General features: G+C 39.2%; 6 protein-coding genes across 6 annotated transcripts; 1 reads left to right on the forward strand and 5 right to left on the reverse strand.

Annotated features, from left to right (window-relative positions):
- Nucleotides 1-1,142: 1,142 nt before the first annotated feature.
- On the reverse strand, nt 1,143-2,761 carry LOC118491565 (polyubiquitin-like). The gene is made up of 3 exons (XM_035989435.1): nt 2,701-2,761; nt 2,435-2,449; nt 1,143-1,802 (listed from the first exon to the last, which is right to left on the reverse strand). The coding sequence occupies exons 1-3, from the start codon at nt 2,759-2,761 to the stop codon at nt 1,225-1,227; spliced, it is 654 nt and encodes a 217-aa protein (XP_035845328.1). The 3' UTR covers nt 1,143-1,224.
- Nucleotides 2,762-6,940: 4,179 nt separating this feature from the next.
- On the reverse strand, nt 6,941-8,302 carry LOC118491567 (polyubiquitin-B-like). The gene is made up of 2 exons (XM_035989436.1): nt 8,203-8,302; nt 6,941-7,887 (listed from the first exon to the last, which is right to left on the reverse strand). The coding sequence occupies exons 1-2, from the start codon at nt 8,300-8,302 to the stop codon at nt 6,941-6,943; spliced, it is 1,047 nt and encodes a 348-aa protein (XP_035845329.1).
- An 18,118-nt stretch (nt 8,303-26,420) lies between these two features.
- On the forward strand, nt 26,421-26,980 carry LOC118480407. Its single transcript, XM_035975224.1, has 2 exons — nt 26,421-26,594; nt 26,684-26,980. The coding sequence occupies exons 1-2, from the start codon at nt 26,435-26,437 to the stop codon at nt 26,842-26,844; spliced, it is 321 nt and encodes a 106-aa protein (XP_035831117.1). The 5' UTR covers nt 26,421-26,434; the 3' UTR covers nt 26,845-26,980.
- A 562-nt stretch (nt 26,981-27,542) lies between these two features.
- On the reverse strand, nt 27,543-30,732 carry LOC110932827 (polyubiquitin-B). The gene is made up of 4 exons (XM_022176084.1): nt 30,579-30,732; nt 30,401-30,453; nt 28,377-28,531; nt 27,543-28,272 (listed from the first exon to the last, which is right to left on the reverse strand). Exons 1-4 carry the CDS (start codon nt 30,730-30,732, stop codon nt 27,543-27,545), a joined length of 1,092 nt encoding a protein of 363 aa, XP_022031776.1.
- Nucleotides 30,733-38,493: 7,761 nt separating this feature from the next.
- LOC110932818 (polyubiquitin-B-like) lies at nt 38,494-41,657 on the reverse strand. The gene is made up of 2 exons (XM_035989438.1): nt 41,462-41,657; nt 38,494-39,842 (listed from the first exon to the last, which is right to left on the reverse strand). The coding sequence occupies exons 1-2, from the start codon at nt 41,655-41,657 to the stop codon at nt 38,494-38,496; spliced, it is 1,545 nt and encodes a 514-aa protein (XP_035845331.1).
- A 19,131-nt stretch (nt 41,658-60,788) lies between these two features.
- Nucleotides 60,789-62,011, reverse strand: LOC110932810 (polyubiquitin). Its single transcript, XM_022176068.1, has 2 exons — nt 61,876-62,011; nt 60,789-61,702 (listed from the first exon to the last, which is right to left on the reverse strand). Exons 1-2 carry the CDS (start codon nt 62,009-62,011, stop codon nt 60,789-60,791), a joined length of 1,050 nt encoding a protein of 349 aa, XP_022031760.1.
- Nucleotides 62,012-71,845: the final 9,834 nt, after the last annotated feature.

Below are 71,845 nucleotides of genomic sequence, written 5' to 3' on the forward strand. Positions count from 1 at the left end.
ACCTTGTAGTCTTATAAAGTCAAAAGTAATGATCTTTTTACCATAACTAGCATTGCGACCCGCCGCATTGCGGCGGGATTCTTTAGTTATAACTAAGTCGATCTAGGACCAGCACGTTATGTTAAACTTGTCAAATGGGGGAAAAATAGACGATGTAAAAACATTCACCCACACACGCACGTTGCGTCGTGTTAACTCGCAAAATTAGAACGAAGCATAAAAACGTTAAACCAAAGACGCACGTTGCGATGTGTTAAGTCGCAAAATTTAGAACCAAGCATAAAGCGAAAAATTTGCCGAAAATGAAACTATAAAGGACCAAGTTGAAAGTAAAAAAAAACAGTTATGAGGATAGATTGCAAAAGATAAAAAGTTTTGGGTTAGAAGTAATAAAACAAATAGTTTTGGGTTAAAAGTAATTTATGAAAGACTTTTGGGTGAAAGGTAAAAAAATCATTTTTTTTTGGAAACCCCCCAAAGCCAACGTTACGACAAACATATGCATAACTATTTTTTTCTTTGAAAAACCTCAAAGCACACCCCGTGTTGCGGCGGCGTGTAAAACGTTGTCAAATAGTACTAATATCACACAACCGTCATCAACCACCAACACTGACTCGATCTAGGGTATGCGTGTTGCGACGAACCTATCAAACATGGGAAAATAGAGGTAAAAACGTTAAACCACATATGCACGTTGCGTCGTATTAACTCGAAAAAAATTAGAACTATACGTAAAACGAAAATTTGTGAAAGATAAAAAGTATAAGTGACAAAAGTTGCGAAATTAAATTGCAAATAATGAAAATTTTTGAGTTAAAGTTAAAAAACAAATTATGTAGGGTTAAAATTGAAAAAAATAAAAACCTTTGCGCTAAAGTAAAAAAATCAAGTTTTTTTTTGAAAAACTCCTAAAGCTCAATGTACAACTAATAATGCACAAAAAACTTGCAAACTTATATATGGAATAATAATGTGTCGACTTCAAAGTTCAAACTAACTCAAATACTCAAATACTACACAAGTGACAAGAGACCTACATAACAACATCAAAAGACACAAATTAAGCATCATCTTTTTACCATAATAATGTATAGTATCATAAGATATACTAATTCAAACAAGATGTTGGTTTTCAGGCCAAAAGATCGAACAATTAAACACTCACGAACACAAAAGGTTTCTGCAACCAACTTGACCCGTACTCAACCCGAACTATCAAGATTATCCCAACACAAGACCGACTTCTTGTCCATCACGGATGCGATAATCAGCAACGGTAGCACTATCCTCCAGGAAAATTTTGTTAAAGATCAGTGTCTGCTTGAATGGGGGAACACCTTCCTTATCCTGGTTCTTTAACTTCAGGTTGTAGATGGTGTCTGAGGGTTTGACATGCAGAGTAACGGTCTTTTCTGTTGCGGTCTTGATGAATATCTTCATGATGTATACTCTTGCTGACCACAAAAGTGTGAGTGTAGACTCCTTGTGGATGTCGCAACCAGCAAGGGTATCATCGTTGTGAAGAACGGTTCGGTTAAAGATCAAATCCTGCTCGTCAATAGGTTTTTGCGTTTCATCCCGAATCATGGCTTTAATGCTGTAAATGGTATCCGAAGGTTTGACTTTGAGAGTAATGGTCTCTCCGCTATAAAAGATGAGGATATCTATCTCCATAATTCCCGTTGATTGACGCATAAGTTTTAGCGTCTCATTCTTGTTGATCCTGTAATCAAAAAGGGTACCGTTGTCCCCGAGAACGGTTTCGTTGAAGATCAAAGCTTGCTCTTCACATGGAATATCTTACATAAATTCAATCATGGTTTTCAGTTCAGTGATGGTGCATGTGGGCTTGAGTAACAAAGTGATCGTCTTTCCTGAGAAAGTGATGAGAAATATTTTCAACTGATCCACTGCTTTAACACGGAGTGTGAGGGTAGATCCTTTCTTGATGCTTAAGCTTGTGAAGGTATTGATGTTTTCAAGAACCATTTCGTTGAAGATAAGTTCCTGATTGTCAAATGGAATGTGCTCCTCAGCCTGGATCTTAACTTTGACACTGCCTACAGTACGTTAAGAGATATGATCTTAGACTACCCACTACCCACTATGGTGACCAAATTGCACAACCGGTTGCCACTTGGCAAATAAGACAAAATTGTAAGAAATTATTTTAATTAAATAATTGAAATTTATAGACAACCAGGTTGGTATGGCAACCAATGGTTGCAACCAACAACCAACATAATATTAATTCTTTATTCTTTTTTATGTTATTTAACTTCTATTTCTTTATAATATTTAATTCTTTTTCCTTTTTTTATTATCTAACTTCTATTTCTTTATATAATAAAATACTAGTTTAGGTTGGGTTGTGATAGTAGATGAAAAATTGGATTGGGTTGGGTTGGATTGTGATAGTGAATAGTCTTACCAGTTGGGGTCTCAACTAGAATACAAAGAAACACACAAAAAAAACAAGAAACTAAGCATTAAAACAACATGCAAACTGTCCAGAAACTCTAATAAGTGATAGCCCTAAAAGTCTAAAACAACAAAGTGTAGCAACAGATGTTTAAATAAATATGATGATCAGAAGAGTTCTTACTCTTTATCCCGCCATATTTAAAATCGTCATCGTCGATAGACCCATTCACGACTTCAACGTCATCGACGATAAACTCAAAGTCACTGACGTACTTTCTCTTCCGGTACCAGACCTATCGTCTTCGTCAGCCATTCCTTTGCCCTCGTCCGCCATTTTCCTCTTTTCTTTCCGATAATGTTTCAATTTTTCAAAGTGTGTTGAGATAGAGAAGAGAGAGAAGTGAGTGGAGAGGGTTAACGTAGAGGTGTATTAAAGAAGCTATAATAATTGAGGCTATTGCAAAATTTGCATCGAGTCTTGCACTCAAGCTGCATTTGGCAGGTGGAAATGATTTGATTTGAAGTTCATTGATGCATTTAAAGTTTTTGCTTGATATGAGGGTGAGAGGGGCACACCCCTCTTAAGGGGCACTCCCCTAAGAGGGAGTCCCCTCTCTTACGCATAACCAATCCTCGTGTGCCACGTCAACTTCCCTCTTAAACTCTCCTAACATCCTAAATTGATGGCGGCACTCCCCTCTTAGGTGACTTGGTTTTTATTAAAAAAAAAAAAATTTTCATTGGTTCTCTCCTCCCTCTCTCCTCGGTGAATCCCCACCGATTTCCTCCCTCTCTCTACCTCACCGCCTTGATGGCGGCACCTCCCCTAATTGGCAACAGGGGTCCCCGAAGGAAGTCCCCGCAGGTGCCCCCCACACCCTTAGAGGAGTCCCCTCTCTTACGCACATCCAATTAGGTTATGCCATGTCAACTCTCCTCTTAAACTCCCCCTCACATCCTACTTTTATGGCGGCACTCCTCTTTTAGGGGACTTGATTTTTTATTTTTATTTTTTTTTTTTTATTTGTTGTAATTACGCATGTTTATAAAAAATATTAATAAAAATAAAATAAAATTTAACAAAAGACATTTCAAAGTAGAAAATAAAAATTAAATTCAAACTAGAAAATTAAAATTACATTCAAACTAGAAAATAAAAATTTTAGAAATTGCACGGCCACCCGTACTTGTTAGCGATGTCGCGCTTTCGGGCGAGGATGAACGGCAACATTTCCGGCGGAGCATCGTCGTGCGGCTTGAGGAATGTTTTCATATCTCGATCGTACGCGTAGTTTCTCATCGTCTCGCGTTGTTCCGTTATGAGCTCGCGAGCCTCCGACTCTCTTTTCTTCCTCAATTCAATCGCCTCCAATTCCATCGCGTGCTTCGCTTCTTTCATGGCGGTGTACTCTTTGAATTGTGCCGCCAACTCGGCCGAGCCCTCGGACGATGTTGCTTGACGCTTGTCTCGTCGTTGTGTTCTTTGTGGCGAGGGGTCTTCGTTCATATCGGGTATGGAAGGGTCCACGTCAACGGGCTTTCTTTTTTGTGCCGAACCTTCCCCTTCCTCACCCAACAATGGGACTTGGGCCCATTTTTCGTGTTTTCGGACGACCTTCCACGCCTCGACATGTTGAAAATCGTTCGGATATTTATCTTTAAATTCCTTTAAAGCGACTTTCATCACGTTGAGATCGTTACACCCGCTTCCTCGTGTGCGATCCTACATATTGTAAAATAGTAAGTGTTAAAAAAATATGAACTTAGTAAACAAAATTAAAAAATATACAACGTTAAAAAAATATAATTTTTACCGCTTGTTGGTATAGGCCGTTGAAAAGGTTAATTTTAGTCATCATCGGGCCCCATTTAGACCGTACTTGATGCACGGTCCGGTTACTTCCGCCAACGGTGGCGTTATAATGATCTAAAATCTTACGCCAAAAACTATCGCGGTTTTGTTGATTGCCCTTCTTTTTGTTGGTAGAGCAATGTACCCACGCATTCGCCAACGCCTCTTCTTGGACCTTTGTCCATTTTTGGCTCTCCATTTTTCCCTTTTTATCCCGAGCGTCATCTTCTTCGTTGCCGGCGTCTTCATCCACATTATATTCATCGTCGCCGGTGTCTTCTTCATAATCGCCCAAATTTTGAGTTTCGGCACTACTTCCTCGTCCTCGTCGTCGTAAATAGGTAGACGACATTCAACATTTTCTCGTGGAGATGGAACTTGTGGGGAACGAAAACCATACGGGTCGAAGGCGGGGGTTTGAGGATCCATTGATAACAAATTTTGAAAATAGCTGAAAGGGGGTTGTGGTTGGGTGTTGTAAAAGGAGGGGTGTGAAGGTTGTTGCTAAAAAAAAGGAGGTTGTGAAGTATATCCGAAAGGGGGTTGTGGTTGCGCACTTGCACCGCTCGAACCACCACGAGACGGTTGCGAGCCGCGTCCATTAGATTTTTTCTTGGCTTCGCGGGGTTGGTTCTCCATTACTCGGTTTGGCTTTGTGTTGTATTTGATAGATTTTTAGAGTATAAGTTTGAGAATGGGCGTGGTAAAAAATTTGACTGAAGTTGGTTATTTATATTGGTTAAAATTGAAATTTATTTTTTTTAATTATTACCGTTTGCCAACGTTTAAAAAATTGACTGTTCCTCAATCTTTGTGCCATTTCAAGCGGTGTCTCCTCCCCGATTCCCTTCCCTGATTTGGGTCCCCGCGGTGATGGCGGCGGTGTTCCCGATCGGGGACTGGGGTCACCGATCCCACTCCCCGCTAGTGCCCCGTACACCCTAAGACTGTGGGGTATGGGGCTTGGGTTGGAGCGTGGCCCTTGGGGTTTGAGTTTGAAGTCGGGCGTGGGGCGGGCTAGCGATCTGATGTGGCGGCCTCCTATTCGCTTTGTTGGCCATGTCATAGCTGGCGGGTTGTTTGAATTTTAAATTGTAACCGTTTGGCCAAGCCAAGCGGTCACCCCAACCCCCAACAGTGAACATCCCCTATAAATACAACCCCAACCCCACCGGCTACCCCAACCCAAACCATCGCTGTCCACCGCTACCCACTTGATCCCACGAACCCGCTAACCCAACCCGAAGAAGATGGCCTCTTGGACCAACGAAGAAGAGTTAGCTCTCGTCACAAGCGTCGGGCGACAACCCGGCCAAACACGCTATTGGCCGGAAGCCTTCGCAAGCTACCGACATAACGTCGGACACGACCGGCACAACTTAAACGCGTGCCAACATAAATGGCGCGAGCTACTGCCGAAGCTTGATCGTTTCAAGGCCTACTACGAAGCCGTTCCGAGCGGTGAGTTAAGCCACGAGGACCGGGTGGCGGTGGCGAACATTGAGTTTCGGGGCAAGGAGCGAAGGCCGTTCGACAAGCTCGCGTTTTTTGAAATTTACCTAACGCTCTAGGTTTTTTTTTTTATTTTGTAATCGTATTTAGGATTTTTTATTTTGTAATCGTTTTTAGTTTTTTGTTTTATTTTGTAATCGTTTTTAGGTGTTTTTTTTTTATTTTGTAATTGTTTTTAGGTTTTTTTTTATTTTGTAATTAATAAAATTTTAAACTGCTTTTTCATACAACTTTGAACCGTTGACAAAAATATAGCATTCGATAAATAATGCAATTAACAAAATACAAAATATAGTATTCGAATGAATGACATACCGTAAGAGTTGCCGCCCAGAAATTTTTTTTATTAGTTTTTAGAAAATATTTGGGTATTGGGCTCACTAACCTAATGGGCTAAATAGTTTAAACAATATGATTTTTTAAAGTGGGCCTATGTTAATATTTTTTTGGTTATACCCTATTAAATTTTTTTTACATATATAATATCGGATTTTTTTTTAAAATTACATGCCCTACAAAATCACGGGCCCTGTTCGGTTGTCCTCCCCGCCCTCCTTCAGGGCCGGCTCTGCTAGCTTCTTTCATTCATGAATCTGTCTATTTGAAGATAATCTATGTCCTACAATGTTCTTTGTTTTAAATGTACAAAGAGTTAAAAGCTTTGCCTTTCAAAACCTTTTCAAACTGTCTCAGTCAGTCGCATGTTAACATCAAACTTGGTTGTTATGAATGTTACATCACTACATATAAAGTATTAATTACACAAATTTGATGTTATAAATGTTACATCATACCTTTTTGTAGAATGTAAATGTAAATAGGCTCTAAAAATTACATTAAAAGTTATACTGATTAGTTATATGAATCTAACTTTTCATTTTAGTGTGTGTGTGTGTGTGTGTTTAAACCATTCAATAATTTCAACAATGTTATAGGTAAAAGTTCCATTTAATTTAAATACTTAAGAGACAGGTAACATAAGAGAGCTACATGAGAAGACACAAAAACATCAGGGTTTACTTCTAACAATAGATCACAGGATATGCTGGTCTAATCTAACACCATTATCATCATCCTCTTATCTTAAATTAAACAAGCCGGATGGTTGAGTCATTCCGGATGTTGTAGTCGGCTAGGGTAGGGCTATCCTTAAGTAGCTCTCCGTTGAAGATCAGTTTCTGCTCTAATGGAGGAATACCTTCCTTCTCTTGGATCTTTTGATAAACGCACAAGTGTGAGGTTTGATTCCTTGTCGATGTGCAAGTCAGCAAGGGTATCATCGTTGTGGAGAACCAATTCCTTGAAGATCAACTCCTGCTCATCACATGGAATATTTACCTGACTTTGTATCTTGGCTTTTATGTTGGCAATGGTGTATGAAGGTTTAACCTGTAGTTTAACAGTGTGTCCAGTGAAGATCTTGATGAATATCTGCATATGCATAGGTCCTCTTGATCTACGCATAAGTATAAGTGTGGAGTTCATGTTGATTTGGAAGTCGAAAAGAGTACTGCTGTCGTCAAGAACCATTTTGTTGAAGATCAAAGCTTGCTCATCAACACGTATACCCTCCATACACAAAATCTCAAATTTCACCTTGGCAATAGTGTATGTTGGGTTAACTAACAAAGAGATAGTTTTTCCAGTAAAGGTATTCACAAAAATTTCCATCGTTCGCTCCAACTTACGAATGAGTGTGAGAGTGGATCCGTTGAAGATATTGAAGTCAACAACAGTACCGCTATCCTCAAGGACAACCCCGTTGTAGATCAACACATCCTCAATACCACACATCTTGGCTTTCAATTTGCCGATGGTGTCTGAAGGTTTGACTTCAAGAGAATACATCATCTCTTCAGGGATCTTGATGAATATATTCAAGATTCCCTTTAACTTACGCATAAGGATGAGGGTGGATCCCTTCTTGATACGCAAATTGGCAAGGGTATTCAAGTCTTGAAGAACCTTTTCGTTGAAGATCAGCATCTGCAGATCAATGTGAATATTTTCCATATCCTGGATGAAGGCTTTTATTTTTCCAATAGTGTCCGAGCCTTTGACATTAAGCGAGATGATCTTGCCGGCATCTGTCTTGACTAAAATACAATAAAACTAAAAGATTGAAAAAACTAAACACAAATCAAACAGAAACAAAATACTGGAACCAAGACATAGAACTGATATATACTGATGCAATGAGACACAACAGAATTTACTCTTATTTCTTACGGTTTAGTTACTATTAAAAATCAGGATAAACAAACTTATATTTATAATAGAAATTATGAAACTCCATATATCAAGTTTTCTGCTAAAGAATATTTAAAATCGATTAATTTATTAGACTCAACATCCAGTGTTCAAAAAATAGCAAATATTCAAAAAATGGCGCTGATAGAAAGAATCCTTACCTTTTATCTCACCACTGTCACTAAGCCCACTCTTCTCGACTTCAAAATAATCGCCACCACATTCGAGTTTCCTCCACCAAAGGCAAAAACCGTCAGCCATTCCTTTGCCCTTATGATTTTCCTGTTTTACCGATAAATTTTTAGAAAGAGATAAATATATATCAGGGCCAGCTTCGGGCCTGTGGGGAAGGTGCCAGGGCCCATCATATTGGCAGTGTGTGGTTTTTTCTTTTCTACTTTTCTTGGGTTCGAACTTGTTTACGGAACCAGCCGTTCCGGGTTCGATTCACACACTGTTTTTTAATTTCTACTTTTCTTGGGTTCTTCCATATTTTGTTTGGGGTTGATTCAGTTTATATATCAACATAGGGGAAAGCCCCCGTATGGCTTACACAAATTGCAAGCATATTTTTTAGTCTTTCGTTTTGATTTTTGACATTTAAATTTGGGCCTCCATATTTGTAAGTTCTTTTTTTTGGGTTTCCACATTTGTGGTTCTTCTCATTTAACCATTTGCATTAATGGGGCTTCCACATTTGGAAGTTCTTCTTTTCTTCTCATTTAATCATTTACATAAAAAAAACTTTATGTAGTGAGGCTATCAACTAGGGTTACAATAAAAATATGGGTGAACAAGATATCTAGAATGTGCCAAAAATAAAAACAAGGGTGTCCTGCCGGTCTTCTTTTTACGCCATCACCCAACCCAAGATGGGTCAACGCTTCACACCATCGAACCCAACAGTTTATAACCATTATCTCGTTACAACTTGATTACAAACCCACTTACAAATTCACATGTTGACTCATTTCATAGGTCTTTAGTTACAACTTGATTACAAACCCACTTACAAACTCACATGTTGACTCATTTCTTAGGTCTTTGGTTGCAGGGCTTTAAGTATGTCTGAGTTAGAATGGATTTGTTCTAACACGAAAAAATATACAAGTCATGTTAAGTTATTTACGAAATCAAACCCCACCAATCCAACACGGATTAACAAAATTGCAGTCATTAGCCTTTCTTGTTTTTTCAGATCCGGATCAACTCAACGATGGTGCAACTATGGTTCGATGAAAGCAAGTAAAAAACAACAAAAGAGTTTCTGGATTTTTTTTTCTTAGTTTTATTAATTCATAAATAAATGTGATAAAAAAGAATCTTGCCAACACGCCTCTTTTTTATGCTCCTGGATTCTCCATTCATTCCTCCCCTTTACAAGGGCATACACAACCATTTGAAACTTTATTAACACAACCATCATTGCCAAGAAACTTTATTAACACAACCATTTGAAAAGGGTTGTGTTAAATATACCTAATGTTGGTGCACTTGTGTCTGTACTTTGTCTGTATTCGGTCTGTATGTAAACGATGTCCTTGGTAGTCTGTAAGTTGACCAAGTCAACTATCCTCCTAGTTTGACTTGGCCAATAAGTTGAAAGATGTCTGTCTGTATCGAAGGATAGCCTCGAAGGATACTGTTTGATCCTTCGAGGTGCTCGAAAGATATGCTTCGAATATTAGACCTCGAAGGATCATCCTTCGAGGTCCATGCTCATCTTTCGAACATGTTGTGATCGATAGATGATCCTTCGGACCATCTATCGGATCCTTCGAGCAGACCTGCTGTGTTTGGGTATATATATACTCATGCAATGTGTTGAGTTTAGCCGACAGACAGAGAGTTATAGAGAATACACACACACAGGCTGAGAGCATTCTGTCCGAAACACTCACACACTTTGAGAGTTTATAGAACATTTCTGTAAACATTGAGCTTGTAACCGAACCCTCATTGCATTAATACAAGTTGTGTTAATCGGTGAACTTGTGTGTTTTGTTTCTCTACTTGCTACTAACTCGGTTTGCTTGCTAGCTTGGATTCCGCACTCGCTAGTGAGTTAGTATAACAAGGTTTGAGGTTCGTCATCCACCGGATAGGGACCTACAAGTGGTATCAGAGCTTGGCTCTTTACCTTGTTTAAAACCGGGTTTTTACAAGTTTTGGTGTGTTGAAACACTTGGTTTTGCACCTGTTTTTACTTAGTTTCTTGCATTTTCTTTGAGTAAAAACGTGTCTAAACTAACCGGGAGTGTTTAAAGGGGGGTTGGGTAACTTAAAAACTTGTTTTTGAGTAACTTTGTGTTTTCTGGCGAAAGCTCCGGTTAAAAATTCCGGTGACTGTGGTTAAGATAAGGTTTTTCATTTTTGGCAAAATTTTCAAAGTTGGTGGTGATAGGACAGCCTGCACATACCATCTTGCCGAAAGTTGACTTACCAACCTGTCACCTTTTCACCAACCCATCACTTTGTGTCTGTGTGTCAGAACCTCTCGAAAGATATCCTTCGACCTCGAAAGACTATCTTTCGATCAAGGAAGGCTCGAAAGATTATTATCCTTCGACCCATCCTTCGAAGTCCGAAGCATATCTTTCGATAAAGGAATCTTTTCGAAAGACAGGTGTCCGAAAGATAAGGATTTAACTCGAAAGATAAGGATCTTTCAAAGGGGAATCCTTCGAGTTCTTGAATCTTTCGAAATCATTGTTCGAGATTCAACAGTGATCTTTCGAGCATTGTTGATCCTTCGAACAAGATTTGATCTTTCGAAGTGTGTTCTGTTTATTGCTAACAAGTTTCTGTTTTCTTTTAATATCTTTCGAACTAGGGTCCTTCGACTGTGTGTGATCTTTCGGGTACTCATCATCTTTCGTGACTTGGACATAGAATTTATTTTTCTTGTCAAAGATGAATCCGAGTTGGTGGGGAAATCCGGCTCCAGACAGTGGAAAATACATGAATACCAGTCAATCTCCATCATGGGCCGAATCTCCAGTATCTACATCCTCACAAACAAATGCCACTCCAGCTGGTCAATGGGCGTTTGTTTCAAATCAAACTCCGAGTATTCAAAGTCTTCTACTAAGCGAAAGTGAAACCGGAAGTTTGAACAGGCCTCCAAAGTTGATGCATCTTAATGAATATCCGGGATGGGTTGATCGTTTCCATACATACATTCTTGGTCAAAATACAGAGTTGTGGTTGCGGTTCACTACGGAATTCGATCAAACTATCGAGGTTGCTGCTTCTTCGACAGCTACATTTGCCGATCTTCCTGATGATCAAAAGAAGACGTATGACTTAGAAAAGAAAGCATACGCTATTCTCACTCAAGCACTGAGCAAGGATATTTATCATCAGTTCGTCAGTTTCAAGACTACGAAGAAGCTGTGGGATGCATTGAAGACAAGAGGAGTAGGTAATGAAGCCACACGTCAACTACGACGAGATCTACTGAAGAAAGAATTCGATGGCTTCACATGTATGGATAAGGAGTCCTTGGGAGATATGACAAGCCGTTTCTATCACCTGCTTACTGAGCTGACCAACTTTGAAGTCACTACGACTCCAACAGAGGTGGTAAAGAAGTTTGCCGATGCATTGCCTCCTCAATGGAATAACTTCCTGGAAATCTTGAAGTACAACGGAACGTTGAAAACTACAAATATTAACGATTTCGTGCAGCTTCTGGAGAACAAGGATCAGGAAGAAACGTTGAAGGCAAAGAGAGTTGCAGTGCCACAGAATCCAGAGATGTATTATGGCACCTCCACTTCTTCATCTGCAAAAGCCGGTTCACATGCTCCACTTCAAACGGCGTTTGTCACAAGCACGGATATGTATGGCAATCCAGTGCAAGTTCTTGTAAAGCCGCCTCCAACCACAGATCTGTATGGAAATCCAATACAACCACCTCCTCCTCCTCCTGCTCAACAACCACAATATGCGTGTTATGGAGGAACATCATCTGCAGGTCAACAATCAAAGTCTAGTACCGTTCAGCTCGACACGTCAAGCTTCTCTAAAATCAGTGTAGAAGTAGCTAAGGAACACATGGAGCTGCTTAACACTGTAGTGAGCGCGTACTGTGGGTTAATAGAAGGTCAGATTGGCAACATTAATCTGACACAAGAAGACTACAGGCAGATTGATAAAGAGGAGATGGATTTGATGGACATCAAGTGGGCCTTTGCGAGTGCAGTAAGAAGAGCAAAGGATTGGATGGAAAGTACTGGCAGAACCAGCTTGGAAAGCAAGCGAGACACCAAGTATGGGTTCGATAAGCAAGCTGTAAAGTGCTTCAACTGTGGTGAACGGGGTCACTTCAAAAGGGAGTGCACAAAGCCAGCCCAGCACGGGAATCAAAACCCCTTCAGAAACCAAGGCAACCAGCAGAACAGAAACAATGATCGTACATTGGTGCCTGTCAACAACCAAACCAACCGAGCACTTGCAGTTCAGGTGGATGAAGGTTGTGACTGGTCAATCCAGTTGGGTGGTGATGCTCCTGATGGAACAGCATGTTTTGCTCAGATTGTGAAGGAGCTAGTTCACACCAGTGGTGGAGAATCTTCTGCCAGTGGTGATGAATCGTCTGAGGATGAAGACTCCTCTGGTGATGATCATGTGGGTGAGACATCTAATGTTTCGGATGATATTGACATTGATGAACTCTTGGGGGAAGCTGTAGCAGAAACTCAAAGAAGATCTATTCTGGTGGATCAGACTGCTTACTCTTCGTCTTCTCTCCATTCAGCCTTTATGGCTAATGTCGACGGTTCATCAAGTCAGGTATGTGTCGATGAACCCACTGCTATTAACTGTGATGAATGTGATAGATTGCATGCTAGGTGTGCTGATTTGGAAGGAAACATGTCTGAGTTGCAAGCCAAACATGATGCTTTACAAGCTAGTTTGTTTGACTTGCAAGACAAACATAGTTCCTTAAGTGCTGATTGGTGTGACTTGCAAAGCAAGCATGAGGCTTTGCAAGAGAAATATGATGTGACATTCATCCACAATCAGAAGTTGACTGTGGATCTCTCTAAATGCACAGAAGCCAACATGTTTTATGAAAACCATGAAAAGGAATTTAAGTCAGTAATTGAAACATTAAAGAAAGATAAAACTGAACTGACTAAAATGGTTTCAAGAAAACAAACTGATATTAATTTGTATATATCTCGCCTTGAGATTATGCAAAAAGAAATGGCTTGTGTGAAAACCGAAAGTGATGCGATACAACTCAAGTTAGACAGTTATTTGAGCTCTAGCTATGTGTTAGATCACATCATTGATGTTCAGAAGGAAAAGCGAGATGTCACATGCATAGGCTACAAGAAGTGTCCACCACCAGTGAGACATAATTATGATGCCATGCCTGATGAAGAGGACAGGGTTTTCTTTGAACCTTCTGTGTCTCTAGATGTTAAGGAGTTTGCTGCAGGACTCGGATACCAAAAGGAAGTATCCTCAGATTCAGATGTGTCAGCAGATACATTTGTAAGTGCTGAACAGAATCAAGATCCTCCAGTTGTGATTGAGGATGCTGATTCGTCTGATGATGAATCTGATGATACTGTCCCAGCAAAGTCTGATGCGGTAGCCAAAAATGAGGACATACCTCTTGAGAATCACATTCTATGTGATCCCCCTGTTCAACCCGCTAAGACTGTTGCAACTGAGTCCTCATCTGCGGAAAAGCCGGAGAGTGTGAATTTGCTGTACACTCTAGTTGGTGATGATAAAATTTACTCAGACAAAGATTTTCCCATTAAGAATGTCAATCAATCCTTAATCTGTAAAGTCTTTGAGAATTCGACGAGTAAGTTCTTGGGAAAGGCAGGACCTAAAGTTACAGTTACACAGTGTCCTCCTATTCCAAAGGCTGAAATTCGAAAACAATTTGGTAACAAGAAATTACCAACAGTGCCAACACAGCAAAATCACACCAAACCCAAAGGTAAAGCACCGGCTCAAGCTAACAAGAAGCCGAACCAAAAGAAGAAGAAAAAGGTTAACTTTGTGAAATCGACGGGAACGGACAAAATTGAAAAGTTTGAAAATCAATCTAACTTAGATTTTGTCAAGAAAGCTATTGTCGAGAAAAGAAATGAACCAAGCAGTTCAAAACCTAGTACCTCGGGTTCACAAAGTTCAACATCATCGGCTAGACGATCACATGATTCTTCGGGGTTTGTAGAACGAAGATCATGTTTTGAATGTGGAACCATTGGACATATTATTCGTAATTGTCCATATCTTCATAAACAAAAAGGAAAGGTCGATGATCCCCGTGGCAAAACTGACCATAAGCCAACTGTTTCCACAAAACAAGATCCCCGACTTGTAAAAGAAAGGGAAAAGAAACAGAAAAGGCAACATGTCAAGAAAATTGAAAAAGGAATTAAAACTGATGTGGTTCAAAAACAATCTGTTGCTGTAAAACCAGAAACTTCTACAATTTCAAACAATCAAGGAGTTAAAATTTTAAAGAAAGATACTGGTAAAACAAAACAGACATGGAAACCTAAATCGGTTACTGAATCAGGGGGACCATCACAATTCACCAACCATCAAAGACAAGAAGTTATTGTCATTGATGAAAATGGAAGACCCAAGACCACAATGGCTTGGGTCCCCATCTCCAACTAATTCATTTGAGTTCATGTGCAGGGTGCTTCAGGAGGAACTATCAGTAGTCATTGGATTGTTGATAGTGGGGCATCCAGGCACATGACAGGCGACATAAAGCTTCTCTACGACGTTAAATCTATTAGAGGAGGTTATGTTGCTTTTGCTGGAGATAAAGGTGGATACATTACAGGTGAAGGAATGATATCTAACGGGATTGTCAGCTTTGACAAGATCAATTTTGTGCAACAACTTGATCACAATCTTCTTAGTGTTTCTCAAATCTGTGACAAGCAGTTCTCAGTACACTTTGATGCTAATGGATGTTATGTGCTGAAACCCGGCTTCAAAATTCCAAAAGAATGGATTCTCTTGTCGGCTCCAAGGATAAATGATTTGTACGTCCTTGACATGAGCCAGGCTATTACTACGTCTGCACAAGCAACTTGTTTCGTTTCAAAAGCCACAGAAAAAGACACTATCTCTTGGCACAGACGAATGGGTCACATTCACTTACGCAAAATGAATCATTTGGTTTCAAATGAATTGGTGAATGGTGTTCCCCTCAAAAATTTCCATCTTCAAGACGTCTGTGTTTCGTGCCAGAAAGGAAAACAAACAAAGAAGAAGCACCCTACAAAGAAGATCAACAAAGTGGCAGTTCCTCTTGAACGTTTGCACATGGATTTGTTCGGTCCTGTCAAGCACAAGAGTATTCGGGGTGACCAATACTGCCTCGTGGTTACTGATGATTATTCAAGATTTTCTTGGGTTGCGTTCATGGCACACAAGAGTGAAACCTTTGGCATTATCAAAAACTTGATCATTCAGATTGAGAATTTGTATAAGTTGAAGGTTAGGCGGATACGTAGCGACAATGGTACTGAATTTAAAAATCATTTCATGGCGGAGTTCTGCACTTCAAAGGGTATTCTTCATGAGTTTAGTGCAGCTTATACTCCTCAACAGAATGGTGTCGCTGAACGTAAGAACCGCACATTGATCGAGACTGCTAGGACAATGTTGGTAGAGTCACAGTTACCCATTCCATTCTGGACTGAAGCTGTGGCCTCTGCATGTTACACATTGAACAGAGTCCTTACAGTCAAAAGACACAACAAGACCTGCTTTGAGCTTCTTCAAAAACGGAAACCAGATTTGTCTTATCTAGAACCGTTTGGAGCTCCATGCACAATCATCGATCCTAATGGAAAGTTTGGGGCAAGAGAAATTGATGGATACTTTCTTGGGTATGCCACCCCTAACTTACGAGTCTGGAATCTAGAGACTAAAAGGGTCGAGGAATGGTCTGAGGTCAGAGTACAAAGGCACACCTTGCCAGTCAAAAATCCGGGTCAACCTTGGATGTTTGAGTATGATGACTTCTTCAATTCGATCAATGTTGAAGCCGTTGAAGAAAATGCTGCGGCTAGGATGTTTTTCGAGAGTGACAATGCAACAGTTTCACCGGTGGTTCGTCCAATTCTTGTTAATCAAGAACCATCTTCTTCGGTGAACAATAATACTCTCAACAATGAGGATTTTCATGATGCAAACGAATTGAACGAATCTTCAGAGGATGATGAATTTCTAGATGCAGATCAAGAAGCTCCTACAACAGCAGTTCATGGTACTTCAGAGGGTACTCCTCCAGTGGATACACATAGAACAGCTGAGACTACTGCATCATCCTCTTCGTCAATTCCGGGTCTTGAATTGGTTGTTGATCTTAATCTTAACAACCTGGGTATAAATGTTCCAGTTCCAGATAATCCAGAAACAAGGATTCATAATACCCATCCTCAACAAAACATCATTGGAAATGTGCAAAGTGGCGTACAAACAAGAAACATGTTGCGAAACAACAACAATGCAGGCTTGTATGCAGCTATTCGAGAATCCGGGCAACAAAACGACTGGTCCTTCGCGTGTTATGTCTCACAGGAAGAACCAAGAACGTGGAAAGAAGCCTTGAAAGATAACGCTTGGGTTGAAGCAATGCAGGAAGAACTGCAACAATTCCAGAAGCTGGGTGTCTGGAAGCTCGTAGAGAAACCTGCTGGATACAAGAAGATTGGTACCCGTTGGGTTTTCAAATGCAAAAAGGATGACCGCGGAGTTGTTATCCGAAACAAAGCTCGTTTAGTCGTTCAAGGTTTTCGTCAGATTGAAGGGATCGACTACAACGAAGTCTATGCACCAGTGGCACGTCTCGAAGCAATTCGAATCTTTCTAGCCTATGCGTCCTTCAAAGGATTCAAGGTCTATCAGATGGACGTGAAAAGTGCATTTTTACACGGTGTAGTTGAAGAAGAGGTGTACGTCGAGCAGCCTCCAGGTTTTGAAGATCCTATCCATCCCGATCGGGTTTGGTTGCTCAACAAAGCTCTCTATGGTCTACATCAAGCACCGCGAGCTTGGTATGCAACCTTATCTCACTATCTGCTGGAGAACGGTTTTCGCAGAGGTCTTATCGACTGTACTCTTTTCATCAAAGAACAAGATGGAGATCTTCTTCTGGTACAGGTATACGTTGATGATATTATTTTTGGTTCTACTAATGATGTCTTGTGTAGGGAATTCGAGCGCATCATGCAGGATAAATTCGAGATGAGTGCTATGGGGGAAATGACTTTCTTCTTGGGCCTACAAGTACAACAAACGGAGTCTGGGATATTCATCCATCAGACTAAATATGTTGGTGACATCTTGAGCCGGTTCCAGATGTCTGATGCAACGCCCATTGGTACCCCATTGCCAACTAATCACGGAATTACTCCTGACTTGAAGGGAGAAGCTGTTAGCCCCTCAAACTATCGCGCTATGATCGGATCTCTTATGTACCTCACAGCATCAAGGCCAGACATAATGTACCCAACATGCCTGCTTGCCAGATATCAAGTTAACCCGAAGGCCTCACATCTTGCTGCTGTTAAAAGGATCTTTCGTTATTTGAAGGCGTACCCTGACACCGGTCTGTGGTACCCTAGGGATAATAACTTTGAATTGGTAGCTTTCAGTGATTCTGATTTTGGCGGATGCAAAATCGACGGTAAATCCACAACGGCTGGATGTCAGTTCTTAGGAAATCGCCTAGTTACATGGCAGTGCAAGAAGCAGACGTGTGTCGCTACATCAACATGCGAAGCTGAATACATTGCTGCCTCAAGTTGTTGCTCCCAAGTTCTTTGGATCCAACAACAAATGCGGGACTACGGTTTTGAATTCCTAACTACTCCTATTTACGTTGATAATTCTGCTGCTTTAGATATCACTAGAAATCCTGTGCAGCATTCAAAGACCAAACACATCGAAATCAAATATCACTTCATACGTGATTGCTTTGAGAAAAGGCTAATCGATGTTGTTAAGGTCCACACCGATGACCAACGTGCCGACTTATTTACCAAAGCTTTTGACAAATCAAGATTTGACTTTTTATTATTGGTAAACGGCATTAAGGTCAAGCAAGAGTAAAACCAACATCGGAAAATCATTTTTGTAAATACCTTTGTGTTTTTCAATTTATCTTAGTTTATTGATTTTAGGGGGAGTAAATCCAAAAATCTGAAAATCCAAAAACATCGAAAAATTTCAAAAACACAAAAACAATAGAAAATCAAAAATGAGTTTCCTGGCGAGTAAAAGAGAAAGTGATAGTACATCAGTGGTCTATCCTAGCCTCTTTAAACCTTAAATGAATAACGATAAGCAGCTCTATATAAGATGTATCGGTAGGCTCACAATCATTTTAAAGTGTGCAGGGTGATATAAATCTTAATCGACTGAAGACCAGGTGGGAACCATTTATTGGCATATGGTCTTAGTACCGAAATTTCGTTTGATAGATTGCCGAGGTTCTGAGATATTCGGTCTTTATGCTGCTTATCATCTGGGTATCATGGTTGTATCTTTTACCGAAAAATAACGGGGACGCAAGTCTAGATCTTCCATGATACTATACATACGTGTACATATTACATACTGCATTCGACCTCAATAAGTGATAAACAATCACATGTCCATACAAATAAGTGATAAAATATCACATCTATCCGGGTGTCAAGTTCGTCTCTCTGCTGTACGGAAGTACTGACCTGTTCACGGACTTGCACCTGTGCCCTCATGCATACGAAAATCAAGTTCCTCATCAATAAGTGATTATATCACATAGGACTTGTTTTCAAATCAAAATAAGTGAGTATCTCACAATTTATACGGTCAAACAGATGATAATCGGTATACTCACCGGTAAGATGAACTCTCGTGCATACCTTGATACGGGAATGTGTCGTGATGTGGATGAACACCGGTCGGTAAGTATAAATCATACCTTAACGTATCCCCTCACCATGATTACATCTGATAAGTTGAGCTTAAGTGGACAACAATACCGATAATTGTTATAGGATGCTTATTTTAATATTAACTAACTGAACAACAAGAGTGTTTTGGCATGACCGTACACTGATATGATTCTCTTACCCTCGAAACTCGCAAAAAGAATGTTTGTATATATTTATTTATTTACTGCTTAACTTTTATTGTTTTCTTTTAAACAGTTTCGTCGTTTGGTGCATATCAGCACGACATTAGCGGTGATGTCGTTTGATAACACTCAAAGGATTTTAAATTGTTGTCTTTTAATTTCAAAAACACACCTAAAATCTGTGTTTTAATATAAACTTTATAAAAGCCAAAAAGATTTTATTTCTGCTTTATTTTCGATCGTACGATGTTGGAGCTCAAGTCTTCGTTACCTGAAACCTGACTGAAAACCGAATTGACTAAATCTTCATAAACGGTCAAAAATTTGCATGTTTGAAAGTTAAAAACTAAAATTGACAAATTTAAACTTTCAAACTGTCGGACGGTGTTTGATTATGACATGGTCATTCGTGTGTCATTTGTTTATACTATATTCCAAGCAGTTGTTCTCATTACGCGTTTAGATTTCTTGCATGTGCAGATTCTAAAGGCTAGGAGAACATAGTCGATGACAAGCTCTGGAATGAAGACACGACGAGAAGGCGCTCAAGTGATGAAAATGATCGAGTTGCCGTTGGCCATCATCAACACCACAAGGATCTCACTTCATAAAGATAAAGTCTTTTCACGAGCATAACTCAAGGGGGAGCTTATGTTAAGGGGGAGTTTGTCAACACACTTCCTACATGATACGGGTAGTTTGTTGATACACTCTCTGCTTTCAAGACGTGAAGACTTTGAAGATCCTCCGACATTGAAGACTTGAAAGGACATCAGAGTTTTGATAACTCGAAGACCAAAGACCGTCGAAGTTCAAGACGAGTCTACAACCATAGAAGATAAAGACAAAGCTACAGCCAAGGGGGAGTTTGTTGGTGCACTTGTGTCTGTACTTTGTCTGTATTCGGTCTGTATGTAAACGATGTCCTTGGTAGTCTGTAAGTTGACCAAGTCAACTATCCTCCTAGTTTGACTTGGCCAATAAGTTGAAAGATGTCTGTCTGTATCGAAGGATAGCCTCGAAGGATACTGTTTGATCCTTCGAGGTGCTCGAAAGATATGCTTCGAATATTAGACCTCGAAGGATCATCCTTCGAGGTCCATGCTCATCTTTCGAACATGTTGTGATCGATAGATGATCCTTCGGACCATCTATCGGATCCTTCGAGCAGACCTGCTGTGTTTGGGTATATATATACTCATGCAATGTGTTGAGTTTAGCCGACAGACAGAGAGTTATAGAGAATACACACACACAGGCTGAGAGCATTCTGTCCGAAACACTCACACACTTTGAGAGTTTATAGAACATTTCTGTAAACATTGAGCTTGTAACCGAACCCTCATTGCATTAATACAAGTTGTGTTAATCGGTGAACTTGTGTGTTTTGTTTCTCTACTTGCTACTAACTCGGTTTGCTTGCTAGCTTGGATTCCGCACTCGCTAGTGAGTTAGTATAACAAGGTTTGAGGTTCGTCATCCACCGGATAGGGACCTACAAGTGGTATCAGAGCTTGGCTCTTTACCTTGTTTAAAACCGGGTTTTTACAAGTTTTGGTGTGTTGAAACACTTGGTTTTGCACCTGTTTTTACTTAGTTTCTTGCATTTTCTTTGAGTAAAAACGTGTCTAAACTAACCGGGAGTGTTTAAAGGGGGGTTGGGTAACTTAAAAACTTGTTTTTGAGTAACTTTGTGTTTTCTGGCGAAAGCTCCGGTTAAAAATTCCGGTGACTGTGGTTAAGATAAGGTTTTTCATTTTTGGCAAAATTTTCAAAGTTGGTGGTGATAGGACAGCCTGCACATACCATCTTGCCGAAAGTTGACTTACCAACCTGTCACCTTTTCACCAACCCATCACTTTGTGTCTGTGTGTCAGAACCTCTCGAAAGATATCCTTCGACCTCGAAAGACTATCTTTCGATCAAGGAAGGCTCGAAAGATTATTATCCTTCGACCCATCCTTCGAAGTCCGAAGCATATCTTTCGATAAAGGAATCTTTTCGAAAGACAGGTGTCCGAAAGATAAGGATTTAACTCGAAAGATAAGGATCTTTCAAAGGGGAATCCTTCGAGTTCTTGAATCTTTCGAAATCATTGTTCGAGATTCAACAGTGATCTTTCGAGCATTGTTGATCCTTCGAACAAGATTTGATCTTTCGAAGTGTGTTCTGTTTATTGCTAACAAGTTTCTGTTTTCTTTTAATATCTTTCGAACTAGGGTCCTTCGACTGTGTGTGATCTTTCGGGTACTCATCATCTTTCGTGACTTGGACATAGAATTTATTTTTCTTGTCAAAGATGAATCCGAGTTGGTGGGGAAATCCGGCTCCAGACAGTGGAAAATACATGAATACCAGTCAATCTCCATCATGGGCCGAATCTCCAGTATCTACATCCTCACAAACAAATGCCACTCCAGCTGGTCAATGGGCGTTTGTTTCAAATCAAACTCCGAGTATTCAAAGTCTTCTACTAAGCGAAAGTGAAACCGGAAGTTTGAACAGGCCTCCAAAGTTGATGCATCTTAATGAATATCCGGGATGGGTTGATCGTTTCCATACATACATTCTTGGTCAAAATACAGAGTTGTGGTTGCGGTTCACTACGGAATTCGATCAAACTATCGAGGTTGCTGCTTCTTCGACAGCTACATTTGCCGATCTTCCTGATGATCAAAAGAAGACGTATGACTTAGAAAAGAAAGCATACGCTATTCTCACTCAAGCACTGAGCAAGGATATTTATCATCAGTTCGTCAGTTTCAAGACTACGAAGAAGCTGTGGGATGCATTGAAGACAAGAGGAGTAGGTAATGAAGCCACACGTCAACTACGACGAGATCTACTGAAGAAAGAATTCGATGGCTTCACATGTATGGATAAGGAGTCCTTGGGAGATATGACAAGCCGTTTCTATCACCTGCTTACTGAGCTGACCAACTTTGAAGTCACTACGACTCCAACAGAGGTGGTAAAGAAGTTTGCCGATGCATTGCCTCCTCAATGGAATAACTTCCTGGAAATCTTGAAGTACAACGGAACGTTGAAAACTACAAATATTAACGATTTCGTGCAGCTTCTGGAGAACAAGGATCAGGAAGAAACGTTGAAGGCAAAGAGAGTTGCAGTGCCACAGAATCCAGAGATGTATTATGGCACCTCCACTTCTTCATCTGCAAAAGCCGGTTCACATGCTCCACTTCAAACGGCGTTTGTCACAAGCACGGATATGTATGGCAATCCAGTGCAAGTTCTTGTAAAGCCGCCTCCAACCACAGATCTGTATGGAAATCCAATACAACCACCTCCTCCTCCTCCTGCTCAACAACCACAATATGCGTGTTATGGAGGAACATCATCTGCAGGTCAACAATCAAAGTCTAGTACCGTTCAGCTCGACACGTCAAGCTTCTCTAAAATCAGTGTAGAAGTAGCTAAGGAACACATGGAGCTGCTTAACACTGTAGTGAGCGCGTACTGTGGGTTAATAGAAGGTCAGATTGGCAACATTAATCTGACACAAGAAGACTACAGGCAGATTGATAAAGAGGAGATGGATTTGATGGACATCAAGTGGGCCTTTGCGAGTGCAGTAAGAAGAGCAAAGGATTGGATGGAAAGTACTGGCAGAACCAGCTTGGAAAGCAAGCGAGACACCAAGTATGGGTTCGATAAGCAAGCTGTAAAGTGCTTCAACTGTGGTGAACGGGGTCACTTCAAAAGGGAGTGCACAAAGCCAGCCCAGCACGGGAATCAAAACCCCTTCAGAAACCAAGGCAACCAGCAGAACAGAAACAATGATCGTACATTGGTGCCTGTCAACAACCAAACCAACCGAGCACTTGCAGTTCAGGTGGATGAAGGTTGTGACTGGTCAATCCAGTTGGGTGGTGATGCTCCTGATGGAACAGCATGTTTTGCTCAGATTGTGAAGGAGCTAGTTCACACCAGTGGTGGAGAATCTTCTGCCAGTGGTGATGAATCGTCTGAGGATGAAGACTCCTCTGGTGATGATCATGTGGGTGAGACATCTAATGTTTCGGATGATATTGACATTGATGAACTCTTGGGGGAAGCTGTAGCAGAAACTCAAAGAAGATCTATTCTGGTGGATCAGACTGCTTACTCTTCGTCTTCTCTCCATTCAGCCTTTATGGCTAATGTCGACGGTTCATCAAGTCAGGTATGTGTCGATGAACCCACTGCTATTAACTGTGATGAATGTGATAGATTGCATGCTAGGTGTGCTGATTTGGAAGGAAACATGTCTGAGTTGCAAGCCAAACATGATGCTTTACAAGCTAGTTTGTTTGACTTGCAAGACAAACATAGTTCCTTAAGTGCTGATTGGTGTGACTTGCAAAGCAAGCATGAGGCTTTGCAAGAGAAATATGATGTGACATTCATCCACAATCAGAAGTTGACTGTGGATCTCTCTAAATGCACAGAAGCCAACATGTTTTATGAAAACCATGAAAAGGAATTTAAGTCAGTAATTGAAACATTAAAGAAAGATAAAACTGAACTGACTAAAATGGTTTCAAGAAAACAAACTGATATTAATTTGTATATATCTCGCCTTGAGATTATGCAAAAAGAAATGGCTTGTGTGAAAACCGAAAGTGATGCGATACAACTCAAGTTAGACAGTTATTTGAGCTCTAGCTATGTGTTAGATCACATCATTGATGTTCAGAAGGAAAAGCGAGATGTCACATGCATAGGCTACAAGAAGTGTCCACCACCAGTGAGACATAATTATGATGCCATGCCTGATGAAGAGGACAGGGTTTTCTTTGAACCTTCTGTGTCTCTAGATGTTAAGGAGTTTGCTGCAGGACTCGGATACCAAAAGGAAGTATCCTCAGATTCAGATGTGTCAGCAGATACATTTGTAAGTGCTGAACAGAATCAAGATCCTCCAGTTGTGATTGAGGATGCTGATTCGTCTGATGATGAATCTGATGATACTGTCCCAGCAAAGTCTGATGCGGTAGCCAAAAATGAGGACATACCTCTTGAGAATCACATTCTATGTGATCCCCCTGTTCAACCCGCTAAGACTGTTGCAACTGAGTCCTCATCTGCGGAAAAGCCGGAGAGTGTGAATTTGCTGTACACTCTAGTTGGTGATGATAAAATTTACTCAGACAAAGATTTTCCCATTAAGAATGTCAATCAATCCTTAATCTGTAAAGTCTTTGAGAATTCGACGAGTAAGTTCTTGGGAAAGGCAGGACCTAAAGTTACAGTTACACAGTGTCCTCCTATTCCAAAGGCTGAAATTCGAAAACAATTTGGTAACAAGAAATTACCAACAGTGCCAACACAGCAAAATCACACCAAACCCAAAGGTAAAGCACCGGCTCAAGCTAACAAGAAGCCGAACCAAAAGAAGAAGAAAAAGGTTAACTTTGTGAAATCGACGGGAACGGACAAAATTGAAAAGTTTGAAAATCAATCTAACTTAGATTTTGTCAAGAAAGCTATTGTCGAGAAAAGAAATGAACCAAGCAGTTCAAAACCTAGTACCTCGGGTTCACAAAGTTCAACATCATCGGCTAGACGATCACATGATTCTTCGGGGTTTGTAGAACGAAGATCATGTTTTGAATGTGGAACCATTGGACATATTATTCGTAATTGTCCATATCTTCATAAACAAAAAGGAAAGGTCGATGATCCCCGTGGCAAAACTGACCATAAGCCAACTGTTTCCACAAAACAAGATCCCCGACTTGTAAAAGAAAGGGAAAAGAAACAGAAAAGGCAACATGTCAAGAAAATTGAAAAAGGAATTAAAACTGATGTGGTTCAAAAACAATCTGTTGCTGTAAAACCAGAAACTTCTACAATTTCAAACAATCAAGGAGTTAAAATTTTAAAGAAAGATACTGGTAAAACAAAACAGACATGGAAACCTAAATCGGTTACTGAATCAGGGGGACCATCACAATTCACCAACCATCAAAGACAAGAAGTTATTGTCATTGATGAAAATGGAAGACCCAAGACCACAATGGCTTGGGTCCCCATCTCCAACTAATTCATTTGAGTTCATGTGCAGGGTGCTTCAGGAGGAACTATCAGTAGTCATTGGATTGTTGATAGTGGGGCATCCAGGCACATGACAGGCGACATAAAGCTTCTCTACGACGTTAAATCTATTAGAGGAGGTTATGTTGCTTTTGCTGGAGATAAAGGTGGATACATTACAGGTGAAGGAATGATATCTAACGGGATTGTCAGCTTTGACAAGATCAATTTTGTGCAACAACTTGATCACAATCTTCTTAGTGTTTCTCAAATCTGTGACAAGCAGTTCTCAGTACACTTTGATGCTAATGGATGTTATGTGCTGAAACCCGGCTTCAAAATTCCAAAAGAATGGATTCTCTTGTCGGCTCCAAGGATAAATGATTTGTACGTCCTTGACATGAGCCAGGCTATTACTACGTCTGCACAAGCAACTTGTTTCGTTTCAAAAGCCACAGAAAAAGACACTATCTCTTGGCACAGACGAATGGGTCACATTCACTTACGCAAAATGAATCATTTGGTTTCAAATGAATTGGTGAATGGTGTTCCCCTCAAAAATTTCCATCTTCAAGACGTCTGTGTTTCGTGCCAGAAAGGAAAACAAACAAAGAAGAAGCACCCTACAAAGAAGATCAACAAAGTGGCAGTTCCTCTTGAACGTTTGCACATGGATTTGTTCGGTCCTGTCATAAGTAACCATGGTGATGTGAATTTTCGTTTCTTTTTTCTCTTTTATTTGATGCTAACTTTGAGTGATGACGTGAATTGTATTTTTTTTTTAATGTAATTAAAGTGCTTTTATTTTTAATAAATATAATTTCATATATTAAAATAATCCGACCCCAACATCTTATTCTTCATTTTTTTCTTGACACATAGAAAAAAGGACAAGACTCGATTTGAATGTTAAGTTATCTAATTGGGACAAAAACGATATGAGTGACCTAATTAGAATACTTTTGAAACTTGGTTACTATTCTGTGACATATTCCCTTTTAAAAACCACCCCATTTCACTTCCATTTTTATAAATACTCACATCTTTAACCCCTTTTTTCACAACTTTTCACCCACTGCCACCCCATCTCTCTCACATTTTATAAACCACTCTTCCCTTTTTATAAAAAATCATCATATTTTGAACCATTTTTTACCCGCTACCACCCCATCTCTCGCTAAAAAATTATCATGGCTTCATCCGTTTCTTCCATTTCTTCAATTTCTTCTATGTCTTCATCGTCTTCGTCCGAGTGGTATTCATCATCTTCGGAAGAGGATGCTATTATGCACAACATGATTATGAACGCGGCTCAGGTGTTCATGGCGGCCGATGAAGGGTCGTCCCAACGGCTAACTAGACGAGCAAAATATAACCGAGACCAAGAAGGTATTTTATTTTTTTTTCCTTATGTTTTATATAGATTTTAAAATGTATTTTATAATTAATTTCATTTATGTTTTGTTCTAAATTTATAGCCGGCCACGATAAACTAGTAGCCGATTATTTTGCCGACGAACCCGTGTACCCAGCCGAGATTTTTCGACGTCGTTTCCGCATGAGTCGTCCACTGTTCTTACGTATTGCAGGCAACATGGCTCTGTCTGATCCGTTTTTTTACATTGCGAAACGATGCTAGGGGGCAAAGGGGTTTCAGTAATTTACAAAAATGTACGTCGGCCATTCGCCAACTTGCATACGGTTTCGCACCCGATGCATTAGACGAGTACATTCGGATGTCTGAAAGAACCGCACGTCGATGTTTGCACAAGTTTTGCCAATGGGTTGTCAAATTGTAATTTTTTTTTAAGTTTTTGTAATGTTTTTTAATATTAATGAAAATATTTTGTTACTTTATTTGTTAAATGTTTAAAAAAAGTTGAAGATTAAAAAAAATAAAAAAAAATATAAAAGTGGTGGAGGATGATGACTAGGAACATCCTCCCATGCCCCCTAGTTTTGGAGGATGATCCATCCTTGGGAGGACTATGACATGTCGCCTACGTGGCGGATCATCCTCCCTTAGAGGACCATCACCATACCTTTGTAGTCTTATAAAGTCAAAAGTAATGATCTTTTTACCATAATAATGTGTCGACTTCAAAGTTCAAACTAACTCAAATACTCAAATACTACACAAGTGACAAGAGACCTACATAACAACATCAAAAGACACAAATTAAGCATCATCTTTTTACCATAATAATGTATATCATAAGATATACTAATTCAAACAAGATGTTGGTTTTCAGGCCAAAAGATCGAACAATTAAACACTCACGAACACAAAAGGTTTCTGCAACCAACTTGACCCGTACTCAACCCGAACTATCAAGATTATCCCAACACAAGACCGACTTCTTGTCCATCACGGATGCGATAATCAGCAATGGTAGCACTATCCTCCAGGAAATTTTTGTTAAAGATCAGTGTCTGCTTGCATGGGGGAACACCTTCCTTATCCTGGATCTTTAACTTCAGGTTGTAGATGGTGTCTGAGGGTTTGACATGCAGAGTAACGGTCTTTTCTGTTGCGGTCTTGATGAATATCTTCATGATGTATACTCTTGCTGACCACAAAAGTGTGAGTGTAGACTCCTTGTGGATGTCGCAACCAGCAAGGGTATCATCGTTGTGAAGAACGGTTCGGTTAAAGATCAAATCCTGCTCGTCAATAGGTTTTTGCGTTTCATCCTGAATCATGGCTTTAATGCTGTAAATGGTATCCGAAGGTTTGACTTTGAGAGTAATGGTCTCTCCGTTATAAAAGATGAGGATATCTATCTCCATAATTCCCGTTGATTGACGCATAAGTTTTAGCGTCTCATTCTTGTTGATCCTGTAATCAAAAAGGGTACCGTTGTCCCCGAGAACGGTTTCCTTGAAGATCAAAGCTTGCTCTTCACATGGAATATCTTCCATAAATTCAATCATGGTTTTCAGTTCAGTGATGGTGCATGTGGGCTTGAGTAACAAAGTGATCGTCTTTCCTGAGAAAGTGATGAGAAATATTTTCAACCGATCCACTGCTTTAACACGGAGTGTGAGGGTAGATCCTTTCTTGATGCTTAAGTTTGTGAAGGTATTGATGTTTTCAAGAACCATTTCGTTGAAGATAAGTTCCTGATTGTCAAATGGAATGCGCTCCTCAGCCTGGATCTTAGGGTGTACGGGGCGTCTTCGGTGAGGGTGTTCGGTGAAGGCATTCCCCGATCGGGAATACCGCCGCCATCCCCGCGGGGTCCCGAATCGGGGTTGATTTTGGGTGGTGGTTCACCGATGTAAATTTTGCGTGGATCGAGGAGATGACCGTTGACAACGGTCGACTTTTTAATAAAAAAAAAAAATTCACTTTTTTTAAATTAATATAAATACCCATCTCATTCTCACCATTTTTTTATACTCAACCCATCTCATTCTCTATATTTTTTAAACTCTCCAACCACACTCATTTCACTTTTTATTTTTTATACTCTCCAACCAAACCCCCTCCACTTTTTATTTTTTATACACCGAGCAATGGAGAACCGACCCCGCGAGGCCAAGAAAAAAACTAAGGGACGGGTCTCGAAACCGTCTCGAGATGGTTCGAGCGGTGCAAATGCTCAACCACAACCCCCTTTCGGATACACTTCACAACCCCCGTTTTTTTTCCAACAACCTCCACACCCCTCGTTTTACAACACCCAACAACCCAATTTCGGCTACTTTCAAAATTTGTTATCAATGGACGCTCCTCCTCAATCCCCCGCCTTCGACCCATATGCTTATCGTTCTCCACAAGTTCCTTCTACACGAGGAAATGTCGATCGTCCTCTACCTATTGACGACGACGACGAGGACGATGAGGTAGTGCCCGAAACTCAAAATTTGGGCGACGACGACGAGGAAGATGAATATAATGTGGACGAAGACGCGGGCAACGAAGAAGACGAGGCTCGAGAAAAAAAAGGGAAAACGGTGAGCGAAAAATGGACAAAAGAACAAGAAGAGGCGTTGGCGAAGGCGTGGGTACATTGTTCTACCAACAAAAAAAAGGGCAATCAACAAAGTCGCGAAAGTTTTTGGGGTAAAATTTTAGAGCACTTCAACAAAACTATCGGTGGAAGTAACCGGACCGTTCATCAAGTACGGTCTAAATGGAACCCGATGCATTCGAAAATAAACTTTTTCAACGGCCTATACCAACAAGCGGTAAAAATTATATTTTTTTTTACATTGCATATTTTTTATTTTTTTTCTAAGTTCATACTTTTTTAACACTTTCTAATTTTTTTATTTTATAACATGTAGGATCGCACACGAGCAAGCGGATGTCAAGATCTCGACGTGATGAAAATCGCGTTAAAAGAATTTAAAGAGAGATTTCCAAGCGGTTTTCAACACATCGAGGCGTGGGAGGTCGTTCGAAAACACGAGAAATGGGCCCAAGTCCCATTGATGGGCGAGGAAGGTGAAGGTTCGGCACATAAAAGAAAGCCCGTTGACGTGGACTTTTCGATACCGGATATGAACGAAGATCCCTCGCCACAAAGAGCACAACGGCGAGACAAGCGTCAAGCTACATCGTCCGAGGGAAGCTCGGCCGAGTTGGCGGCACAATTCAAAGTGTACACCGCCATGAAAGAAGCGAAGCAAGCGGTAGAATTGGAGGCGATCGAATTGAGGAAAAAAAGAGAGTCGGAGGCTCGCGAGCTCATATCGGCACAACTCGAGACGATGAAAAACTACAATTACGATCGAGATATGAAAACCTTCCTTAAGCCGCACGACGATGTTCCGCCAAGTATGTTGCCGATCATCCTCGCCCGAAAGCGAGAAATCGCTAACAAATACGGGTGGCCATGCGATTTCTAAAATTTTAATTTTCTAGTTTTAATGTAATTTTTATTTTCTACTTTGAATGTGTTTTTTATTTTCTACTTTGAATGTGTTTTTTTTTCTAGTTTGAATGTATTTTTTTTTAAATTTAATGAAATGTCTTTTATATAATTTTTAAACATCCATAGTTTTACCAAAAAAAAAAAAAAATTAATTTTGAACTCACCTAATAGGGGAGTGCCGCCATCAAAAATCGGTATTAGGGGAGTGTATTAGGGGAGTTGACATGGCACCATGTGATTAGTTGTGTGTAAGAGGGGGGACTCACCTATTAGGTGAGCACCCCTTACACCCTTAACTTTGACACTGCCTACAGTGTCTGAGCCTCTGACATTAAGAGATATGATCTTACCAGTTGGGGTCTCAACTAGAATACAAAGAAACACACAAAAAAAAAACAAGAAACTAAGCATTAAAACAACATGCAAACTGTCCAGAAACTCTAATAAGTGATAGCCCTAAAATAAATATAATGATCAGAAGAATTCTTACTCTTTATATCGCCATATTTAAAATCGTCATCGTCGATAGACCCATTCACGACTTCAACGACATCGACGATAAACTCAAAGTCACTGACGTACTTTCTCTTCCGGTTACCAGACCTATCGTCTTCGTCAGCCATTCCTTTGCCCTCGTCCGCCATTTTCCTCTTTTCTTTCCGATAATGTTTCAATTTTTCAAAGTGTGTTGAGAGAGAGAAGAGAGAGAAATGAGTGGAGAGGGTTAACGTAGAGGTGTATTAATTATTAAAAAAGCTATAATAATTGAGGCTATTGCAAAATTTGCATCGAGTCTTGCACTCAAGCTGCATTTGGCAGGTGGAAATGATTTGATTTGAATTTCATTGATGCATTTAAAGTCGGGGAAATCTCGAAACTAGCCAAGAATTGGTAACATTTTGAAACTAGCCAAAGGAAACGTCTTGTAGAGACGTTACCACGTTGTTGAAACATCTTGACAATGGATCAATTACTGGCTGCCACGTGTCCGACAACGCTGAAACGTCTCAGAAGTCTTAGCTGAGACGTCTTAACATGGCTTGAGACGTTTACACACGGCTTCATATGACTTGAGACTTTTCCACATGGTTTAAGACTCTTCCACATGGCTTGAGACGTTTCCACATGGCTTAAGACTTTTCCACATGGCTTGAGACCTTTTCACATGGATTGAGCCATTTCCACATTCAACTCTTTATAAAATTAACCTTAAATTACGTTAAATATATATAAAATTAAATAAAATAGTTGGTTGTTAGGATTTTTCATATTTTTTAAAGTTTTTTACTTTTCTTAATTATTGAAGTGTTTTAAAGTTCTTATACACACATACATACACACCATGTTGTAATACATATGAGAATTTTTAAAAGAATAATTTTTCATATTCTTAAAAGTTTTAGTAATTAAAAGTTTTGTAACATAATACGATTACTTAAAACATATTTTCAATTTTTAAACTAATCTTCCTCACGATTTTTAAACTCTTATATCTTTTTTCTACGTTTACGTTTCTTTTTTTTTTTAAATTACACCATAAAATATGTTTAAAAATCGTGAGGAAGATTAGTTTAAAAATTGAAAATATGTTTTAAATAATCGTATTATGTTACAAAATTTTTAATTACTAAAACTTTTAAGATTGTGAAAAATTATTCTTTTGAAATTCTCATATGTAATACAACATGGTGTGTATATATGTGTGTATAAGAACTCTAAAAGTCTTTAAAACTTAAAAAAAACTAAAAAACTTTAAAAAAATATGAAAAATCCTAACAAACAACTATTTTATTTAATTTTATATATATTTAACGCAATTTATGGTTAATTTTATAAAGAGTTAAATGTCATTTTAAGGCTCAAGCCATGTGGAAATGGCTCAAGCTATGTGGAAAGGTCTCAATCCATGTGGAAAGGTCTCAAGCCATGTGGAAAAATCATAAGCCATCTGGAAACGTCTCAAGCCATATGAAGCCGTGTGGAAACGTCTCAAGCCATGTTAAGACGTCTCAGCTAAGACTTCTGTAACGTTTCAGCGTTGTCGGACACGTGGCAGCCAATGATTGGTCCATTGTCAAGACGTTTCAGCAGCGTGGTAGCGTCTCTACAAGACGTTTCCTTTGGCTAGTTTCGAAATGTTGACCAATTCTTGGCTAGTTTCGAGATTTCCCCTTTAAAGTTTGTGCTTGATATAATATAAGACCGTGGGGTATGGTGGGGCGGGGTTTCGGGCATGGGTTGACACGTGGCTTGGGGGGCTTCGCTAGGCTGACCTACATTGTAGACAGTATGGTGGGGCGGGGGTTTGGGGCGTGGGTTTGGTGGACTTTGCTGGGCTGACCCAAACCGTGGGCTATTTCAATATTTTTTAAAACAACAAATTTAATTTTTTAATATTTTTAAATAAAGAAAATTACATAAAAAAATTGCTAACGCTTATATTTTTTCTTTATCTAATCTCTCATCTCCAAGACTAGTTGCAACTCGTCTCCCTCTAGGTGATCAATGGGCTGGGATAGAAATTTCAAATCATCCCGTTCTTGTTTCAGGGCATCTCTAGCATCTTTGCTCTTTCGAAGTTCGGCTCTTTGTTATTGGAATACGTTGAATATATCTAACTTGCATGTAATGTCATCCAACTGATCGCTGTATATTCCCCTTCGCGAGCCCGAACTCCCAGCTGAAGGCGATGCCGTACTTGATCTTGATTTTTGAGCGCGCCTTTTTGCGGCATCTCTTCCATATTCAGGCCGGTTTGGCGAATCATCAAAAAGGTCCTCAAACTCTTGATCTCGTGCATCAGATTGGGCTTGGGACGAGGCCCTTGACCTTTTGGAAGACGTGTTCGATTCGCTACCACTGGGGATATTCGCCCACTTTGGATGGAACTTACAAATCTCCCAACAATGCTTGAAACGTAAGTCGCTCCCCACATTTGTTTTGAATGTAACCAAAGCATTTGTCACAATGTCGGTTCGGTTTCACCACTTTTTGGGTTTTGCTTTGCTTTATTTAAAAAACCACTAAATTTTGTAAGTTGGCCTTTTATCTCGCTCCACTTTGAGGATAAGCTATGGTTTTCACGACAAGTCTCCCTTCCCATTTCTTCATGGAATGCTCTACTAACCGCTTCCCACAAATGGGTTCGATGTTGAGAATTTCCTATTTTAATAAAAACAAAATTTAATATATTACAAAGTTATATAAAAAATAACCATAAATATTAAATAAAATAAGGGATACAAAATATTTAAGAATACCTAAAGTTGGATGTTCAGATTGTTAACACCAAGCCCTCGCCAATGCAAGTTCTTCATTAACGACCCATTTTTGTTGTTTTCGTTTGACAGTTTCAAGTGCTTTCTCCGCCTCAGTTTTTTTCTTATGACTTCTCTTTTTGGGAACTATTGAGGCAGAAGGACCATCGTTGGGCGTTTGAGTTTCGGGGATGGTTTCGGTTTGTGAAAGGTCGATGGAGGTTGGTGAAAGGTTGATGGGTGTTTGTGTAAACGGGGTAGGCATCGAATCGTCAGTGTGTGGGAAGTTAGTAAACAAACGATTCCCGAGATACGATGCATAACTCGCTTCAAGGGGTATAGGGGAGTGTATGAAAAATGGACTAGGCATTGGACGATTGGGTGATGGGCTAGGATTATTTTCTTGGAACCCAAACGGGTTGTTCGGGTCGTAAACACGATTATGAGGATGCATTTTCGGATTTGTAGAATGAGAATTGAAGATGATTATAGAAGATGTGGAGTGTATTGTGGTTTTATGTGGTAAAAATAGGAATTGAAGTGTGATATTTATAGTGAATTTTTTTTTTCTTTTTAACATAGCCGTTGGCCAACAGCTAGCCCAATGGCTAGTTGGCTTTGGCCATTGACAGCCCGCCATGTCACATTGCTTCCCCCGCCCCACGCTTGGCTTCAAACCCAAGCCCCAAGGGCCACGCCCCAACCCAAGCCCCATACCCCATAGTCTAATATAAGGGTGTGCGGGGTGGGTTAGGCAACCCCTTGCTGCACGGCAAGTCCACCGCCAACATCAATTTGCCGATCGGGTGGAGAATTTTTGGGGAAACTACGCCGCATCCGATATAAATAGGAGAGGGAATAAAGGTGGGGCACACTACTTCTCAACCAATCACGTGTTTTCTTTTGTTTGTTTTTTACCCTTTATGTTTTTTGGGCAAGAGTGAAGGATAAGAGTGGAAATGACATGGCACAATACGATTGGGTTGTGGGAAATTTTGCTTAATCTCATTAGGCATGCACCACTTACACCCTAAGGGTAATGGCATCTACACATCCCCATAGCCTTATTTTAATAATAAGGTTTTCTTGTGCTTTTAAGATTACGGGGTGTGTGGAAGAACTTGGGTTGGGGGCATTACTCGACACATGACAGGTGTGAGATCCACAAGGTGTGGTGTGGCGTGTCGTGGCTTCGGCTGGCGTGGCCAGCCATGTGAATTTTGTTATTTTTTTGTTTAAAGTATTTAAAATTTTCATTTAATTAAAATAACATACTAAAAGAAGATTACATATGATATTTTTTAAAAGAGTTAAATGTCCGGATAGTCTATTTGTTTTGCCCATTTTTCACCTTTAGTCCCTAACTTTTTTAAAATTACACCTATAGTTCCCAACTTTTTCAATTTCGTTCTCGTATAGTCCCTGGCGTGGATGGTGGTTAGTTTTGGTGTTAGGTGCATGTGAAATGAAAAAATTGCCCTTAAATTAAACAAAATAAATTAATTAAATACATATATATTATATATACTTGTGGAACCCACCAACTATAAAAATAACAAAAAAAAAAACCTCACCCCCACCCCACCCACCCCCCTTCTCTCTTTCTTACTCTCTGCTTCTTCCTTCTCATCTCTCTCTACACCTCCCTCTCTCCCCTTCTCTCCACCACCACCACCACCATCAGTCTTCCACACACACCATTGCAAGAACACCTCCACTCGCAAACATCAACAACAACACCACCACCACCACCACCATCAACCTTCCCCACACACCACTGCAAGACCACCTCCATTCTCAAAAATCACACCACCTCCACCGTCAACCTTCCAATGAGTGTCCAGATTCTCCAAGTCAACTGGGTTTGATTACCACGTTTAATTCTTTGTTAAGGAAAAAAATATATATGTATACATAAGAAGATTGAAAATTGATGCAAAAGTGATGATAATAGTGATAAGATAACTTGAAATTGAGTGAAATTAACAGCAGATTGTTATGTGAATTGGTAATTTGAAAAGGATATGAGTCATTGTTGTTGAAGAAGATGAAGATGTTGGGGAATTTGTGTTGCGTGAATTTGCAGTTGAGCCAACGGAATAGGGTTGAATCAAGAGAACTATATGTATATATGTATCCACCTCCATTCTCAAACATCAACACTACCTTCACAGTTGAGCAGAAGCGGCATCTGGTCCTCCATAGTTGCAGGTTATTTTTCTTTTGGGGTGTTAGGGTTTCAATGGCGGTTAAGAAGTTGATGATGAACAGGGCTGATTTAGTGAGAACAGGGAGTAGATGAAAGTATACAAAAGTAGATGAACATGGGGTGATTTGATGCAGGGGATTAATGGAAGAGGAATTTCGATGAGTGTGGTTGAGGCAGCAGTGACGATGGCGGCGGCGGCGGTGGTTGTTGTAGGGGTGTTTGTGGTAGTGGTGGTTACGATGAAGTGGGGGGGGGGTAAATGATGGTGGTTGAAGGTAGAGATGGTGGTGGTGGTGGTGGTGGTGTGGAGTGAGGAAGATGAAGTGCGTGGTGGGTCCCACATAAACTGTAAAATATTAATTATATTTTTTAACTTTTTAGCTATTAATTTGACACTAAGGGTATTTTTGTTATTTCACACGCACCCAACATCAAAAACTAGCCCAGTTACGCGCCAGGGACTATCCGAGAACGAAATTGGAAAAGTTTGGGACTATAAGTGCAAGTTTAGAAAGTTAGGGACTAAAGATGAAAATGGGCAAACCACATGGACTATCCGGGCATTTTACTCTTTTAAAAAACTACAAAAAAATTTTAAAAAATGGTAAAAAAAATGTAAAAAAAAAATAAAGAGATATGATAGAAGAAGTGTTAGGATCTGAGTTTGGATTGATTTTGATTTATGTTTGAATTAAGATGAACAATAAAAGAGTAGTGCAGCGGAATTTAAATGGAAACAAACTTTTCACAATCAAACAGGAGAATTGCTTTCAACATACATTTTAACAAAGAACCGAATGCTTAAATTTATTTCAAACACTGATTACAATTGCATGTATGCTACAAACTCCCCCTCAGCCTAAGCTTAGTGATTTGTTCGTACAGGAAGAAGATGGTGAAGAGCTAATAGAACAGTACAGAGCACTGTTCTATTTATAGGCACGGACAAACCACTGAAGCATCAAAGCTGACGTCACCATGAAAGTGACATCTAAAATAATTGGAAGAACCCGCAGATGAACCAACACCAAGTTCTTGCACCACATATAATTTAAACAACTCATGAGGGTTTCTTTCCACAATATTAAAAAAAAAAGTAAGATCGGAATCATCAATTATATCAATGGGATCGCTAAAACTTGACATTTTGTAAGATAAACGTGTGATGTTTTGAAGACATGTTGACTCACTAAGATTTTTTAAAAACGTGTTATAAGAAATTGTAGTAGAAGTTTCAAAACCACGTCTAACAGAATCTGGTTGGAGCACGTACTCAAGCCTCCCATCAACAACTTCCCACTTGCCACCACAGTAAACCACAAATCTGACTGCCATATAAATAGAGAGAGAAAAATTACGAAGATAGATATTTTTTGTAAAATATTTGTAAAATCTTTTCAGTAATGGTCCCTACAGGTCCCTAGAATATAAAAAACGAGTAATACATAAATAAATAAAAAGGAAAACTCCTTTTTTCTCTAAAGCGTCTCCAGACTCATTACATGCGCCTGATTGTACTAAAAAGTCAAATTGTACTTTTCTGATTACCGACTCATTACATGCGTCTGAACAGGTCTTCGGTTGACGCATGCGTCCCACAAGGCAGCTTCTGAAAGTGACACGTGTAGCGTCTGATGACGCATACGTAGAGGCGTCTCTAGACGCATAAGAAAACGTGTCAGGACGCATCCAAAATCTGACAAGGGAAGCGTCTTTGGACGCATTAGAAGACTCCTAAGAGGCATTAAAATCTGACACGGGAGACGCATAAGAAGCAGCCATAGATGCATCCAAAAGCTGACAAGGGAAGCGTCTTTAGACGCATTAGAAGAGTCTGAAGAGGCATCCAAAAGCTGACACGTGATACCTTGGCGGACGCTTCCAAAGACACTAAAAGACGCATCGAACATTGGACCCAGCCAGGCGTATCACACTAAGCCAGACGCAAGCCAAAGTGGATGCGTCTCGTAGACGCATTCGAAGTGTCTTTACTTTTGGAAACCAATCATTGGGACACGCGTCGCTTGATTATTGGCTGACGCATATTTCAACCCTGCAGACGCATAAGCTCCCTCGTAATCTGTGATGCCCTGTTCCAAGGACACGTGAACTGGCTATTTTCGTAAGTCAACGTTTTTCTTGGCCATTTTCGTAATTTTCTCTAATACAAAAATATAAAGAATGTCATCTTCTTCTTTGAATCGACTTCATCTTCTTCTTTTAAAACACAGTAACCATCCAAAACTTCATCTTTTTATTTTAAAACACAATGACCAGCTCCAAGTTCAAATTTTCAAGTTTTCAACGAGTGAAATATACTACGCGTTTAAAAGTTCACGCGTTAAACTTAGGGGCGACGACGGTGTGCCTGATGCTTTCAAGTGTCGGCCGGATGGATGCTAGGGTTATTTGTTTTGAAAGAATAGAGAGGAAGGAAGAGGATAGAAGACCTTTGAAGACACTAGTTCACCTTGAGGAAGAGGTCTTGAAGACCTTTTTTAATGAAAGCATTTGAAGAAAACAAACACACTGCAGGTTCAAACGTCTGCGCGTGACCTGCGTGAGGCAGACATAAGAGGTTCTGAAGTACTTTTGACAAAAAACAAATAGCCCCGTGTTCAACACCAGTGGTTTCTCTTTTAACATGTGATAAAACTTTTATGATAAACTTAATATACAACCATATATATTACAATTTTTTACTTAATTCTTATTCTTATTTGTTAAATAAATTTAACTTTTCTTAACGTGTTTAGATCATTTAGCTTTTAATCACCATAGGTTTCCAACTAATTAAAACACCTGTAGAAGAAAAGTTCACAAAAAAAGAGCTATATCAAAAGACACAAAGCATCGTGTTTTACTAATAATGGATCATAAGATATGCTGCTCTAATCTAACACCTTAATCATTCCCTATAGAGCCGAAGAAAGCTAACATCATGTTGTGTTATAATAATAGACGGTTGATTCATTTTGGATGTAGTAGTCGGCAAGGGTAGGGCTATCCTCCAGTAGCGGCTTTCCTTCAAAGTGAAGTCTCTGCTTGCATGGGGGAGTACCTTCCTTATCATGAATCTTGGATTTCAGATTCTGGATGGTGTCCGAGGGTTTGACATTCAGAGTAAACGTCTTTCCGCAAAGGGGATTGATGAATATATGCATAATTCCGCTTGACACACGCATAAGCGTAAGTGTGGATTCCTTGTAAATGTGAAAGTCAACAAGGGCACCGATGTTGTCAAGAACCATATCGCTGAAGATCAATGCCTGCTCGTCACGAGGAATATTTACCTTATCCTGGATCATGGCTTTTATGTTGCCGATTGTGTATGAGGGTGTGACTTCTAGAGGAATGGTCTCTCTGGTTAGGGTTTTAATGAATATCTTCATGAAATCCATTGTTGTACGCATGAGTGTGAGTGTGGATTCCTTCTTGATGTGGAAGTCAGCAAGGGTTTTGATGTTGTCAAGAACCATGTCGTTGAAGATCAACGCTTGCTCATCATAGGGAACATGTACCTGATCCTGGATCTTAACTTTCACGTTGTAGATGGTGTCTGATGGTTTGATTTCCAGATGAATGGTCTCTTCCGTGAGGGTCTTGATAAATATCTTCATGAATGCACTCGATTTGCGCCTAAGTGTGAGGGTTGATTTCATGTTGATGTGCAGGTCAAAAAGGGTACAATTGTCCTCAATAACCATATTGTTGAAGATCAACGCCTGCTCGTCAAATGGAAATTGTTCCTTACGCTCAATCTCCATTTTCACTTGGGCGACGGTGTATGTGGGTTTGACCAACAAAGAGATGGTCTTTCCAGTGAAGGTATTGACGAATATTGTGATGAATCCCGGTGATTTTTCTATGAGTGTGAGGGTGGATCCGTTGATGATGTGGTAGTCAGTAAGGGTACAACTATCGTCAAGGACAATATCATTGAACATCACCACGTGCCCAAAACAACACATGATCTTGGCTTTCACGTTACCAATCGTGTCTGAGGGTTTGACTTCATGAGAATGGACGAAGCCTCCCAAGAGGGTCGTGATCTTTATATTAATGTATCCAGTTGATTTACGCATCAGTATGAAGGTGGATCCCTTTTTTATGCACAGGTTGGCAAGGGTTTCAATGTCTTCAAGAACCATTTGGTTGAACATCAGTTCTTGCTGGTCAAAGGGAATATGTTCCTTAGCCTGGATCTTGACTTTCACATTGCCAATGGTGTCCGAGCCTTTGACTTCAAGAGACATGATCTTACCGGTGGGGGTCTTCACTGATATACCTATAGAATGAAAAACAGATAAAAGATCAACAACATTTTACAAGCATTTGAATTCAACATATCTAACATGGGCATCTAGGGCTGTAAACGAACCGAACGTTCAGCGAACAGTTCGTGAACCGTTCGGCGGGAAGTTCATTTAGGTTCGTTCGTTTAATAAACGAACGAACATGAACAAGAAATTCCGTTCGATTAGATAAATGAATGAACATAAACAGAGGTTTCATTCGTTCGATTGTGTTCGTGAACGCTCGGTAAGGTGTTCGTGAACGTGTTTGTGAACATTCGTTGATTTGCGTTCGATTATGTTCGTATGTTTGTGTTTTAATTGAAGATCTTTGTATTTTCTTATATTTTATTTGTACTTTTTATTTTATTAAACTTTTATTTATTTTATTTCCCTAACAATTAAACTAGAAAACCCACTTTCACCTTGTTTATGCATAATTTCCCTTTAATTTCTCATTATTTACATCCACGAATACAATCGACCTCCGTTCCACAATAAGGGATTCAAGTTCGAGTGCTACTATCCTTGGTTTTGAAATGCGCGCATAATGCGCGCATAATGCGTGATGCGCCCGATGCGCTAATGAGAGCGCATCACAACAACTGATGCGATGCGTTTACGTGATGCGAGAATATTGCGCGCATTTCGCATAATGCGCTCATTGCATAATGCGCTCTGATGCGCGCAACATTGTTTTTTATGCTTTTTTCCAGATTTTATGAATTGTGTTCGGTTTTTTCCATAATTAACATCTTAGTATGCTTGATTTGAACCAAAAAACACAACTCTTACCTTCTAATTACGTCAGTTGTTTTACTTTAAGTATGTTTTTATAAGTTTTTATGTATAAATAATTTTTAACTATTTTTTTTATAAAGAACGCATCACATACGTGATGCGCTCGCATCACGCATCGCGCATCAGATTTTTGGACTAAACGCATCGGAGCGCATCACGCAATTTAAAACCAAGCTACTATCTGGGCCATCTATCTTTATCATTTGTTGCGTTTGCCAAATTTATTTGTGTTCGTTTGTGTTCGTGAACCGTTCGCGAACACGCTCATTTCCTTAATGAACGAACACGAACATAAAATCTCGTTCGGTAAGTGTTCATGAACGGTTTGTGAACACATTTATTTCCTTAACGAACGAACACGAACAAGGCCCTAGGCATCACATATTCAAATGCAAATACACAAATAGCTTATGAGGCTTCAATAATATGTGTCAAGAAATAAACTATGAAACATAAAGAATTTAGCGTATGTAACATCACATATTCAAAGAAATAGACAATGAAACAAGAGGACTAAAGTAAACTGAAAAAACTAAACCCCAACTCAAACCAGCAGGAATAACAAGAACCAGCATGTATTTTTGCCGTTCAAAAAAAAAACAAGAACCAGCAAAGAGCTCAAGAAATGAGCTAATAATGAAGACAAATGGCAAGGTTTACTCTTAAACAAGACTACGAGATTCATTTATCTGCAAAATCCTATATGTTTACCGTTAAATAAACCCAAAAATCCAATAGTTTACAGATTAGCCCTAAGACAACAAGATGCAGCAAATATTTAAAGAATGAGGATGATCGGAAGAATCTTAACTCTTTTCATCCATGTCGTTGTTAAAAACGTCATCGTCGCTAGACCCACTCTCCTCGTCTTCGTCTCCAGCATCATCGTCACTACACTCCCACTCGACTTTAACATGGTCGAGGTCACTAGTGTTTATTTTCTTCCAGTTACCAGAACCATCGTCTTCATTGGCTTTTCGTTTCCCCGAAGAAGAACCGTCGGCCATTCCTTTGCTAGAGAGAGAGAGAGAGAGTCGTGGTGGGATGCTGGTATATGCACCGCTTTGAGTAATAACATACAGTGTGTAAAATTAGTTTCTGGTTCATTTGTTACTACACTTGGTTATTTATTTATGAGTTAAGTGGTACTCTTGGTTTCTTCACTTTTTGTTAATTTAGATCAAATTTCAAAACTGAGTTATTTTCCTAATGAGTTAATTACACAAATGGGTCCTGTGGTTTATGCCTAATTTCGCCTTTGGGTACTAACTTTATTTTTTAACAGATTTAGGTTCTATGGTTTCAATTTTGTAACACCTTTGGGTCCTAACACCAAAATTAGTTAATTAATGACTAAAATACCCTTGCATTTTTTTAAGTTTATCAATGTAACACATTTGGGTACTAACACCTAATTTTATTTAAGTTTAAATTAATTTTACAAAATCTATTTATTTTTTTATTTTCATCTTTTTATTATATCTTTTAATTAACATAAAGTCTTTTTATTTTTTTTATTTTCATATTTTTATTAAATTTCTTATTTAACATAAAATCTACTTGTTACACCAGTATTTTTTTAAATATATTTTTTAAATAAAATCTACTAGCTATATAGTTTTATGTAAATTAAATTTCTTACTAGTTTTAAATAATGTAAACCTTACTCATTTTCAATTTTGGATATATATGATTGATAATAATAATAAATATCTTTCATGTAAAAAAAAGCCATTTTTAACTTGTTTTTTTGTTCATTTACATTTTACTATTATATAAAGATATTTAATTTACATAAAATCTACTAGTTGCACCAGTAAAATCTACTAGCTATATAGTTTTATGTAAATTAAATATATTTTTTACAAAAAAATGAGTTAAAAAAAGGCGTAAATTTTTGTAGTTTTATCTAAAATACCTAGCTATATAGTTTTATGTAAATTAAATATCTTTCTAAAATAGTAAAATGTAAGTGAAAAAAAAACGAGTTAAAAAAAGGCTTAATTTTTTTTACATGAAAGACATTTATTATTATCAATCATTTCAATCCAAAATTGAAAATGAGTAAGGTATACGTTATTTAAAACGAGTAAGAAATTTAATTTACATAAAACTATATAGCTAGTAGATTTTATTTAAAAAAATCTATTTAAAAAAAACTGGTGTAGCAAATAGATTTTATGTTAAATAAGAAATTTAATAAAAATATGAAAATAAAAAAAATACATAGAGTTTATGTTAATTAAGAGATATAATAAAAAGATGAAAATAAAAAAATAAATAGATTTTGTAAAATTGATTTAAACTTAAATAAAATTAGGTGTTAGTACCCAAATGTGTTACATTGATAAACTTAAAAAAATACAAGGGTATTTTAGTCATTAATTAACTAATTTTAGTGTTAGTACCAAAAGGTGTTACAAAATTGAAACCATAGAACCTAAATCTGTTAAAAAAATAAAGTTAGTACCCAAAGGCGAAATTATGTATAAACCACAGGACCCATTTGTGTAATTAACTCTTTCCTAATATGTTGGAAACGTGTCATTTCAGTCAAAAAAATAATAACAGTTAAAAAATTCAGTTAGTTTAGGGGTAACTACAGTCAAAATTGCAGCTGGCCAGGATCGAACCCGTGACCAACTGCTTAGAAACAAATGAATTTTACCCTTAAGTTAACTGAATTTTTTAACTGTAGTTATTTTGTTTGAGTGAAATGGCACATTTCCAAAATGTCAGGGAGGAAAATAATGCAATTTTGAAATTTGGCCTGAAATGGCAAAAGTGAACAAACCACAGGGACAGAGAAAGGGTGTCGTCACATGACAAAAGGCGAGTGGTTGGTTCTTGGAGCCTTGTCGGAACTCGTGAAAAGGCTCATGGAGTCGTTTCAATTGACTATTTCTGAAAATTGCCTAGTCAACGGCTATTTTGGAGATTACCCCTTTAAAGTATGTGCTTAGACCATGTGTAGTGGTGAAGAAATATAATGCCCCCACCATGGGGCATTATCCGACACGTGTCATCTCAGTCAGCATAGGACATTATGGCATAAAGTGGTGTAGTGGGGCATTATTCCAATAACGCCCATATTATTTTTAATGAAAAAAAAAACAAAAGTGGTTGTCAGACATGTGGGGAACATTAATTGGCCAGTCAAACTTGATTGGTATTATTCAAAAGTGATTGTCAGACACATGCAAAAGCCATTTAACCATTTCAGCGTTATAATTAAAACGCTTTCATGCAATTTTTCAAAAAATAACGCCCTAAAACGCCTAGTGTAGTGGGGGAGGGGGCGTTTCGGGGCGTTTTTTTTTCAATTTTTTTTAAAAATAACGCCCCACTACGGGTGGTCTTAGGGTAGTATCTACACATTGTGACAACCCGAAACCTAGAACCTTTCGTTGTAACTTGCTTGTACGTTATGTGACTAGTTAAAATGATAACGTGAATCTTTTTATGTGATAAGTGCTTTGTTACGCGTGTATTGTATATATATATATGTGTGTACGTGTTATATGTGAACCGAGAACCCGACACGAAACAACAAGGACCCGACTCGAGACCATGTGGTCTCGAGTGAACCGTAACCATTAGGCCGGTTTGGGCCTTTGGCCGGTTGGGCCTTTGGGCCGAAAACACCCACTCGAAACCCATGAAGGGTGCACACTTGGAACTAGCCTATATATAAACCAACCTTAGTTAGTTTTTGCCATTTGTTGAACATTACACCCACACACTCTCCTACTTCTCTCTCTCACAAAAAAAACTCTAGAACACAAACACTTCATCATTCTCGGATTTGGACTTGGATCGGCTCACACATACACCCGGTTGGAAGCTTTTCACACACCCTCGAAACCCATAACCGGTTAGTGTTCTTGATGCTTTGTTGAATGTTAGTATGTTCATGTTATGTCTAGGGTTTGAAGGTTAGATTGTTTATACATGAGAAATGATTTGCTACTTGTTAACAAGTGATGATATTGTATGTACAATGATGATAATCGGTTAACACATCTTCATGTAGAGTTGTGATATTTTGTGTTTAAAAGAAGTTTGAACCATTTATGTTGATATTCATGAAATCGGACTAGTTTATGATAATGGCAAAACTTAGTTAAAAATGTGTTGCTAGCAAGATGAATATTGATATCTAGTGTGGTGTTATAACTATTGTCCGAAAATGCATAGTATGGTTGAATGAAAATGTTATGATCTTGATGAATATGTGTTTGAATATGTGAAGAACACTTTGAATGATAGTTAAGAACATGAAAACCCTTGTGATTTTGATCCATCTTTGACTAGTAACCTGATTAGGAAAACTGTTAGTGGAATGCTATTGGTTATTTCCGGATTTGGGCCTGATTATACTGTACCATTAATCTGACTACATCTGCATCAACACGTGAACTTGAAAACGACAGCTTACCGACTCGCAATCACCCGTTGCGACTCGCAACCACAGCGTGATGACTCGAGACCACGCGGTTGCGACTCGCAACCATAACAGGACAAGCCGAAACCACAGGATACGAGTCCCGTTGCGACTCGAGACCTCAGCATGATGAACCGAAATCATGGTTGCGACACCGGTTGCGACTCGCAACCATCCATGATCAACACACAGCATGACTCGAGACCATGCTTGCGAGTCCGGTTGCGACTCGAGACCACACTTTGGGCCTTAGTTAGTGGGCCGGACTTATGAACTTCTGTGCTACTGTTGATGAGTTATTTGGGCCTGTTATCACGAGCCCAACTGTTTGGACTTTGAACTTGTGTTTGACTGTTACCGGTGAACTGTGAACTGTTACTGATTATACGTGATTTCCATGCGTGTTGAACATTTGTACACTACTTGGTTCGAATCTGATTATACGTGATATCCGTGTTAGGACGTTATTGACTACTTGCGACTTGATTGACTTTCTGTGATTAACTGCCGAGCAAACCGAGGTGAGTTCACACCCTTACAAAGCATGGGATTCCCTGGGTTGGGAACGGGGTTAAGGAACGTGGTTCCTCGTCTACCTTGGGTAGGACGTCAGTGGTTCAGGAATGTGATTCCTCGTCCGGATGGACGGATAAACGTACTAGACTAAAACTCTATCACGAAGTCCCTCCTTTTTGTATCGACTAATCGCCGGGCCAATGGCGAGCGGGTCATTAGTTAGATAGCGCTATTTAGGTCTGACAAGCCTCACACCGTGCCGCAGAGGACGGGCGTGAACTAATGGATCTGGGGCACGTCAATGATGATAGACATTGATGTTTTCAGGGCACATAAACATGACTACAGTCAGCAATCGATACGGTAACGAGTCTAGTATACACATGGGGTAGCCCCCACGGCTGGAGAGCCAGATGATGTACATGGGGTAGCCCCCACGGCCGAAATGCCTGATAACTACATGGGGTAGCCCCCACGGCCGGAGTGCCGGAGTAACTGGGAACGAACTGGTCACGTTTTTAAAACTATGGGGTAACCCCCACGGCAGGATGCCAGATAAAGTAAACTGTTTTCGAAACAACTAAAACGAACGCCCACCCGTGAACTCACTCAACTAGTTGTTGACTCGTTACTACATGCTTTGCAGGACCATAGGTACTCAGTGGGAGCTTGCATGGAGGAGGATCGTTGTGGGACACGGATTGCTACGTGCTATGTTAAACTTGAAACTTTTGAACTTATGTTATAACTTTAAACTTATGCTTCCGCTTGCAACTTAAACTTATTTGTTTTGGAACACCAATCGTGATGGTTAAACTTTTATAACTACTTATATGCTTGTTCAGTATGATTGGTGGCTGGATCCTGGTCAGTCACGCCTCCATGCGGTAGTACTCCGCAGGTGGGATTTTGGGGGTGTGACAGATTGGTATCAGAGCCATTGGTTATAGTGAACTTGGTTTTAATAAAGGAGAAACGTTTTTGTTAAAACCAGACTATAACCGGTTTAGTGCTCAACGGTCCACAACGACACTTCGCTCCTCATGCAAGGCTCGACGTTCTAGGTAATATAATGTATGTATATGGCCTACTTGTTAGTTACGTAGTACATTGCTCATGGTATGCTTGATTAGTATAGCTACTGTTGTTTGAACACGTGCGTGCTTACTCTGTCTTACTATCGTGCTTTCGCGAACCTCTCTCACACGTATTGCTTTTATTATGAAGAACCATGTCTGGACGCGTTAACATGACACAAGCCCAGTTGACGGCTTTGATCAACGAGCGAATTGACGCAGCGCTCGCAGCTGCACGCGCAGGAGGTATATCCTGCAGTCCGAAATTGTTCTAGGATCGTTTGGATCCTACTCTCGTGAACCAACCTTTGTGTTAAACTCTGTCTTTTCTTTCACCTACCTTAGGTCAGGCACCGGTGTGCACTTTTAAGACCTTTATGGACTGTCGACCCACGACTTTTAGCGGCACTGAAGGAGCAGTAGGTCTCCTACACTGGTTTGAGAAACTGGAATCTGTGTTCGAAATGTGTGAATGCCCTGAAGCGCGCAGGGTGAAGTATGCTACTGGTACTCTCGAGGGTTTGGCTCTCACGTGGTGGAATGCTCAAGTGCAGATGTTAGGGTTGGTTGCTGCCAATGCCACCCCATGGGAAACTTTCAAGGAAATGATCAGGGAAGAATACTGCAGTCGTGACGACATTCACAAACTGGAAGATGAGTTCTACAATCTCAAGATGTCGGGGTCGGAAATTGAGGCATACACTAAGAGATCGCATGAGCTAGCCTTGTTGTGTCCTACTATGGTGGATCCTCCCTACAAGCGAATCGAACTCTACCTCAAGGGTTTGGTGCCAGAGATTCAAAGTCATGTGACTTCTGCGAACTTGACTACTATCCAGCAGGTTGTACAGTTGGCTCACCGTCTTACTGACCAAGCGGTGGAGCAGAACAAGTTACCGAAGCGTATAGGTGCTGCAACTACTTCTGGTGCTTCTAGTGGGGATAAACGGAAATGGGATGGAACTTCAAGCAGGGGTTCAACTTCAGTGCAAACTCAGTCTCAGCAGAGAAAGACAGATGATCACAAGAGCCCCAGTCAGCAGTCGTCTGGTGGTCAAAGTCATGGTGGGTACAAAGGAAATCACCCCAAGTGCAATCGTTGTAGCCTACACCACAGTGGGCCATGCACCAGGGGCAACTGTCATCGATGCAACAAGCCTGGTCATGTTGCAAAAGATTGCAGGAGCGCATATCCCGTCAATCAGAATCGTCAGCAACCTCAGCAGAACCAGCGACAGCAGCAGGGTAACAACAAAGGGTGTTTTCAGTGTGGAGCTGAAGGTCATTTCAAGAAGGATTGTCCCCAACTGAACCAGAACAACAACAATAATCAGGGGAATGGTAACAATGGGAACAACAACAATGGTGCTAGGGGACGTGTGTTCGTGATTGGCCAAGGTGAAGCAAGGAATGATCCCAACGTGGTGACGGGTAAGTTCCTTCTCGACGACTTTTATGTTACAGTCTTATTTGATTCGGGTGCCGATACTAGTTATGTGTCACTAGAAGTTAGTAAGATGCTTAAGCGTATTCCCACACCCCTGAGCGACAAGCACACTGTCGAGCTAGCTAATGGTAAGAGTTTGGAAGCCTCACACGTAGTCAAGGGTTGCCAGCTTATTCTCGCTAACCAGACTTTCTCTATCGATCTTATTCCTATCGTCTTGGGTAGTTTCGACGTTGTCATTGGGATGGATTGGTTATCCCAACACCGAGCAGAGATTCTTTGCAACGAGAAGATCGTTCGTATTCCTGGTCTAGGTAGTGAACCTCTCATGATTCGTGGCGACAAGAGAAGTGCTGTTGAGAACATTATCTCTCTTCTTAAGGCTCAGAAATGCTTACGAAAGGGCCACACTGCGATTTTGGCTTTAGTTACTGATACCACAGAGAAGGAGAAGAAGCTAGAAGATTTTCCGGTTGTACGCGACTATCCTGAGGTATTCCCTGAGGAATTACCTGGTCTTCCGCCCCATCGCCAAGTCGAGTTTCAGATTGATCTAGCTCCTGGAGCCGCGCCTGTAGCCCGTGCACCTTATCGTTTAGCGCCATCAGAGTTGGAAGAACTCTCCACACAACTACAAGAACTCTTGGATAAGGGTTTTATTCGTCCTAGCTCATCGCCTTGGGGAGCTCCAGTGCTTTTTGTGAAGAAGAAGGATGGTACCTTCAGAATGTGTATCGACTATCGCGAACTCAACAAGGTGACTGTGAAGAATCGTTATCCTCTACCGCGCATTGACGACTTGTTCGACCAGTTGCAGGGGTCGAGCTACTATTCAAAGATCGATCTGAGATCGGGATATCACCAGTTGAGAGTTCGGGAAGAGGATGTCTCTAAGACGGCCTTTAGGACTCGATATGGGCACTATGAGTTTCTGGTCATGCCGTTTGGGCTGACGAACGCACCGGCAGTTTTTATGGATTTGATGAATCGAGTGTGCAAACCGTATCTGGACAAGTTTGTTATAGTCTTCATCGACGACATCCTGATCTATTCTAAGAGCAAAGAAGAGCACGAACAACATCTACGACTTATTTTGGAACTCCTTCGGAAGGAACAGCTTTACGCAAAATTCTCGAAATGCGACTTCTGGCTTCGTGAAGTCCATTTCCTAGGGCATGTGGTGAACAAGGATGGGATTCACGTTGATCCATCCAAAGTGGAATCTATTAAGAACTGGCCTGCGCCTCGCACACCAAAGGAAATTCGCCAATTTTTGGGATTGGCAGGTTATTACAGGAGATTCATTAAGGATTTTTCTAAGATCGCGCAGCCCCTCACGTTGTTAACACAGAAAGGCGTTGTTTATCATTGGGGAAATGCACAAGAGTTAGCTTTTCAGCATCTAAAGGATAGACTTTGTAGTGCACCTATCCTTTCACTGCCAGAGGGCACAGAAGATTTTGTGGTTTACTGTGATGCATCAATTCAAGGTCTTGGTTGTGTATTGATGCAACGAGATAAAGTCATAGCTTACGCCTCACGACAACTTAAAGTTCACGAGAAGAACTACACGACGCATGATTTAGAGCTGGGAGCTGTTGTTTTTGCACTTAAACTATGGCGGCATTACCTGTACGGAACCAAGTGCGCCATCTACACCGACCACAGAAGTTTAGAACACATATTCAAACAGAAGGAACTGAATATGCGGCAGCGACGATGGGTCGAGCTGCTGAATGATTACGAGTGCTCTATCAGGTATCACCCGGGCAAGGCCAATGTAGTGGCGGACGCCCTGAGTCGAAAGGACACTACGCCTAAGCGCGTAAGAGCTTTACAACTCACGATACATTCTAGTCTACCTTCGCAAATACGAGCTGCTCAGATAGAAGCACTGAAACCAGAAAACGTTAGAGCTGAAGCTCTACGCGGGTCAAGGCAACGCTTAGAACGGAAGGAAGACGGTGCTTATTATGTATCAGGACGCATTTGGGTCCCACACTATGGCGATTTACGAGAACTTGTGATGGATGAAGCGCACAAATCTCGCTACTCGGTACACCCTGGTTCGGACAAGATGTACCACGATATTAAAACTACGTATTGGTGGCCTAGCATGAAGGCCCACATAGCAACTTACGTCAGCAAGTGTTTGACTTGTGCGCGAGTCAAGACGGAATATCAGAAACCTTCAGGCCTACTTCAACAACCAGAGATACCACAATGGAAATGGGAGCAAATTTCCATGGATTTCGTTACTGGCTTACCTAGATCACAGCGCGGAAACGATACTATCTGGGTGATCGTGGATCGACTCACAAAATCCGCACACTTTTTGGCAATCAAGGAAACGGATAAGTTCTCCACTCTAGCGGAAATATACCTCAAGGAAGTTGTTTCGAGGCACGGAGTGCCCACTTCTATTATCTCTGATCGAGATGCACGTTTTACTTCGGAACTGTGGCAGGCAATGCACAAGTCTTTTGGCTCACGTTTAGATATGAGCACAGCATATCACCCACAGACGGACGGGCAGTCCGAGCGTACTATCCAAACACTAGAAGACATGCTTCGCGCTTGTGTAATCGACTTTGGCAACAGCTGGGAAAGGCATCTGCCACTCGTGGAATTTTCGTATAATAACAGCTACCACACCAGCATTAAAGCTGCTCCGTTTGAGGCATTGTACGGACGTAAATGCCGGTCACCCCTCTGTTGGGCAGAGGTGGGGGATAGTCAGATCACTGGTCCAGAACATGTGGTAGACACTACTGAGCGGATTGCTCAAATACGACAACGCATGGCGGCGGCTCGTGACCGTCAGAAGGCCTACGCCGATAAGGGCAGGAAACCACTTGAGCTCCAGGTTGGGGAGCGGGTATTACTCAAAGTTTCACCCTGGAAGGGTGTGGTTCGTTTTGGTAAACGCGGCAAACTCAACCCACGATACGTTGGACCTTTCGAAATTCTTGAGAAAATAGGCAAGGTGGCCTACAGACTGAAATTACCAACAGAACTCGGTGCAGTTCACAACGTTTTCCATGTGTCGAATCTGAAGAAGTGTCTGTCAGATGAGACGCACGTAGTTCCTCTGAAGGAACTCACGATCGACGAACAGTTGAAATTCGTCGAAGAACCTGTCGAGATCACGGACCGGGATGTTAAGGTCCTCAAGAGCTCTAGAATACCTCTTGTACGAGTTCGTTGGAACTCACGTCGCGGCCCAGAGTTTACCTGGGAGCGCGAAGATCGAATGAAACAAAAGTATCCCCAACTGTTTGAGAACAGTACAAACGCTACTGAGGTTGAAGCTACGGAATTTCGGGACGAAATTCCAGATCAACGGGGGGTGGATGTGACACCCCAGGATAACCGGGAAAACCATGCAACTTAACTAGCTTCCTCAGTGAGTGCCATCAAATTTCGGGACGAAATTTCTTTCAACTTGGGGATGATGTGACAACCCGAAACCTAGAACCTTTCGTTGTAACTTGCTTGTACGTTATGTGACTAGTTAAAATGATAACGTGAATCTTTTTATGTGATAAGTGCTTTGTTACGCGTGTATTGTATATATATATATGTGTGTACGTGTTATATGTGAACCGAGAACCCGACACGAAACAACAAGGACCCGACTCGAGACCATGTGGTCTCGAGTGAACCGTAACCATTAGGCCGGTTTGGGCCTTTGGCCGGTTGGGCCTTTGGGCCGAAAACACCCACTCGAAACCCATGAAGGGTGCACACTTGGAACTAGCCTATATATAAACCAACCTTAGTTAGTTTTTGCCATTTGTTGAACATTACACCCACACACTCTCCTACTTCTCTCTCTCACAAAAAAAACTCTAGAACACAAACACTTCATCATTCTCGGATTTGGACTTGGATCGGCTCACACATACACCCGGTTGGAAGCTTTTCACACACCCTCGAAACCCATAACCGGTTAGTGTTCTTGATGCTTTGTTGAATGTTAGTATGTTCATGTTATGTCTAGGGTTTGAAGGTTAGATTGTTTATACATGAGAAATGATTTGCTACTTGTTAACAAGTGATGATATTGTATGTACAATGATGATAATCGGTTAACACATCTTCATGTAGAGTTGTGATATTTTGTGTTTAAAAGAAGTTTGAACCATTTATGTTGATATTCATGAAATCGGACTAGTTTATGATAATGGCAAAACTTAGTTAAAAATGTGTTGCTAGCAAGATGAATATTGATATCTAGTGTGGTGTTATAACTATTGTCCGAAAATGCATAGTATGGTTGAATGAAAATGTTATGATCTTGATGAATATGTGTTTGAATATGTGAAGAACACTTTGAATGATAGTTAAGAACATGAAAACCCTTGTGATTTTGATCCATCTTTGACTAGTAACCTGATTAGGAAAACTGTTAGTGGAATGCTATTGGTTATTTCCGGATTTGGGCCTGATTATACTGTACCATTAATCTGACTACATCTGCATCAACACGTGAACTTGAAAACGACAGCTTACCGACTCGCAATCACCCGTTGCGACTCGCAACCACAGCGTGATGACTCGAGACCACGCGGTTGCGACTCGCAACCATAACAGGACAAGCCGAAACCACAGGATACGAGTCCCGTTGCGACTCGAGACCTCAGCATGATGAACCGAAATCATGGTTGCGACACCGGTTGCGACTCGCAACCATCCATGATCAACACACAGCATGACTCGAGACCATGCTTGCGAGTCCGGTTGCGACTCGAGACCACACTTTGGGCCTTAGTTAGTGGGCCGGACTTATGAACTTCTGTGCTACTGTTGATGAGTTATTTGGGCCTGTTATCACGAGCCCAACTGTTTGGACTTTGAACTTGTGTTTGACTGTTACCGGTGAACTGTGAACTGTTACTGATTATACGTGATTTCCATGCGTGTTGAACATTTGTACACTACTTGGTTCGAATCTGATTATACGTGATATCCGTGTTAGGACGTTATTGACTACTTGCGACTTGATTGACTTTCTGTGATTAACTGCCGAGCAAACCGAGGTGAGTTCACACCCTTACAAAGCATGGGATTCCCTGGGTTGGGAACGGGGTTAAGGAACGTGGTTCCTCGTCTACCTTGGGTAGGACGTCAGTGGTTCAGGAATGTGATTCCTCGTCCGGATGGACGGATAAACGTACTAGACTAAAACTCTATCACGAAGTCCCTCCTTTTTGTATCGACTAATCGCCGGGCCAATGGCGAGCGGGTCATTAGTTAGATAGCGCTATTTAGGTCTGACAAGCCTCACACCGTGCCGCAGAGGACGGGCGTGAACTAATGGATCTGGGGCACGTCAATGATGATAGACATTGATGTTTTCAGGGCACATAAACATGACTACAGTCAGCAATCGATACGGTAACGAGTCTAGTATACACATGGGGTAGCCCCCACGGCTGGAGAGCCAGATGATGTACATGGGGTAGCCCCCACGGCCGAAATGCCTGATAACTACATGGGGTAGCCCCCACGGCCGGAGTGCCGGAGTAACTGGGAACGAACTGGTCACGTTTTTAAAACTATGGGGTAACCCCCACGGCAGGATGCCAGATAAAGTAAACTGTTTTCGAAACAACTAAAACGAACGCCCACCCGTGAACTCACTCAACTAGTTGTTGACTCGTTACTACATGCTTTGCAGGACCATAGGTACTCAGTGGGAGCTTGCATGGAGGAGGATCGTTGTGGGACACGGATTGCTACGTGCTATGTTAAACTTGAAACTTTTGAACTTATGTTATAACTTTAAACTTATGCTTCCGCTTGCAACTTAAACTTATTTGTTTTGGAACACCAATCGTGATGGTTAAACTTTTATAACTACTTATATGCTTGTTCAGTATGATTGGTGGCTGGATCCTGGTCAGTCACGCCTCCATGCGGTAGTACTCCGCAGGTGGGATTTTGGGGGTGTGACACACATCCCCCAAAGCCTTATTTTAATAATAAGGTTTTCTTGTGCTTTTAAGACTATAGAGTGTGGAAGGACTTGGGCTTGGGCATTGCTTGACATGTGGCATGTGCAGGACCCACAAGGTTTGGTGTGACGTGACTTCGGCTGGCTGTGGTGTGGCGTGGCCAGCCATGTGGATTTTGTTATTTATTTTTTAAAGTATTTAAAATTTTCATTTAATTAAAACTAGGGTTAAGACCCGCCCGCGTTGCGGTGCGGGTACATCGTAAATATTGAATGGATTAGTCCAAACGTTATATGATGCATTAACCATATGAAAACACACATTTCGACGTATCCAGTTGAATTCAGTGTAACCTGTATAAACATTGTGATTGGATCAAACGTAAAGTAAATGGAATTCATATCGAACAATCATAACGTATTATATGTGACCCAACATACATAGAAAACGTAACAGGTATGAAGGAAAATATGCACATGTAATCGAAAGGGATTAATTAGAGCTTTCTGAAAAAGGGAGAAAAAGAAACCATAATTTGACTCCACTCGGTTCGAAACAAACTTTACGAAACATACATAAAATAAACACGAAAATATATTATATTTGACCTAAATCATTTCCCAAAAAAGTTTACATCAAAACGTAGAACAACTTGAATTTATACCAAAACGTACGTAAAAATATGCACGTAAAAATGGTTTCTTTAAACGAAAACGTAATATATTTGACCTGACTCGTCTATAAAAAAAGTTTACGTCGAAATATAGAACATATCATATTTATACACACCCGTACATAAAATATGCACATAAAAATAGTTTTTAAGTAAAGGAAGAACAGGGGTAAACCGAAAGAAAATAGTAGTAAAAAATTTAATAGGTTAAAAACGTTCGTAAAACCGTGCCAAGTAGCACCAATGCCACAACGATATCGACTCTCAACATCAGAAAAATAAAATAGATAAAATGGTAAAAATTACACAGAACGAAAAGTAGACTAAAATCGTTGAACCACGCACACCCGTTACGGTGTCTTAATGCAAAGAAATTAAGCAGAAACGCAAAACGTAGAAAATAGTAACTTAGTTGATCTACGACCCGCCCGTTGCGGCGAACTTTTCAAAAGAGGAAAAATGGATGCGTTGCGATGGGTCTGTCAAATATGAAAATATAGAGCAAAAACGTTGAACCTCACATGCACGCTACGACATGTTAACTCGCAAAATTTAGAACGAAACGTAAAACGAAAAATTTGCGAAAGATAAAAAGTATGGGGGACCAAAGTTGTAAATAACAAAGTGTTGTGTTAAATTATAAAAGATGGAAAACTTTGAGTTAAAAGTAAAAAAAATTAAAAGGGGTAAAAACTTAAAAGATAAAACTTTTGGGTTAAAAGTGAAAAAGTAAATTTTTATTTTTGAAAAACTCTCTAAACACAAGTTACAAGTGCTAATGCATAAAAAACTGACTAACTTATATATGGAATAATAACAAACTAATAGAAGATTACATATGATATTTTTAAAAACTACAAATAAATTAAAAAAATGTAAAAAAATGTAAAAAAAATATAGATATATGATAGAAGAAGTCGAAAAGTGGTAAAAATGTAAAAATAGGTGGGTTTTTATAATGTGTAAAAAGGAAATAATTTTTTTAACTAAAGTAGTCGTTTGGCAATGGCTAGCCCCAACAGCTACATCGAACCGGCCAATCAAACCACCCAAGTCACACTCCCCCCCCCCCCCCCACGCCAGGCTCAATCGCCACGCCAACAGAGCAACGCCATGACCAACGCTAGCTCGGTGTGGTCTAGCTAGCCGTTTTTGGCATTCCGCCGCCTCAACCCACGGCTCACACCCCAAGGTCTAAACCTTGTACTTGTTTTTAGCTTTACCTTACATTTAATAAAATAAAATTTTTGTAGCCAAAAAATTCGTATGATTTCTAATAATACATAGCTGGTTTCATGATATTTACTCATGTCTTAACTCTTAAGACAATAGTGTTTCTGACATTTACTTTGTAAGAAATTACTATAGCGAAGACATTGTGTGTCGGCATTACGGGTGGTAATTCACGAAATGATCTAACACAATATGAAAAATACAGGTTTATGAGTTGATTTATTAAACAGATTAACCCAAACACGGCATGCTTATTAAGTGGGTTAATCCGAACATGATTTGTTTAGTTACGAAAAACAGGTTTTAAGTTGGTTAACACGACTCGTTTTTCTTAAACAGATAAACTTAAACACGACATGCTTAGTAAGTGGGTTAACCCGAACACGATTTCTTTAGTAAACGGGTTAACCCGTCAACCCATTTAAGAGTTTCTTTTTTAAAGCATATATCTAAACTTTAGATCACACGGTGTAGGCGTGGTGAAGCGGCGTTGTTGCCTTTCCATGCCGCACACACCACACCGGGCCCGGCGTTGTCACGTGGGCTTGAGATTTCCTACTGGCTTTGAGAGTTAATAAGCGTCGACGTGGCGTGGTTTGATTGGGGGTCCCCACTAGTCGTTGGACCCCAACGACATTGTCTAAAAAAAAGATTTTTCATTAAAAAAATATTTCACCTCCTCTATATAAAAAAACTACCATTTTCACCCCACTTCCTTCTACCCAACTCCTTCTCACCTCTCATTTTTTTTATAAAATCTCTACAACTTTTATAAAAAATAATGCATCCACACAACCGCAATTTTGATCCGAACAACCCATATTTTAGATTATGTTTTTATGTTTCGTTTTTTAAGTTTAAATTATGTAACCGGTTTTTTTAGTAATGTAATTTTTTTTAATTTAAATTTGGAAAGTGTTTTTGTTATTTATATTAGTAATAATGCTATTTTTTTAAAGTCTTTAAATAATATGTAATTATTAAATAAAATTAATAATAAAAAATATGTGTCACGTGTCGGATAATGCCCCTTCCCACCCCTCCAGTTTTTACAGCACGCCACTTTTTCTGACGCGCGCTAACGTAACGTCTACATGTCAAATAACGCCCATTTTTTTAACGAACAACAACAAACAAAAAATCTTGTTCGATAAGGGGGGACGGGGCGCCCCGTTGTGAAACCCCCATCACTCGTCAAACTATAACGCACACCGCCACCACTAGTTTGATCAAGCGTGGACTTTATAACGTGTGATATTTATCACGGGTGGTAACTTGCAAAATTTCTTAAAGAGTAAATTACGTTTTTGGCCCATGTGGTTATATCACTTTTACTATATTATCCCAAAATAAGATTTTTTAACATATGTGCCCCCATGGTCTCTATAACTAACTATTTTAGCCCATAAGTCTAACCAAACCCAAACTCTGGTTAATTATTAGTCAGATGACTGGCACATGATGGGTATTATAGTAATTTCTCCTCCCCTTTAGATCTAACCCAGATCTTCAAGAATATCATCATCTTCTAACCCAGATCTTCAAGAACACATCATCTTCAAACCCAAATCTTCAAGAACATGAACACCTTCAACCATCATCATCCCCAGATCTTTAACATATATTCATTTCCCACACTTATCTCACGTACTTCCAAAAGCTCAAAATCATTTCAGATTAACCAATTATCACTTAATCTTCAATCTCAAATCCTACTATAACAAAAACACCAATCCACAACTGAAATTCATAATTTCACATCTTTCTAAAACAATATCTTCAACTCAAAATACAGATAAGAAAATAAAAACAGATTCAGTAAACGAATTCATCACACTTTCACAAACTTCAAATTAAACCACAATTATACAAAATTCTACTTAAAAAAAAAGTAGATTCAGATCTTCAAACTCCGAACACGCCTTTGTCTCCGGTTAAGTTGTTATGATGATTAGGTTGAAAGTGGTTGCATAGAGAGCCGTGATTTTGCCCTAACGCCGGCGGGTTTCAGGTGGACGGAGACTGCCACCCATCATCATCAATTTTTCTGAAAAAAATAAAGGAAACCGAGGAAGGGGGATGGATGTTTACCGTGAATCTCGTCGGAGGAGCCTCAACCCACCGCCGCCGCCTCCACTGCCACCGTCGTGAGCGGCGACGCCTAATCATCTCGTCGCCCTCTCTCTCTCTCTCTCTCTCTCTCTCTCTCTCTTCGATCTTTGTCGCTGGAAAACGGGGGTACGGGGGAGGTGTGGGTGTTGTCGAAGGAGTGTGGTCGCCGGTAGCCGTTGCCGGCTTGTCGCTAGTGATCTCGCCGGTCGGCTGTTGGCCTTCATCGAGAAGGAAGAGGGTGAGCAGGAGAGTGTTTCATGTGTAGGTGTGTTTGAGATGTGAAGAACTGAGGAGTTGATAAAGTTTTGTTTGTGTTTTTGGTTTAGGGTTTTCTAAGGTAGAAGAAGATAGAACAGATTTAAAGGGGAGGAAAAATTACTATAAGGCCCATCATGTGTCAATCATGTGACTAATAATTAACCAGAGTTTGAGGTTTAGTTAGATTCAGGAGCCAAAATAGTTAGTCATAGAGACCATGAGGGCACATATGTAAAAAATCTTATTTTGGGCTAACATAGTAAAAATAATATAACCATAGGGGCCAAAAACGTAATTTACTCTTTGTTAAAAGTTGGAAAGAATGTGAAGGAAAATTGTTGGGTGTGGTGAGTAATGGGCATTTCCACTAAAATCCACCACTAGAGATGGAATAAAGCTCGATGACATGATGGAAATTGATTAGATGTTGTGAGTGATGAGTGGGTGATGAATGATGGACGCCCCTACCCCTAACTGTTCATGAACACATATTTTCTTAGCAAAAGAACATTTTTATGACTATCAATAACTAAATAGAATTTATGTAGCAAAAAAATCATAATATAATAAATGATCATGACCATTTTCTAACAATACACAACTGGCTTCATGATATTTTGCATGTCTTAAAGGCGTAGGGTTTGTGCATTTTCTTTGTAAAACAACAATATATATGATTGTATGTAAAACTTTATAGCCAAGAGTTTGCGTTTCACTATAATATAAGTCAGAATCAAAATACATTATTTCATTATTCATAAACATGAAAGATTCTTTTATAAGAAAAAAAATTACGAAAATACTTATATTTAAAATCATTCGTTACAATTTTAACAATAAAAATAAAACATCTTAAATTGCATTTCCACAATGTAATTTTAGTAGCGCAAAAGTGGATTACCCGTGTTGTTACCTAAATGACCTATTAGATATAACATAACAAACTCTTCAATTCTTCGTTGTGACTTTTCATTCTCTCGAAATTTTTTTAGAACTAATCTTATATCCGATCTCATACTCTGACACATGTTTCATTACCCGTCCAGAATGCTTCGGATTTGCTCATCGGCTTTAGGTTAAGTTCGTTTGCCATCCCTATTCATTTCCCCATTAACTCCTCCCACTACCACGTCCAAAACCGCTAGCCTCCTGCGCATTTAACATCAATGTCTTCAAGCACCACTTCATCATTATGTTTTGGCTAAAAGAACAGCATCCAAGAAAGCCATTCCTCCACACCATGCTTTTTTCGCACTTTCTAATGAAATTTACACGACCAAGAACAAAAACAAACAAATGACATCACGTGTCTATGAAATTCTCTCTTTTTTGGCACTTCAAGTGAAAATAACACGGCTAAGAACAAAACTAACTAAACGTACATCATGAGTCATGACCAATTGGCCATATTTGTTTTTCTAAACACCATCAATGTCGTCAAGCACCACCTTTTTACACATTGAGCCACCCGTTCTTTTCTTCTTGTCTACGTACTCGTCAAAAAAATCCCACTCACCTCTATCGGAGGTGCTACTAAGAAAATTAAGTACAATAAATGGAGGTCAAAACAAAGCAAATTTTATAGATGTGAAGTTTACATATCACTTCATACATGTTCAATTAAACTTTAAATAGGCAATATATTTTATTCTAATACTTAGGTAGCGTTCGTTTCATTGAATGGAATGGGATGGAATTGATAAGCTTTTCTTTGTAAAATTGATCTTTGTTTGGGGAGGGAGGAATTTGAAATCCAATGAAATTCTTTAATCAATGAAATTTGTAACTATTTCAACATTTCATTCCATTCCTTCATTAGAGTGAAGGATTTCAAATTCCTCCCTCCCCCAACCAAGATCAATTTTACAAAGAAAAACTTTCTAATTCCATTCCATTCCATGAAACGAACGCTACCTTAGAGTATCATATTTTCTTACTTAAATTTATTTTACTAAAAGTGATTTATAATATGACAATTTTACTTTTAATTTTATTTAAAATTTGTGACAACTTTATACATACCCATCTTTCACATGACCATTTGTTTTGAAAGGTGTTTGGTTCCAACAAACTTTCATCAAGTTGATTATAAGAATTTGTGATCAAACGATATATACCAAGTCTTAAATGACCTTGCAATTAAGTGAAGCAACCATACCCTTTAACTGTAATCAAGGCTATATTACTTTTGTGCATATATGAAATCATAATCAAGACTAAAACGTATCGTTAATTAATTACTTAGATGAAGGTGTAGCTTCATTAAACCAAGAACAAAGTCTGTTTCAAAATACATGTAGACATCAAGTAACAAAAGAGAAATACATCAAAAGGCGTAAGGCATCATCTTTTACCATACTAATGGATAGGCTACTCAATAGTCTAAACATCTTCATCATTTGATCCATCCCCTTAAACATTAATCAGCAAATTTAAGATACACTACTTCTTCTTGATCCTCATAGATGTCGCAGTCGTCAAGGGTATCGTTATCCTCCAAATGCTTTTCCGAAAAGATAAGTCTTTGGTTTGATCTGGGAATACCGAGCTTAGCCTCGATCTTTTCTTTCACACTACGGATGGTGTTAGAGGGTTTTACTTCCAGATCAAATTCCATTCCACTAGGGGCCTCGATAGATATATGCATGAATCCCGTTGAGGAACGCATAAGGGTGAGCACGGACTCCTTGTTTATGTGACAGTCATCAAGCGTATCGTCATTGTGAAGAACAACCCCGTCGAAGATCAACTCATACTTGTCACGAGAATCACCTATTTTACCATTGAGCTTGTCTTTTACGTCGCGAATGGTGTCCGAGGGTTTGACTCTCAAAGTAACGGTCCCTGCATCAGTCTCTCCACCATACGGAATCAGGATATCTATCACGAATCCTCTTGATTGACGCATAAGTGTGAGGGTCGCATTTGCGGTGATATAGTAGTCAAAAAGGGTACCGCTATCCCCTAGGACCACCTTTTCGTCAAAGATCAAAGCTTGTTTTTCACAGGGAATACCTTCCTTAAAATAGATCTTCGTTTTCACATCTGCGATGGTGTCTGTTGAGTAGACCGACAAAGAGATTGTCTTTCCTGTGGAGATCTTGACATTTATTTTCATCAAATCCACTGATTTACCATTGACTGTGAGGGTGGATTTGTTCCTCATGCTGTAGTTAGAAAGGGTATATTGGTTCTCAAGAACCACTTCGTTGAAGACTAGCTCCTGTTGGTCAAAGGGGATATGTTCCTTGGCCTGTATGTTAAGCTTGATGCTGCCAATAGTGTCTGAGCCTTTGACTTCAAGTGACACGAACTTACCGGTCTCGGTCTTGACTGAATTGCAATAAAAAACACACACAAAGATTCAAGTAAACTGAAGCATTAAATCAAAATAAACACACCCTTATCAACATGCAGGCCTCATAATAACTCGCGGATTAGCCATAAAACAACAAAATGTAGCAAATATTTATATAACGACGATGATCGGCAAAACGAAATCTTACTCTTTATCTTGCCATAATAAGGTTGATGTAGCAAATAGTTACGGTTAAATGCGCTTTTGCCGCTAGACGCCTTCTCCTCCACTTTACCAGACCTATCTTCTCCGTCGGCCATTCCTAATTTGCCCTTATCCGCCATTTTTTATCTGTGATTTTTTAGAGGGATATGATAAATAGACCCAAACTAAGGATTAATATACAAAATTAGTCAACTTGGTAATAATTAACTAAACACATTAGCATTAACATTTAACATCATCCCAAAACAAAACAAAACACAAATCCATGAATTAAATTATCAAGATTAAATTGTCAAGATTTGAACTTTTTTTTAATTGGGTGTGATAAAGAAGATTAATTAGAACAAAACATGTTAATTGTTAGTGCACGGTAGAACACGACAGGATAAAATCATGAAAAAGAACAGTTAGTTTATGATTGAAATAGTACAAATCTCTTGAGAAAGAAAAAACCCAAAAAAAATCGTTATAAAGAAAGCAACCCCATGAAAGAGTAATTGAAATAGCAACAAATCAACCAATTAAAAAGAAATCAAGAACACAATCACTCAAATTCAAACCTGGGTATGAAGGTGGTTGTTTAAGGAGAAAATGGAAGCAAATAGAAATGCAAATATAGAAGAAGAATAAGCAGATCAAAAGGAGGTATCGTGTTCATCTCTCAACCAAAAAGCAAACTTGTACCACTGATTCATCTCCATACGTGAATGCGTGTTTAGTGTGTGGGAAAGAAAGAGAATGAGAGAGAGGGAGGTATGTGTTATGGGGACTCTACAAACTGTCTAATCTTATACCTGCCCTACAACACACCAGACTCATACATTGATTCTTGAGCTGACGTTCCATTTGAAAAGAGTAACTGCTTTTTAATGGTCATTGGAAATGATTTTTGTAATAATTTTTTTTTTTTTGATAAGTATGAACCCTACATATTTAGGGGAGGAGGGGTGATTCACTAGTGATAGATTCTATCACTCCCACTATCCAATCAAATCATGTCATGTCATCTCAAATTTCTATCACTAGTGATAGAAATGTAAGGGGTGGTATCAGTAGTGATAGAATTCTATCACTCCCAATTTTTTTTTAATTTTCATTTTAAAATTAGAAAATTTTAAATTTTAAAACAAAATTATAAATCTCACTAATTTTTTTAGTTTTTTATTTTAAATTAGAAATTAACAATAAAATACTAAAATTAAAAATTTCATTAAATTTAAAACATACTACTTCAATTTAACATACTAGAAACATACAATTTATAAAAAAAAAAAAAAAAAAAAAAACACTACTCCTCGTCCGAATCCGGAAACTCCAAACCTAGAGAACCTACTAGTTCGATTAAATCGTATCTCAACCGAAAGTGAGTTTCTTCATTACGCAATTCTAGTTGGATATTTTGTGGAACTTGAACTTGTGTAGGAGGATCCGGCACCCAATCCGGGGATATTGCACGTCCGTCTTGTTTGATAAGCATATTGTGCAATATGATACATGCATACACTATGCTATGTATTGATTTCTTGCTCGTCGCACGAACCGGTCGGTGTAGTATACCCCATCTACCCTTTAAAACACCAAATGCCCTCTCAACATCTTTTCTTGCCGATTCTTGCAATTTTTTTAACGCCTTTTCTTTAGCCTCGACATGAAATGAGGGAGCTTTCACAAAAACAGACCAAGACGGGTAGATACCATCCACAAGATAAAAGCCTCGTCAGTAATGTCGACCGTTAACATAGAAAGGAGAGAAAGGTGCGTTACCATCCGTTACGCTTTGGAACAACGGCGACGTGTGCAACACATTGATGTCGTTGTTTGAACCTGGAACACCGAAATACGAATGCCAAATCCATAAATCATTCGACGCCACCGCTTCTAGTATGATGGTTGGTCTTTTGATGTCTCCCCTAACATACGCCCCTCGCAACTCTCTTGGACAATTTTTCCACTCGATATGTGTACAATCGATGCTACCGAGCATCCCGGGAAAATGCCATCTAGCCTCGTGTGCGGCCTAAATACGTGAGATGTCGTGGCTCGTCGGTTTACGTAAAAACTCTTTAGCATATAACTTAATGACCGCGTTGCAAAAAAATTGCAAACATTCACGTGAAGTTCTGGCCGACATAACTAGGTATTCATCATATTGATCGGGAGGGTTACCTGTCGCTAGTTGGCGAATGGCGGACGTGCATTTTTGTATCGGCGTGAAACTTGGTTTGCCCCTCGCATCGTAACCTTCTTGAAACCATTCCTCGCTTGCTTCGATGTCTCCAACAATCTTTAAAAATAATTCTTTGGGTAAACGAAACCGATCTCTAAACGTTTCGGCATCGTATAGCGGGTTTTCCACAAAATAATCGTTCATCAAAACTTCGTTGGCACGTATACGATCACGGTCGACCATCTTCTTCTTTGGGCGGGACGACTCGGCATGAAGCTCGTTATACACCGACACAAAATGTTTTAGCGTCTCGTTGTCGGAAGACGACTCGGTATCGGTATCGCTAGACATCGGAAACGTCGAATCCGTAGGGAATTCCATTTGAGAAAGATTTAAAAATGGTGTGAAATGGGTTTAAAGTGGTTTAAAAGATATAGATTGGTGTGTGTAAAATGCTTTAAAATGGAGATATAAATAGATAAATGGTTTAATTTTTTTTTTGTTGAATATTACCGTTGAAATTAACGGTCAAAAAATCAAAACGGTCGAATATTTCAAACTTTTCAACGCGTGATGGATTCAACGCGTTGAAAGTTTAACGCGTTACACTTTGGTCGGCGGCGGTGTTCTTGGGGCCATAACGCGTGATACTTTGGTCCATCACGGACCGCCCCCTGTGGCCTTATACACTTTGTATTATGACTGTCCAAACTGCTTGACGATCGAAGATCGCTCGACGATCGCTCGAAAAATGTTCGAAAAATGCTCGTTCGATTCCCGCTCAGTTTGTAAATGAGCCGATCGGATCGGTTCGATTCAAATTCAATCCGAGCATGAGCAAAGCTCTGCTCGCTCGACGATCGCTCGGTTTCGCTCGAATTATTTTTATTAATAATTAATATATATATATATATATATATATATATATTATAGATTTTATAGATTAAAAACCCAAAAAAATGTAATAGCCCAAAAAAAATTAAAAGCCCAAATAATATTCAGTCCATCTTAATATTTAATATGAAAATCTAACCTAAATCTATATTTAATATGAAAATCTTATCTAACCCTAAAAGATAATTCGCCGTTCTCAGCCTCTCACTCTCCGGAGACACTCCAGTCTTCAAACAACTGAGTCGCACGTCGCTGCAACAGATCGCCGGACAATCACACACATCGTCCGGTCCACTCTCACACTCACACGCATCGTCGGACAATCACACACATCGTCGGACAATCATCAAACAAGTGAGTCGCTGCAACAGAAGAAGTTTATTGCTTGTGTTTATAGGTTATATGCTTGTGTTATAGGTTATATGTCGATTTGAAGTTGAATTTTGTGGATGAAGATGATCAAGCTTAAAGAAGAAGTTTATGGCTTTTAAATTAAATGACAATTTGTATTCGCAGTTTATTTTTAGAACATTTTTAGAATCATGATTTGAGTTATGTATTGCTTTTGTTAGTAAAGTGTTGGACATGTTTTAATTAAGTTAGAATTTGTTTTTGTTGAATGAAGCCTCATCATTCAATCGAGCGAAAACGATCCGCTCGATTTTTTTTAGGATTTGATAAAAACCGAGCGAAACCGAGCCGATCGATTCAAATTCAATCCGAGCATGAGCATCATTTTTGCGCTCGGTTTTGCAAATTTGATCCGCTCGGATCGGATCAGTTGTAATTCAATCCGAGCATGAGCAGACCCTCGATCGGATCGGTTCATGAACACCCCTACTTTGTATAAAAAATCCCTTCCCCGTGGCCCAGTGGTATCCCCACTTGGGTTATGTTGGCCGGCTCCTCCTTTGGGAGGTCACCGGTTCGACTCCCACTGTGGTCTTAGGGGGGGACGTCCCAATGATGGATCGTATCCTACCGAGGCATGGTGCGGTCTTGAGGGCAACCCGGTTTTACCCAGTTGTTACCCCAGCGAGTCTCTCGTGTGGGGGCAGTATGGTTTCCGGGCGGAAGTCAGCTTGCGCGGCGGCCGGGGCCCGATCGAATATCGCGTCCGAGAGTGCGGGGCTGACGGGGGAATGTCTTCGACATGAACCCGGTGACCAATAGGTCCAGTACATAGAAAGTCACCTTCCAAAAAAAATACACTTTGTATAAAAGTTGCACGTTTGGTGAAGTAATTATTTGCCATTTGAATTTGGTTGTGAGCCAGAGATTTTGTTTTTTCTTTTTTTTACCACTGGAGTATCGTATTGGTCCAAAGTCTTATCTTACTCCAAGATGCCACTAGGCTATAAAGTTATGGGTAGCCAGAGATTTTTTGTTTTCTCTTTTGGTTAACCAAACTACAGCTTCGTTCTAGTTGTTTTTGCTCTGGTTGTGAGCTAGAGATTTTTTGTTTTCTCATTTGGATAACCAAACTACAGTTTTGTTCTAGTTGTTTTTGCTCTTTAAATTTTTATATAGTTACAGTAAGCATGACTATTTTTTAATTAATACACGATTGTTGATATTTATTTTATCGGGTTAAGTTATTCTACAAAAACTTCTAATTGTAAGAAGTATAAGAAGGATTTATAGAGTGACAACTGTCCAATAACCTAAACTAAACCCACTACATCACCACCCAAAACCTAAACACCCACCCCCACCCCACCCCACCCCACCACCACCCAAAAACCTAACCCCCCCCCCCACCCCTCGGGCAAAAAAAAATCTATACCTCACCAAAAAAACCCCAAGTTGATTCCAACAAACTTTCGTCAAGTTGATTATAAGAATTTGCCAATGGATATTAATTAAGTATTTTATTTTTTGTCCACAATTGTTTTATATAATTATACAATATGTTTTACATGTAAATCTTTACTTTTATAAAGTTAAAGTTTGAAAAGAAATTACATGTCAGGCCCTGTACTTGTGAAATTAAAAAAAAAGAACCTCATCAAACGGTTGTTTCTAACCCAGTTAGGCATTTGGATGAAAATGACAAAAAGTTGCAAACGTGGGGGCCATTTGGTACAAAAAAAATCATTTTGGACGAAATGGCAAACATGCCCAAACCTCATGAACGATTTTGGCAATTAACTTATAAAGAAATAAATAAATAAATGCATACTTCGTTTACTAATTATAATTAGTTACAATAATAAATAATAAACAAACAATAAATTACTAAGGGTGAACGGAGTGGAATAGGTAAAGGGTTCGGTAAACACCTTACCGATTGGGGAAGCCATCGCCAACCTTTGGTTTACCGATCGTGAAGGCCAATCTCGGTGAACCTTTACCGACTCGGTGAGAGGAAGGGAAAGGGGAGAGAGATAGGTGTGTGGTGGGTTTCATTCATTCTCAACCAATCACACAGTTTTCCTTTTTTTTTAAATAGTTTACCTAAACCCCATTAGGTAAACCACCGCCAACGTTTTTGAGCATTATGTAAACAAATTAGGTGAATTGATGTGATACTGTTTGATTGGGTGAACAGTGAGTTTACCTATTTGGAATAGGTAACCACTCCCTTCACCCTAATAATTAAATAAAAGATTAAAAAAGACAACTAAAATACAAAAAGACTAAAAATAAAATAAAAATTATTGATTAATGTGATGTTTATAGGGTGTCGGATGTAATTAGTAAAAAATGGGTTTATATTATATAGAATAAGGGGTTGTTTGTTTACCTCTTAATGAGGCTCTTAATAATTCAGACGTCCTCTTACTGGTTCAGCACTTAATGGTTCAGACTGTTTGTTTCACGAGCAGATGTCTGAGTGGTTCAGACATTTGCCTCTAATGGTTAAGATTTATACAGAGTCTGAATGGTTAAGACCTCTAATATGAATTGGTCAAACATTTGCATCTGAACGGTTAAGCATTATACAGGCTCTTAATGGTTCAGACTTCTTACTGGTTCAACACTTAATGATTGAGACCTCTTACTGGTTCAGCACTTAACCATTCAGATGTTGCCAATGATTCTCTCATTTTCTTTTCTCTTCTCTCTGTTTCTTTCCATATTGGAAAGATTAAATTTAGGCAAAAAACATTTCATTTTCTCTTCTCTTCTCTCCTTTAATGAAACTCTGGAACACAACTAAAAATTATTTCCTTCCAAATCTTTTCTTTTCTCTCATTTAATGAAACTCGAGAACATAGTGTAACTGTGAAGAACAACCCAAACCTACCCGTAAATGATAATTTGGGTTGTGATTGCTAGCAATAATTGTTGATGTAGTAGTCAAAAAGGGTACCGCTATCCCTTAAAAGACTATGTCATCAAAGATCAAAGCTTGCTTTCCACAGGGAATATCTTCTACCAATGTGATCATGTCTTTCACATTGGCAATGGTTTATGTGGAGTACAACGACAAAGGGATTGTCTTTCCGGAGGAGATATTGACATTTATTTTCATTGACTCCACTGATTTACCGGTGACTATGAGGGTGGATTGGTTCTTGACGTTCAAGTTGGCAAGGGTATATTTGTTCTCAACCTCTTCATTGAAGATCAACTCCTGTTGGCCAAAGGGAATATGTTCCTTAGCCTCGATCTGTTGCTTGACGCTGCCAACAATGTTTGCGAATTCGACTTCAAGAGAAATGATCTTACTGGTGTACTTCAATGGTTAGTCATTAATCCAAATTTGTGGTTTAAAAAAATCCAAGACTCGTGTGTGCTGGGTTAATTATCGGGCCAAACAAGTTATGTTTGGGTTGGGCCGATACCATCCAGCAAATTAAGTCAGCTGGGTTGTTTAGGGTATGTATGGCATTGAGCTTTTTAGAGCTTCTAACTTTAAGCTTTTAAGAAAAAGCTCCTACTCAATAAAAGACCTTATTTGGTTATAGGAGCTTCAAAGTTTTAGGTTAAGAGCTTACTGTTTTCGTCCCTGTGGTTTGTCAAAAATCACTATTTCAGTCCATTAGTTTAAAAATTGCGATTTCAGTCCATGTATTTTCACTTTCGTATCCATTTCAGTCCACCTCCGTTAACCCCATCCATTTATTCTGTTAAGTATACGTGAATTGACTATAATGCCCTTATTAATAAAAAACAAAAAGATATCTAAATAGTGATTTTTTTACAAACCACAGGGACGAAAACAACAATTAACTCATATAGATGTCTTTTTGTTTTTTATTAATAAGGGCATTATGGTCAATTCACATGTACTTAGCAGAATAAATGGATGGGGTTAACGGAGGTGGACTGAAATGGTTACGAAAGTGAAACCACAGGGACTGAAATCGCAATTTTTAAACTATTGGACTGAAATAGTGATTTTTGACAAATCACAGGGACGAAAATAGTAATTAACTCAAAATAATATAATATAATAAGGTTGGTTGTGTGGTTTAAAGCCCTAGGGGCTTTATTATGCCATGTTAGTGTCACGTAGTCGTCACCTTACATGGGACTTTAAAGATGTTTCTTTAACTTGCATGCAATAATTTAAAACCCCTATCATGATTATCTAATTATTTGTTTTTTATTATATTTTAGAGAAAAATGCACGGATAGTCCATGTGGTTTGATGAAATTTCACCTTTAGTTCCCAACTTTTTAGAATTACACTCTTAGTCCCTGTGGTTTGATGAGTTGTTGCTCGGATAGTCTCCAAAGCGGATGGAGGTTAGTTTTTATGGTTAAGTGGGTGTGACATAACAAGGACTATCCGAGTAACAACTTGTCAAACCAAAGGGACTATTCGAATAACAACTTGTCAAACCACAGGGACTATCCGAGTAACCTTCATCCACTGTAGGGACTATCCGAGTAACAATTTGTCAAACCACAGGGACTAAGAGTGTAATTCTGAAAAGTTGGGGAACAAAAGTTAAATTTCACCAAACCACGGGGACTATCCGTGCAATTTACTCCTTTATTTTATATTATATAAACTATATACTATTTTTTTTAAAACAAAGTAAAAAAATATAATTTCAATAAAATAAATTAAAGATTACAAACTACTTAAAAATAAAAAAACTATAAAGTTACTTAAAAAAACATATTTAAAAATAAAAATGAAACCCTACTAAAAAACTACATATATTTTGCTCGATTTTGACTTACTAGCCTCTAAAATGACTTGGTCCTCCTCCGGTAGGTTAGAAAAGTCTTTCTCGAGAAACTTCATATCTTTCTCAATTTGTTGGGGTCGTACGCGTTTTGATTGTTGAGAAACATTGTGTCGGTATGATAAAGTTTATAGAATAGATGCAGAATAGATATGATTTAAGTAAAATAGGTAGGATATATATAGTGTGAAATTTTAAAATTAAAAGTTAACTTTTTTTAAATGTTACCTTATCAACGGTAAAGTGATGGGGGGCACAAAAATTCAAGCCATTGGCACTTGTTAGTGTGCTAGCGAAGTGTCAATAGCGCCCCCTCTTATGGTGCCTAGGAAATGGGATAGGGGCGTCAAAGGGCGCTAACGAGGCTGAAGTGTCCAGTATAGCACTTCTCCTAGCCTAAAAATTGAGTGGTGGTTTGTTAGTAAAAATAAAGCCTTTTAAGTATTTGATGTTGAGAATAAAAGAAGTTAGGTTAAGGTCTCACAGAAAATAGAGATTAAAAGAAACTGCTAAAAAAGTTCATAAGAGATATTGAAACCATATACAAAATATCATTTTATCTTAATTAAATTAAATGCGTGTCACACAGTGTTTGAATTTTCGTTATTTAGTTATAGATTTAAAACCCAAATTTTAAAGATATCTAAATAATCCATATCCATACTATATAATAAAAGAAACCAACTTTGGGACACGTGTCACTCATTGAAGGCGTTTACATTTTAATTTCCTACATTTTCATACTTATCTTATATCAATTAATTAAATAATAAATAATCAATTAATATTAAATCTTATCTTACTTTGAATGTCGGATAAAATCATTCTATTTAATCTAATAATATATTATCTTCAAATTTAAATTATAAATTAAAGATTTTTTAAATAATAGCACAAAACAATAATCTTAAACTTAAAAAACAACAATAAGCTCATATAAAAAATTTAAAGTACAAATAAAATATACAAAATAACTTATTAGACATTAGATCAAACTTTAAAAAAACACTAATTAGTAAGAGAAGCTTATAATATAATTCTGTTTTAGATTTTCCAAATTGGGGTTCTAATCAATTCGAATTAAACTTAACCAAGTTTATGACTTGATTCGAATTAAACCGCACCAAATTTATGCTTTTTTAAACGAATCCAATATAGTATAGATTCGCCCCGCTTGTGGTATGCGCATATAATGTATATATGTGTGGACGCTCGGAGGGCAAAAATGAAATTGCACTAATTTTAACATTATTTTATTAAGTTCGTGAAAATAACGTTATAAGCGGAGGACAGTTAATCATGCATCATCATCATGTGGTGGCGTTGATAGTAGAAAGACAAAAGGGACCATGCACTAATCGGTTTTGTCCCGATTGTTGAGTGTTATGTGCCTTATATCCAAGGCTTGATGCAAAACTACTATCGAGTCGGGGCTCTCACTGAAAGCAGCCTCTCTATTCCTACGGGGTAGATGTAAGGTTGTCTACATCTTACCATTCTCAGACCCTACCTTAGCTTTGCTATTGGTGGGATTTACTGAGTATGATGATGATGATAATGATTTAGTATTTATAATTGGATTTATTGAACCTATATAATACACGGGGTTTATAAAGATATAACTTTTTTATTATTTAGTTTATAAAATTACATTTATCCAACCCGTGTAATATAAAAGGTTACAAAATTACATTTATTTAACACGTGTAATACACAGTGTTTCTAAAAATATAATTTTTTTATTA

This window comes from Helianthus annuus, chromosome 1 (assembly GCF_002127325.2).
Source record: "Helianthus annuus cultivar XRQ/B chromosome 1, HanXRQr2.0-SUNRISE, whole genome shotgun sequence".
In the NCBI taxonomy this organism is placed as follows: Eukaryota; Viridiplantae; Streptophyta; class Magnoliopsida; order Asterales; family Asteraceae; genus Helianthus; species Helianthus annuus.

What these genes read in the sequence shown, in the direction of transcription:
- LOC110932818 (XM_035989438.1), bottom strand. Translation starts at nt 41,657, where the DNA reads ATGGCCGACGGTTCTTCTTCGGGGAAACGAAAAGCCAATGAAGACGAT. An exon ending in CAACGACATGGATGAAAAGA is followed by an intron (nt 39,843 to 41,461) that starts GTTAAGATTCTT and finishes TTCATTCTATAG; the next exon opens with GTATATCAGTGAAGACCCCC.
- LOC118480407 (XM_035975224.1), top strand. Translation starts at nt 26,435, where the DNA reads ATGTCTTCATCGTCTTCGTCCGAGTGGTATTCATCATCTTCGGAAGAG. An exon ending in ATATAACCGAGACCAAGAAG is followed by an intron (nt 26,595 to 26,683) that starts GTATTTTATTTT and finishes CTAAATTTATAG; the next exon opens with CCGGCCACGATAAACTAGTA.
- LOC110932810 (XM_022176068.1), bottom strand. Translation starts at nt 62,011, where the DNA reads ATGGCGGATAAGGGCAAATTAGGAATGGCCGACGGAGAAGATAGGTCT. An exon ending in TTATTATGGCAAGATAAAGA is followed by an intron (nt 61,703 to 61,875) that starts GTAAGATTTCGT and finishes ATTGCAATTCAG; the next exon opens with TCAAGACCGAGACCGGTAAG.
- LOC118491567 (XM_035989436.1), bottom strand. Translation starts at nt 8,302, where the DNA reads ATGGCTGACGGTTTTTGCCTTTGGTGGAGGAAACTCGAATGTGGTGGC. An exon ending in TGACAGTGGTGAGATAAAAG is followed by an intron (nt 7,888 to 8,202) that starts GTAAGGATTCTT and finishes ATTGTATTTTAG; the next exon opens with TCAAGACAGATGCCGGCAAG.
- LOC118491565 (XM_035989435.1), bottom strand. Translation starts at nt 2,761, where the DNA reads ATGGCGGACGAGGGCAAAGGAATGGCTGACGAAGACGATAGGTCTGGT.
- LOC110932827 (XM_022176084.1), bottom strand. Translation starts at nt 30,732, where the DNA reads ATGGCGGACGAGGGCAAAGGAATGGCTGACGAAGACGATAGGTCTGGT. An exon ending in ATGTCAGAGGCTCAGACACT is followed by an intron (nt 28,532 to 30,400) that starts GTAGGCAGTGTC and finishes TTTATTAAAAAG; the next exon opens with TCGACCGTTGTCAACGGTCA. An exon ending in ACCCTCACCGAAGACGCCCC is followed by an intron (nt 28,273 to 28,376) that starts GTACACCCTAAG and finishes CACAAACTTAAG; the next exon opens with CATCAAGAAAGGATCTACCC.